Source organism: Ambystoma mexicanum, chromosome 9, assembly GCF_040938575.1.
Source record: "Ambystoma mexicanum isolate Mex_15411 chromosome 9, UKY_AmexF1_1, whole genome shotgun sequence".
Lineage (NCBI taxonomy): Eukaryota > Metazoa > Chordata > Amphibia > Caudata > Ambystomatidae > Ambystoma > Ambystoma mexicanum.
Window position 1 is genome coordinate 1,461,580,630 of NC_090931.1, and position 72,089 is coordinate 1,461,652,718.

At 48.6% G+C, this 72,089-nt stretch overlaps 1 protein-coding gene across 1 annotated transcript; it reads right to left on the reverse strand.

The window, feature by feature from the left end:
- Nucleotides 1-10,273: 10,273 nt before the first annotated feature.
- On the reverse strand, nucleotides 10,274-54,875 carry DES (desmin). Its single transcript, XM_069616883.1, has 9 exons — nucleotides 54,201-54,875; nucleotides 25,751-25,811; nucleotides 25,341-25,436; nucleotides 23,343-23,504; nucleotides 22,291-22,416; nucleotides 20,668-20,888; nucleotides 15,619-15,662; nucleotides 13,749-13,831; nucleotides 10,274-12,789 (listed from the first exon to the last, which is right to left on the reverse strand). The coding sequence occupies exons 1-9, from the start codon at nucleotides 54,740-54,742 to the stop codon at nucleotides 12,748-12,750; spliced, it is 1,377 nt and encodes a 458-aa protein (XP_069472984.1). The 5' UTR covers nucleotides 54,743-54,875; the 3' UTR covers nucleotides 10,274-12,747.
- Nucleotides 54,876-72,089: the final 17,214 nt, after the last annotated feature.

Genomic DNA, 72,089 nt, shown 5'->3' on the forward strand with positions numbered 1-72,089 from the left:
ATATCGTTCTGTACCCCTCTAACACCTCTCCTGTGGTTACAGTGATCTCTGAATGCTTTAGCGTGACCCTGTGTCTCCCTCTGTCTGCTCGCAGGTGATACCATGTCTACTTCTCACTGCTCTTCTCTTCCCTTCTCTTCTCTGGTCTCTCTCTATTTGTTATGGGTATGTGTCTCCTTGCCTCTGATCTCCCATGATTTAACATCTCTCTTACTGTTCTTCTATTGTTCTGTGTCTCCCTCTCACTGCTATCCTATAGTTCTGCGCCTTCTCACTGTACTACTACAATTCCGAGCTTCCCTCCACTGATCTCCTATAGTTCTGTGTCTCCATCTTACATTTCTCCTATAGTCCTGTGTCTTCCTCTCACTGTTCTAGTATAGTTCTGAGCTTTCCTCCACTGATCTCCTATAGTTTTGTGTCTCCCTCTCACTGGTCTCCTATAGTCCTGAGCTTCCCTCCACTGATCTCCTATAGTTCTGTGTCTCCCTCCCACTGTTCTACTATAGCTCTGTGCCTCCCTCTCACTGATGTCCTATAGTTATGTGCCTCCCTCTGTGAGAAACCTGAGGGCATTCTCCCAATACAACCTTGAGAATCCCTTATTCAGGTGGCCAGGACACGGCCATCGCTGTTGGATCCAGTTCCTAGGGGTGGACCAGTGGAGGAGGATCACCTGGACCCAGGTGAGATGCGGTATTGTGCCAGAGAACGAGAGAAGGGTTAGATATCTGAGACTTCCATGGGATATATTACATCTGCCTCCCTTCCTCCTGTTAGATTTCTCCGGCCCAGATCCAACAAACCCTCCGTACATAATCAATGGTCTAAAGTCCCAAAAAGTATAACTCCCAGAATCCTTCCTTCACTGGTCTCCATTGAAATACTCCCTATCCTTCTTCTTTCCGTTCCTCTGATTATCATTTTTTGCATTCTCAACCTGATCAGACAAAACACAGTCCCCTTTGTTCATGTCATGACCCCAGCTACTCCAGCGTACCCTGCAAACCCTACCAATCCCATCCACCTGATTTTCATTTCCCAAAATCCCAACCTACTATGACAGAACACTACTGTTCTCACCATCCCTATGTTCTGTTCTGCATCCCGGTCATTCTCGTCCCTTACACAAACCTTCCTTGTCCCGTTCTGTAGGATACTCTGATACTCCAACCCCATCCCCCCTTTTCGATACAAATATATTTTCATACCCAAGACAATGGCTGATGTAAACCCTGTTTATTGGACACATCCCAACCCGAGGGTCAGGCAAAGTCAGGCAATTAACTTGAACCACACATACCTGACAGCCCTTCCTTTTCTCCACAGGGATAAAAGTTGGAGCAAGAAAGCGCATTACGAGCAAGGCGAGTATAGCAGACAGCACAACAAGACGGCTACCACACAGCAGTTCAAAAGAAGGAGAAAGGTGGCACGAAGTGAGAGGGTGGAGAGGGGAGAAGTGACCTTGCCCTTTTCGTCCCAGGCCAGCGGAGCCTTTGTGGAAGAGAACCTAAGACTGCGAACAATAGCACAACTGTCCTGCAGCAGATGTAAACAGTACTCGGGGCAAACCTATGCCGATAAGCAGGAGCGAGGGAAGCTGCCACTCTTGTGGTACCAGCCTTGACTCCAGAAAGGCAACATCCAAGCAGTTCGACACAGCCAGTGAGTCGAGGCAAAAACCGATAAGAACCGGCCTGTGATGAGTGGGAATCACAAAGTGGAAAGCTGATGAACTTTGAATGAACTGTTAAAAGTGTGAAGGGGAGACCAGCTACAGAGGGAAAGTGGCACCAAGTGGATGCTAACTTGAGAGACTCTGGTCGAGCCCCATATGAGAGAAACTACAAGTACCAGAGGCTGTAGGGGGGCTGGCGAAATAGGTCAAAGCGGTCATGTAGATGGTCAAGCAAAATCCCTGTACAATCGAAAGACTTTGATCTACAAGCACCGATATGATATGATATGGCATTTCTAACGCGCCTATACACAAGTGTTTCAAGGCACGATGAGGCAGGGAGGGGGGACAAAGGGAAGACAGACAAAAATCTGACTAGGCCAGGGGTCATTCAGACCACGCAAGTAAAAGAAAGGGAAGAGAATCCCAACAAAATTGGACAAATGTGAATGTGAAGTAAAGAAGGGTCCTAGCACGACTGAGGGAGATCCAGGGGTGAAGACATCACCCAAGAAAAAGTCATTGAGAAATTGAGGGAGGAGAAATCCCACAAGAGGCAAGAGGGGTCCGAACGTGACCGAGGGAGATCCAGGGGTGAAACTATCACCAAAAGTTGTTTGATAAAAGAACTGTGGTATATTGTGAGAAACAATTGAGATGGGTTGGCGCCCAGAAGAGGGGGGATCCAGGGGTGAACCTATCACCCAGCGTACCTTGGAAAAGGACTTTCATCTGTTGAAGGGACTTTCGTTTTGTTGTTTGAACATGTCACGTCCTCGAAGGCAAGATACGTTCAAGTGAAACCAGGCTTGGCCATCAACGGCCCTGATAACTGAAAGCTCGAGGATTAAATTCTGAACTATCATCTTGTGCTAGAAAAGCCAGAGAGTTTGTTCTGAGAGCTGCCATTGGAACTGTCGTCTTGTGCTGGAGAAGCCTGAGACTGTACTGTGCTCCATGCTCCCATCTTAGTCTGTGTCCAAAATGTGGGGTAGGGAGACCCAGGCTACTGCATCTTGGCATATTATTTGAGAACACTTCTTTTGTTTCTTGAGAACTATGCCAAACCCCTTTTCTGTATTAGTTGTGAGGTTTGGCGATAGGTTTCTTAGTATAGGTCCTTTTTATTTTGACACAACACTAGTAGGGCTGCCTTATTTTCATTTGATGGTTGACGCTTGCTCCCATTTTAGATTAAGGTGTATATTAGGTGTTTTTCCAACCTGCATACATAATTTTATTGTTCAATAAACACCCTTGAACTGTGATCAGTTGTGGCTGTCATACTTGTCACCATGAGTTCCTGACACCTCTCACTGTTCTCCTACAGTTCTGTGCCTCCCTTTCACTGATCTTCTATAGGTCTGCGCCTCCCTCTCACTGATCTCCTATAGTTCTGTCCCTCCCTCTCACTGTTCACTAAAAGTTCTGTGCCTACCTCTCACTGATCTCCTATAGCTCTGTACCTCCCTCTCACTGTTCTCCTATGGCGCTATACCTCCCTCTCGCTATTCTAGTATAATTCTGTGCCTCCCTCTCACTGTTCTCCTATAGTTATATGCCTCCCTCTCACTCTTCTCCTACAATTATGTGCCTCCCTCTCACTGATCTTCTATAGTTCTGAGACTCCCTCTCACTAATCTCCTATAGTTCTGTCCCTCCCTCTCACAGATCTCATACAGTTCTGTGCCTCCCCCTCACTGTTCTCGTATAGTTCTGTCTACCTCTCAATGTTCTCCTACAGTTTTGTCTCCCTCTCACTGCTATCCTGTAGTTCTGTGCCTCCCTCTCACTGTTCTCCTATAGTGCTGTGCTTCCCTCTCACTGTTCTCCTATACCGCTGTGCCTCCGTGTCACTGTTCTCCTATAGTTCTGCCTCCCTCTCACTTCTCTCCTATAGTTTTGCATCTCCCTCTCGCTGTTCTCCTACAGTTCTGTGTCTCCCTCTGTGCAGTCATCATGACGCAAGACACAAACAACAGATTCACTTTCTTAACAAAGGACTTTTATTTAAAATGTCAGGGTGGATTAAGACCTAGCTTGCCCTACGCTAAGGTGGGATTTCCCTACCTAAAGAAACTAAGGATAGTCTGTGTCAGTGAATTCAACTTAAAAGTCTCTCTGTGTCCAAAACCTATACCAGCCCTCACAACTAAAGGTATTCAATGTGTAGGGATGGCAGCACCAAAATAAACAGTGTTCAAAATGATTGTTCTATGCTTCTTCTAGCTCAGGTTTGGTTCAGTTTTCCCTTTTCCAAGTTTTAATAGTTCCACAAAGAAAGAGTTGGGGTTCCCTGCCCCAAGATCAACACAGTTCCAGGATATCTCAGGGTTCCCTTCCCCAAAATCAACACAGTTCCAGGATATCTCAGGGTTCCCTTCCCCAAGATCAACACAGTTCCAGGATATCTCAGGGTTCCCTTCCCCAAGATCAACACAGTTCCAGGATATCTCAGGGTTCCCTTCCCCAAGATCAACACAGTTCCAGGATATCCCAGAGTTCCCTTCCCTAAGATCAACGCAGTTCCAGGATATCCCAGTGTTCCCCTCGCTAAGAATAATATATTTCCAGGATATCTCAGGGTTCCCTTCCCCAAAATGAACACAGTTCCAAATGGCTCAAGTCTCTTGAGATTCACCAGCATTGCACAATTCCCATGGTACTCATTTTAACTCATATCACAAATGCTCTTCTTCACTTCAGCACTTGGGCTCTTCTTGGCTCTTTCCCAGGTTGGGCTAATCGTCAAGGTGCATTGGTCGGACCACATGATCCACCTATTACATGTCACACAACCGATACCCCTTGACACTGTGCGATGCTCTTAATCATTCTTGAGTAGCACTGGATTTCCACCTAGCCCCAGTGTCAACGCTTGACATTTGCTGTGGTTCCTTTTAGATGACTGTGGAGCTTGATCATCACTTAAATGTTGACAGTCTTTTGGCTTTTCCCCAACTTGCATTCAACATGTCCCTCTGAGTTCAACAACCTATTTCTCATTACAATTGCTTTTCATTCAGTTCAAAAGAAATGTTCATATCAACGTTCACTTTGTTTCTTAATGCTTGCAACAATCTTCACTTCTTTCAACATAGCATGCTTTTCATTTTCCACTTGTGCTAAAAATGACACATGACTTCCACATCTTTTCTTTAGTTCGGTATTCCATATTGGCTGTTGTATTTTCCCCAATACGTGGCACCTATTTTATGATTTTCCAAGATTCCTTCAAAATCACTTGATCATTTATTCACGATTCCTTTGGCTTCATTCGGGTTCCAAGTCCTCTTGTTATGCACGTCTCGTTTATGCTTAAACATTGAATGCGTTATATCTGCCCCAGAGCACACCCTTACGAGTATTCTCTCTCTCGTTCTCACTGGAGCTGCTCTGCTTTGTTGAATTTCCTCGCGCTGGTCTTTGTTCCTGTCTCTCCCCCCGGATAGGCGTTGGGAGTCACAGCGAGCAGCACTCGCTTTCAGAGAACTTTCAGGCAGTGTTCCGCAGCAATCAAGAGTCCTCTGTGTTCCCCAGCTCCAACTGGGAACACGTAACACCGGCCAGTGTTGGGTCTTTGGTCCTCTCATGGCTCGCTCAGGTCGCAGCTCTTTCTTCCTCCCATGGGCACACACAGCATTCTCTCTGCGGTTGTGTTCCGGTCTGCTCCTCACCACACGCCGGCCACCTTCTCTTCAGGCAGGCTTCCCCTGTGTGGGCCTGACTTTAAGCACCTGTAGCCTCTCAATAGGCTGAAGGTGCAGGTAATTTGCCTGACCCTCATTGTAATGATTGGAAGGGAATGCCTGATCCATCATGGGCATCTTCCTCGTCTCAGTACTAAACTGGTTAAACTGATGAGAAGTGTGCATTGCTCCTAGTCGCCTCTTCCTCATCACAGTTTTAAAGGGGCCCATTTTAATATCCTAGTGTGTTTGTGGCAGAGGTATACTTTGATAAAATCTCATGAAGGAAGGGGGAGGAGAGGATTCATTCTCATAGGGGAAAGGGGGATACTATGTTTCACTTGAAGCCATCATCTCCCCACTCCCCAAGGTGCCTCCACCCAGGTGATCCTCCCTTGCATATCCACCCCCATGGTCAGGATCCAAAAGCGATTTCCATTCCCTGGCCACCTGAGAGGAAGATCCAAGGGGAGTAGATGGGAGGAGGCACTCAGTTTCCTCACACCTCTCACTGTTCACCTATAGTTCTGTGCCTTCCTCTCACTGATCTCTTACAGTTCTGAACCTCGCCTCCACTGATCTCCTATAATTCTCTGTCTCCCTCTCACTGTTCACCTACAGTTCTGGTCTCCTGCTAACTAATCTTTTAAGGTTCTGTGACTCCCTCTCTCTGTCCTCCTATAGTTCGGTGTCTCCCTCTCACTGATCTCATATAGTTATGTGCCTCCCTCTAAATATTCTCCTATAGTTCTGTGCCTCCCTCTCACTGATCTCCTATAGTGCTGTGCCTCCCTCTCACTGATCCTCTATAGGTCTGTCTTCCCCTCACTGTTCTCCTATGATATGATATATGTTATTTTTAACATGCTTAATACCCAGAAGTTTCTAAGTGTGGACCTGAGGATCGAACCTGTGTGTCGTCTTGATTCCAGTCAAGCATATTGCCCCTGAGCTATCCTATAGCGCTGTGGTTCCCTCTCACTGTTATAATGCTATAATGCAGTGCCTATCTCTCACTGTTCTCCTATAGATCTGTCTCCCTCTCACGGATATCCTACAGTTCTGTGTCTCCCTCTCATTGATCTCCTATAGTTATATCTCCCTCTCACTGTTCACCTATAGTTATGTGCCTCCCCTCACTGTTACCCTATAGTTCTGTCTTCATCTCACTGTTCTCCTACAATAGTGCTGTGCTTCCCCCTAACTGTTCTCCTATAGTTCAGTGTCTCCCCTCACTGTTACTGTATAGTTCTGTCTCCATCTCACTATTCTTCTATGATATGATATGATAGGTTATTTATAATGCACTTAATACCCAGAGGTTTCTAAGCGCAGACCTGGGGATCGAACCTGTGTTCCAAGGCGAGCATGTTGCTGCTGAGCTATCCTCCCGAGACACAGAGTGCTGTGCTTCCCTCTCCCTGGTCTCCTATAGTTCTGCCTCCCTCTCACTGTTCTTCTATAATACTGTGCCTCCCCTGCATTGTTCTCCTATAGTGCTGTGCTTCCCTCTCACTGTTCTCCTATAGTTCTGCCTCCCTCTCACTGTTCTTCTATAATTCTGTGCCTCCCCTGCATTGTTCTCCTATAGTGCTGTGCTTCCATCTCACTGTTCTCCTGTAGCACTGTGCCTCCATGTCACTGTTCTCCTATAATGCTGTGCCTCCCTCTCGCTGTTCTCTCCTCTAGATCTGTCTCCCTCTCACTGATCTCCTATAGTTCTGAGCCTTCTTCTCACTGATATCCTATAGTTCTGTGTCTCCCTCTCACTGTTCACCTATAGTTTTGTCTCCCTCTCACTATTCACCTATAATTCTGTGCCTCCCCCTTACAGTTCTATAGTTCTGCCTCCCTCTCACTGCTCTCCTATAGTTCTGGCTCCCTCTCACTGTTCACCTATAGTCCTGTGCCTCCCCCTCACGGTTACCCTATAGTTCTATCTCGATCTCACTGCTCGCCTATAGTGTTGTGCTTCCATCTCACTGTTCTGCTATAATGCTGTGCCTATCTCTCACTATTCTCCTACAGCTCTGTGCTGCCTTCTCATTATCCTCCTATAGCGCTGTGCCTCCCTCTCACTGATCTCCTATAGTGCTGTGCTTCCCTCTCACTGTACTTCTATAGGCCTCCCTCTCACTGTTCTCCTATAATTTTGTGTCTCCCTCTCACTGATCTCCTACAGGTCTGTGCCTCTCTCTCACTGTTCTCCTATAGTTCTGTGCCTCCCTCTCACTGTTCTCCTATAGTTCTAAGCCGTCACCTCACTGTTCTCCTATAGTTCTGTGCCTCCCTCTCACTGTTCTCCTATAGTTCGTTGCCTCCCTCTCACTGATCTCCTATAGGTCTGTCTTCCTCTCACTGTTCTCCTATGATATGACATGATATGATATGTTATTTTTAACGTGCTTAATACCCAGAGGTTTCTAAGCGCAGACCTGGGGGTCGAACCTGTGTGTCGTCTTGCTTCCCAGTCAAGTATGTTGCCCCTGAGCTATCCTATAGCGCTGTGCTTCCCTCTCACTGTTCTGCTATAATGCAGTGCCTATCTCTCACTGTTCTCCTATAGATCTGTCTCCATCTCACGGATATCCTACAGTTCTGTGACTCCCTCTCATTGATCTCCTACAGTTCTGTGCCTCCCTCTCACTGTTACCCTATAGTTCTGTCTCCCTCTCACTGATCTCCTATAGCTCTGAGCCTTCCTCTTACTGATCTCCTATAGTTCTGTGCCTCCCTCTCACTGTTCACCTATAGTTATGTGCCTCCCCCTCACTGTTACCCTATAGTTCTGTCTCAATCTCACTGTTCGCCTAAAGTGTTGTGTCACCCGCTCACTGTTCACCTATAGTTCTGTGCCTCCCCCTCACTGTTACCCTATAGTTCTGTCTCCATCTCACTGATCTCCTATAGGTCTGTGCCTCTCTCTCACTGATCTCTTATTGGCCCGTGCCTCCCTCTCACTCATCTCCTATAAGTCTGTGCCTCTCACTGATTTCCTAAAGTTCTGTGCCTCCCTCTCACTGATCTCCTATAGTTCTGTGCCTCCCTCTCACAGATCTCATATAGGTCTGTGCCTCCCTCTCACTGATCTCTTATTGGCCCGTGCCTCCCTCTCACTGATCTCCTATAAGTCTGTGCCTCTCACTGATCTCCTAAAGTTCTGTGCCTCCCTCTCACTGATCTCCTATAGGTCTGTGCCTCCCTCTCACTGATCTCCTATAGGTCTGTGCCTCTCACTGATCTCCTAAAGTTCTGTGCCTCCCTCTCACGATCTCCTATAGTTCCGTGCCTCCCTCTCACTGATCTCTTATTGGCCTGTGCCTCCCTCTCACTGATCTCCTGTAGTTCTGTGCCTCCCTCTCACTGATCACCTATAGTTCTATGCCTCCCTCTCACTGATCTCCTATAGTTCTGTGCCTCCTTCTCACTGATCTCCTTTAGTTCTGTGCCTTCCTCTCACTGATCTCCTATAGGTCTGTGCCTACCTCTCACTCCTCTCGTATAGGCCTGTGCCTCCCTCTCACTGGTCTCCTATAGTTCTGTGCCTCCCTCTCTCTGGTCTCCTATAGGTCTGTGCCTCACTCTCACTGCTCTCCTATAGGCTTGTGCCTCCCTCTCACCGGTCTCCTATAGTTCTGTGCCTCCCTCTCACTGATCTCCTATAGTTCTCTGCCTCCCTCTCACTGATCTCCTATAGTTCTGTGCCTCCCTCTCACTGATCTCCTTTAGTTCTGTGCCTCCCTCTCACTAATCTCCTGTAGGCCTGTGCCTCCCTCTCTCTGGTCTCCTATAGGCCTGTGCCCCCCCTCGCTGATCTCCTATAGGCTGTGCCTCCCAGCAGCATTAATGAACTAGTGGAGACTCGGCTGTTATTCGCCCCTCACTCCAGGCCGCCGTCGATGGAGTCTCTATAATTAGGACTCGTGTCTGAGGCCGCTAAGGCATGCGGTCACGGTCACTCACCAGCCCCCGCAGCAGCTGTCTCTGGGCACGAGGAGTCGACCTTCCCGGAAACATGTCTATCTTAAGGCTTGTCCCAGGCCCCCCTCCCACCACATTCTGTTAATTAAGGATGGGTGACAGAAACGTTGCTTCAGTTTCCAAGAGCTGTGGTCTCTGGCTCCCACCTTTCATGTGCCCCCCTCCCCGCATGGATCTGTGCTCCCCACCCCCCACCCCCAAACATTAGCTTAGCTGCGTGTGCTGAGAGTAGACTTTGGTGCTGCTTTGGCGTTCCTACTTCAAACCAATACCGCTTTCCATAACTGAAGGCTTTGGGGGGGGGGGGGGTCGGGGGAGGAGAGTAGTTCCTCTCCTCTGCTGCCTCATGGGACAGCGTGTGTCCTTGTGGTGGGAATGTCGCGATTCAACTACTGCAACAAAATCTACGTTGATCTGCTAGCCAACATGACCACAAATGACCACAAACACCTCCCGCCGCATTGCATAATGTGCTCTGTGCCATCTGCCCTGCCGTGGTGACCTTGTGCTGTCTCCATTCACGAGGCTCTATCCTATGGAAGCCTTCTTTGGTTCTATGCCCCAGGTTCTCATGGGAATCTTCTACCAGTGGACCAGACACCTAAGGTCAGCCATCTAGAACCTGCCGGCTGTCAGCCATCGAACGGACACTCGTGGCGGTGGGACTCTCCACTTTCAGACCTCTTCCGTCTTGAGTTCTTCAACTCTACTGTCCACACCTGCCTACGAAGTGACCATCGGGACGACTCCTGTTGGCTTACGCCCAGACGCTACCTCCCCAAGAGCTCGGAAGCAGCGTCCTGGGGAATAAGGACTCATCAAATAAACACAAATAAAATAATACAAACCCAAGAGGCAGTCAGTAAACAAGGACATGCTTTATCTGTCCAAAAAGCTCACAAAAAGATGACACAACTCTGTGTGATTTTGTGCTCCTCAATTTATTGTCAGGCCCCAACCCTGGGTAAGGACACACAATTTAGTCTGGTTCCATCACAGTGGGCACAGGATGTGTGCGGTATGAGACTACGACAGGACATTCTGTTCTCTGGCGGTGGGCGTGGGCCTAGGCTTGTGCATGGGGGGAGCGTGGCCGGACGGGTTACTCGCTGGTTACAATGGGTAGTAGGTACACGGCAGATGCTTCATGAGGGCAAACCAAACCCGATCTCTGGCCTCCGGGCCCGGGTCGTCAGAGTTGTGATTGTGGTGAGACTAGACCAGCACACACACCCATGTGTTTCCGGTTTTTATCACGCCCACCCTTTAGTGTTCCAGGCATATCAGGTATATAGCAGTTTTCTTTGCCTCTGGTAACACTGCAAGGAGAGTGAATTTTGGTTGCAACTGGTAAGATGAAAACCAGTAACCCTCCTCTGACCGCCTCCTTCAATCTTTTGTCCTCTGAATAAGCACCTACTGTATATATTTGTCCATAACTCACAATCCCCTTCCGAGCATCCCTGGAGCCCCTTTTCCTCTTATCCCTGGGGTACGCAGGCCTTTCACATGCCTAGCCTCTCACCAGAGCTCACTCCATAAAACCCAACACAGCTCCGGCCCAGCAGGACGGTCTCCGTCCGGCAGGTGAGGGTAGAGGCGCTAGGACCACACAGTGGACCCTAGATCCAATGCACAGTGGAAATGTATATCCATGCTACATGTCCACCCTCATGACATGACCACCTGGTGCAGAGTCCAATTACCGCTAAGGCCTTCTAAGAGTCCCACGCTTGGGTTACTACCTGTGGGAATTGATTTGCGCCCCGTCTTCGAGTCCCCGATCCTACACTGCCTTTGGTCTAGGGTGGGAAATCTGTCTGCTTGCCATAAGGGACCCATGAGAAGAGCAGCCCCAGGATGGGCAATACCATAGGAGGGGAGCTCTGGACGCTGCAGCCAATGGGGTTCCAGGGTTTCCTGCGAGATGCCTCATTATTCCTGCCCTTGAGACCTCATGGTTGGAAGTGTTGGCTTCTGACAACTGTGGGCCCTAAACCAAGGATGAGTATGTCCCTATGGTGCCCACTTCATTTAAAGAGACTGGCTTGTGGGGAATAAACTGCTGGTGCCACGTTTGCTACCAGGGATCTGAACAGCGGGTAATAACCAGTGGCGCCTCTTTTGTTACCGGGATATAAACACAGGGTAATAAACATCCCTGTTGTGCCCCTTTCAATAATGGCGACACACTTGGTGGTTGATGACCAAACAGTTCCTCCCTTGGGATAGTAGACTATCGCAGTAGGGCCCCTCTTGCCTCTGGCACTTGATATAACACATAAGTAGTCAACGGTTGCCCTGCTGTGGACACCGCGGTGAAACCACCCGCTGACGAAACATTCTCCCGTCTCCTCTCTCCTGCAAGTAAGTCATGCTGCCACGCACTGCCTCTGTAAACTCTGCCCTGCGGTGGACAGGACTGGATTGCATACACTCTGCAAGATGCATGCCGGTACCTCATTCACCTACCACTGCTTGCAACCAGCATAAGTAAATGGTTCTAGGTTTAGGTCATGCTCCTGACCAGGCTAGAGATGGAGCCCAAGCTCACTGGGAATGACCATGCTATGGTCACCACATACCCTATGGCACAGCCCGGCATTATCGTATAGCCGCCTCATCGCTAGAACGGGACTGTATTAGCTAATAAGGAACACCTGCTCTCCTCTGAGGTTACAGGAGAACCCGCAGGGGAAAGGAAGGTGAGGGCAGGGCGAGAGAGATAGCATGGATTTCATTTTCCATATAGTTAAAGCCGGCATTTAGCTATCCTCTTGGGCCTGCCCTATTCCTCCCTCCTGACTGAAACAGAAAGAAGACAAGGTCTGTTTCTGGTCAGTGTCCATACGCCTGAAGTGGCAGAATAGGAAGTCCTATTTTGCTAGCTATGATTTGTTGGGTGCGGCCATTTTAGGTCAAGACGACATTTGGAATCATTTCCTGGGTCTCGACAACATCTTAGTGTAATCAATGCCAAAAATGCTATGATGGGCAGTGGCGCAGAGGTGGAATCTTCTAGAGCAATGCTCAACCCAGCAAGGAGTTCCTAAACAGGGGCAGGGTGGTGACAGGCTGGGAGCAGAGCCTGTCCTGGACACACACACACACATAGAAAACACAGAAAACATAGTCCCTCACTGAGGTTTGGTGGAAAAAACATAGCAAGTATAAAACAGACAGTTGGACACTGGTGGAGGCTGGGACCTGTCCCAGAGTCTCTCGGACAATCTTTGGTGACTGGCTTGGTTTGGAGCTCCCAACGGGTGTAGAAATCTGGTGTCGTGAACTCTCGCAGGCGCTGGAAGCGCTTCCGGTCTGCATGCAAAGTTGGTGAAAGGTGTTGGAGGTGTGCGTGCATCTTGCTGCCGGTCGGTCGGTCTGCCAGCCGCGCCCTTAGAGCATCTCGTGGTGCTGCTGGGAGGCCTCGCTGACAACCTGTGCCGAGAAAGCCGAGAGAAAGATTGAAGACATTGGAAGATGGCATAGTACAGCTCTACAAACAGAGTGGTGTCAAGAAGGCGGACATCTCCAGTGATGGAAAAAGAAGATGGCTTCTGGGGCGAGGCCTTGGGATAGTGCCAGGCGTGGGCTATGGGGTGGCATGGCTCTCTGATGCTCTAATGGTGCTCTATAAGGGTATCAGGTAATAATATCCCCACACATAATGGGAAAAGCCATTGGTGGCATTATGCATGGGGATGGGTTGCGGGGATGTAGCCGGCTCCCCTTGTAAAAACAAAAAAAAACAATTCAGGGGCTGTGGGGTTGTCCCCCGCATGCTCAATGTTATAATGTTTCCGCAAAAAACGGCGACTTTTTTGTCAGGAGACATTTTTGCCGGCCATTATTACATGGCACCCTCCGTGAGAAGGGGAGAGCAGGAGGTCAGCCGGATGTCCGATGCCACCTCTATATCCAGAGAGGGCCCTGTGGGAGCCAAAGAGGACTCCCACTGCCTTGTTGTATTACAACTTGGGCACGTTTGATATGAGGAGCAGGAGCCAAGTGGGCTCAAAGAGGAGCAGGAAACCTCAGGCGCCATGGTTTGGTGAAGGTAATGCAGAAATCAGGATCCAGCATGACCACTAATGGGAGCCTTTAACCACAGTGGTCAACGGGGCACTGACACCGAGTCCAGCAGCCCCTGTTTCTATGCGCTGCGAATGTAGATCCTTTGTCCTGCCAATGATGGAAGCCGCCATTTTGCTGACAGTCAAAGAGTTTAGGAGTGAGCATTGATAGCAATGGGCGGTTACAGAGAACATGGGATGGTGTTAAGCTCAGTGGGCTTCCATAGTGGAAATGTCCCGTTCCTGTCTGAACCCGCTACGGGTGAGGCGTTTGCCCCATTCCACCCTACCGGCCGCCTCCGCTCCCAGTGGCAGAGCACCTACCTCCCCGTCACGAGTCTCGATGGTCTTGATCATCACGGTCTTCTTAGTGTGCACCTCAGCGGCTCGTTGGTCCGGGCTGGTTTCTGCAAAGTGAGAAGCAACATTAGTACTGGGATGGATAATGGTACGTACACCAGTCCCATGCTTCGATGGAGCCACATCCACAAATGGAGAAGACGGATACAATCACATGCATCAGAACACATAGAGATGGCCCTACACTGCCAGATAGAGGAGACTTACAATGGTATGTACATCAGGCTTACAGAGAGATTACCCACACACTTTCAGGTGGAGGAGGCTCGCAGTGGAATATGCAACTGGCCAGAGACTGATGGCCAAACACTAAGAGATGAAGGAGACTGACAATGCTGCTTACATCAGGCCCACAAAGAGAAGAGCTCACAACTCCAGATGGAGGACAATGGAAATGTTGCTTACATCGGGTCCACAAAGAGAAGAGCTCACAACTCCAGATGGAGGACAATGGAAATGTTGCTTACATCGGGTCCACAAAGAGAAGAGCTCACAACTCCAGATGGAGGACAATAGAAATGTTGCTTACATCGGGTCCACAAAGAGAAGAGCTCACAACTCCAGATGGAGGACAATGGAAATGTTGCTTACATCGGGTCCACAAAGAGAAGAGCTCACAACTCCAGATGGAGGACAATGGAAATGTTGCTTACATCGGGTCCAGAAAGAGAAGAGCTCACAACTCCAGATGGAGGACAATGGAAATGTTGCTTACATCGGGTCCACAAAGAGAAGAGCTCACAACTCCAGATGGAGGACAATGGAAATGTTGCTTACATCGGGTCCACAAAGAGAAGAGCTCACAACTCCAGATGGAGGAGACTGGCAATGGTATGTACATTAGGCGTACCGAGAGAACCCCCACACTCCCAGATGGAGAGGAGCCTGGTAATGGCCCACAACTCTGGTCTACATAGATTAAGGCATGCACCCCCCCACACCCCCAGGTGGAGGAGGCAGACAGTGGCAGATACAACCAGACAGAGATTGATGGCCAAACACTAAGAGATGGAGGAGACTGACAATGCTGCTTACATCAGGCCCACAAAGAGAAGAGCTCACAACCCCAGATGGAGGAGACTGGCAATGGTGAACACGTTAGGTGGCAGGAGAGATTGTCCCACAACCCCAAGCAGAGCACGCTGGAAAAGGCATTCACATAGGGCCATAGAGATGTAGTTCCACACCCTCAGATGGAACCATGAGAATGGCATCTCCATCCATCAAGCCCACGGAGAGATGGACCAACAACCGCAAATGGAAAAGACCAACGGAGAGGTGGTCCTACACTCCCAGATGGATTAGAGCAGCAATGGTGCGCGCATCGTGCCTAGGCAGGAATGATCCCACCCCTAGACAATGAGTAGGGCACGTAGATCGGACCACCAGGGATGAACCATCATTTCTAGAATGTGGGGATACCAACACGGCTTCATTCACCGTCTCTCAAGGAAACACTGCCACACTTCTTTGTACAGAAGGCTTCAGGACACCACACACTGTACAAGGGCCTCCCTGAACTCCAAGAAAAAAGTATCCGAAAAGGTCCATAAAGACCAAGTGACACCAACTATAAAGCACCCCCACCAGGTAGCACCTCCTAAGTCTTCTGTATACATTTACAACAGGCACCCCCAAGTTATGTCTGTAAGAAGATCAGGCCTACGATCTGCAAAGACTTTCCACAGGCACTGGTGTCCTGGGAGGCGGTACTCCAGAATGCCAGCCCCCTGCAGCCCCCGCCGCCGATAGCCAAGCCCATCTATGTTCTTCTAATCCCTAGGGCCCTCTGATTAGTGCCCCCCTTATCTCTCACCCACGGAGTAACACTTACCTCTGAAGTTGAGTGCTGAGAATGTCTGGATTGGCATGGTGACCCTACACAAAAAGAGGAGACAAAGCGTGAAATGTGACGTTCTAGCAGTGTGGGGGAGGTGAGAAACATCATGAAATGTGACATTGCAGCAGTGTGGGGGAGATGAGAAACATCATGAAATGTGACATTGCAGCAGTGTGGGGGAGATAAGAAACATCATGAAATGTGACGTTCTAGCAGTGTGGGGGAGATGAGAAACATCATGAAATGTGACATTGCAGCAGTGTGGGGGAGATGAGAAACATCATGAAATGTGGCATTGCAGCAGTGTGGGGGAGATGAGAAACATCATGAAATGTGACATTGCAGCAGTGTGGGGGAGATGAGAAACATCATGAAATGTGACCTTGCAGCAGTGTGGGGGAGGTGAGAAACATCATGAAATGTGACATTGCAGCAGTGTGGGGGAGATGAGAAACATCATGAAATGTGACATTGCAGCAGTGTGGGGGAGATGAGAAACATCATGAAATGTGACATTGCAGCAGTGTGGGGTAGGGGGTAAGATGATTAAAATCATGAAAGGTGACATTGCAGCAGTGTGGGGTAGGGGGTAAAATGATTAAAATCATGAAATGTGACATTGCAGCAGTGTGGGGGGATGAGAAAATTCATGAAATGTGACAATGCAGCAGTGTGGGGGGGAGATGAGAAATCATGAAATGTGTCATTGCAGCAGTGTGGGGGCGGGGATGTGAAAAGTCATGAAATGTGACCGTGCAGCAGTGTGTGGGGAAAGTTGAGAAAAATCAAGAAATGTGACGTTGCAGCAGTGTGGGGGAGATGAGAAAAATCATGAAATGTGACATTGTAGCAGTGTGAGGGGAAGATGAGAAAAATCATGAAATGTGAGATTGTAACAGTGTGAGGGGGAGATGTGAAAAATCATGAAATGTGACATTGCAGCAGTGTGGGGGCGGGGATGTGAAAAGTCATGAAATGTGACCGTGCAGCAGTGTGGGGGAGATGAGAAAAATCATGAAATGTGACATTGTAGCAGTGTGAGGGGAAGATGAGAAAAATCATGAAATGTGAGATTGTAACAGTGTGTGGGGAAAGTTGAGAAAAATCATGAAATGTGACGTTGCAGCAGTGTGGGGGAGATGAGAAAAATCATGAAATGTGACATTGTAGCAGTGTGGGGGAGATGAGAAAAATCATGAAATGTGACATTGTAGCAGTGTGAGGGGAAGATGAGAAAAATCATGAAATGTGAGATTGTAGCAGTGTGGGGAAAGTTGAGAAAAATCATGAAATGTGACGTTGCAGCAGTGTGGGGGAGATGAGAAAAATCATGAAATGTGACGTTGTAGCAGTGTGAGGGGGAGATGTGAAAAATCATGAAATGTGAGATTGTAACAGTGTGAGGGGGAGATGTGAAAAATCATGAAATGTGACATTGCAGCAGTGTGGGGGCGGGGATGTGAAAAGTCATGAAATGTGACCGTGCAGCAGTGTGGGGGAGATGAGAAAAATCATGAAATGTGACATTGTAGCAGTGTGAGGGGAAGATGAGAAAAATCATGAAATGTGAGATTGTAACAGTGTGTGGGGAAAGTTGAGAAAAATCATGAAATGTGACGTTGCAGCAGTGTGGGGGAGATGAGAAAAATCATGAAATGTGACATTGTAGCAGTGTGGGGGAGATGAGAAAAATCATGAAATGTGACATTGTAGCAGTGTGGGGGAGATGAGAAAAATCATGAAATGTGACATTGTAGCAGTGTGAGGGGAAGATGAGAAAAATCATGAAATGTGAGATTGTAACAGTGTGTGGGGAAAGTTGAGAAAAATCATGAAATGTGACGTTGCAGCAGTGTGAGGGGGAGATGTGAAAAATCATGAAATGTGACATTGCAACAGTGTGGGGTAAGGGGTAAGATGATTTAAATCATGAAATGTGACATTGCAGCAGTGTGGGGTCGGGGGTAAGATGTCCCGGGAGGATAGCTCAGCGGCAGCGTGCTCGACTTAGAAACAAGACGGCACAGAGCAACACAGGTTTGATCCCTGGGTCCGCGCTTCGAAACCTCTGGGTATTAAGCAAGTTATAAATAACCTATCATATCATACGATTAAAATCATGAAATGTGTCATTGCAGCAGTGTCGGGGAGATGTGAAAAATCATGAAATGCGAGATTGTAACAGTGTTGGGAGGAAGATGAGAAAAATCATGAAATGTGACCTTGCAGCAGTGTGGAGTAATTAGCGCACCCTTGTGGTTCACCAACTTTTGAGCTGTATTGCAGGTGAATGCACACGACGTGGACACTCTTCTTCATCACTAGAATGTAACGATATAAAGCTCCTGTAGGAAAAGATGATGTACTGCACCAGTACCCTGGAGTGTGCTGAAGAGAATGCCCTATTCTTGCCTCCTTTGAGGTAGCTTCATTACTCCCCTGGAGTACGCTAAAGGGAATGTCCTAATTTGGCTTCCTTAGAGGGAGCTTCATTACTCCCCTGGAGTACGCTCAAGGGAATGTCCTAATTTGGCTTCCTTAGAGGGAGCTTCATTACTCCCCTGGAGTACGCTAAAGGGAATGTCCTAATTTGGCTTCCTTAGAGGGAGCTTCATTAGTCCCCTGGAGTACGCTAAAGGGAATGTCCTAATTTGGCTTCCTTAGAGGGAGCTTCATTACTCACCTGGAGTACGCTAAAGGGAATGTCCTAATCTGGTAGCCTTAGAGGCAGTTCAATCACCCACCTTCAGTTTGCCCCAGGGAACGGCCTATTGTGGGCTGCCTAAGAGGGAGCTGTATCACTCACCCACAGTGCACCAAAGGCAATGTCCTATTCTAGCATACATAAGAGGGAGCACCATCATTAACCTGGTTTCAGAAAAGGGAATGTACTATTGCCAGCTACCTACGAGAAAGCTCTGTCACCAACCAAGATTGCACCAAAGGGAACATCCAAATCTAGGATGCCTTACAGGGAGCTCCATCCCTAGCCCGGAGTCCTATTCTAGGCTAACTTAGTGGGAGCGTATTACTAAGTTTAAGCATGTTGAAAGGAATGTTCTATTCTGTGCTTCTTTAGAGGGAGTTTCACCACGTTACTGGAGTGCACCAAAGGGAATGTCCTAATCTAGCCTTCCTTTGAGATACTTTTGTTGCTCACCTGGAGTACTCTAAAGGGAGTGTCTTATTCTGAACTGCCTTAGATGGAGGCATCACTCATCTAGAGTACTGCAGAGGGAATGTCCGATTGGTTTCTGCCTTAGAGGGAGGTGTATCACACAACTAGAGTGCACTAAAGGGAATGTTCTAATCTAGCCTACCAAATATGGAGCACTATCACAAAGCTGGAGGGCACAAAAGGGAATGCCCTGTTCTAAGCTATGAGTAAGCTCTATTACTTATCTGGAGTGCACCAAAGGGAATGTCCTTATCTAGACTGCCTTAGAGGTAGCCCAATCCATATCCTGCAATGCGCCGGAGGGAATGTACTATTCTGGGCTGCATTTGAGAGAGGTTGACCCCTGAATTGGAGGGCACCAAAAGAAATGTCCTAATGTTAGTTGCCTTACCGGGAGTTCCATCACTATCCTGGTCTGGACTCAAGGGAATGCCCTGTTCTGGGCTGCCTCAGATGGAGCTTCATTTTTTTTTTCCTGTAGTAAGAACACATCTCGCAAGCAAGGAAAGATGCTCACTGGCTACCGGTAAAGGAACGCATACTTTTTAAAGCCATGGCCATCACACATAGATGCCTCTCTCTGGATGCCCCATCCTATCTTGCAGAAAGAATCACACCTAAAGCCTCCTTCAGACCCACCAGAGCTCACCGCACCAACATGATCCATGTCCCCACGTTTCAAAGATCCAGGGCGGGAGGATCCAGCTTCCAACACCTCGCACCTAAAAACTGGAACTGCTTACCTACTTCACTAAGGAACGAAAAATCATACCACACCTTCCGTAAAAACCTCAAAACCCTCCTATTCCGATAAAGTCCTCCACATGCACAGTTATGCTTGCACTGTAACCACAGCATAGCATAACCTCTAAGTTCAATGTTTTAAGACCAATGTGAATGTTCCCAAGCACAGCTATGCCTGCACTGTAACCACAGCAATGCATAACCCTTTAACTTCAATGTCCCACTGCAAATATCTCTTGTACTCTGTTACTATATTCCTATGCTATGTTCAAGATGAAGTCTGCTGTAACAGCGCCACGATGCCCCAGGGCAGTTCTGTGCGCTTCATAAATGCAAATAAATAAATAAATAAAAATAAATAAGCTAAAGAGAATATCCTAGTCTGGGCTACTTTAGAGGGTCTTCATTGCTTATCTGGAGAGCGCTAAAGCGAATGTCCTATTCTGGGTTATATTAGAGGGAGATGTTTTGCCCACCTGGAGTATGCAAAAGGGAATGTCCGTCCTGTTCTGGATTGGCTTAGAGTTAAAACCATCACTAACGTGGAGTGCACTGATGGGAATGTCCTATTCTGGGCTGCCTTAGATGGAGCTTCACTACCAGCCGGGAGTATGCTCTAGAGAATGTCCTACACTCGGTTGCCTTAGCAGGATCTCCATCACTAACTTGCAGTGCGCTGAAGGGAATGTCCTATTCTGGTCTTCATAGGGGTTTCATCACTAACCTTGAGTGCGTTGTAGGAAATGTCCTATTCTGGGCTGTTCCAGAGGGGAGCTTCACGACTAACTTGGAATGCGTTAATTTGAGCAGCCTTAGGGAGAGCTCCATCACTAACCTGAAATGTACTGATGGAATAGCTTGACCTGGGCACCTCCATAGGGGACCCTGTAGCTAACCTGAGTGTACTTTCTGGAGACTCTTGTATGTATTGCTGGAAATGTCCTGACTTTAGATGACACATTAGCATGAACCTTTCCTTGGATGATTTAGAGAAGCCTTTACCCTTACCCCGACGTGAACTGTAGCGAATGTGCTTGTCTGGGACACTCCTCACCGGAAGGCCCTGTGGTAATAATGTGGTGTTGCCTGGTGAGAAGATTCTGGGTCTACGGTTCCCTTACCTGCTCTCCTCTCCCTCCAGGAGTTTGCGGTAGGTTGCGATCTCCACATCAAGAGCCATCTTGACGTTCAGAAGGTCCTGGTACTCCCGGAGGTGCCTTGCCATTTGCTCCTTCAAGTTGCGGATCTCGTCCTCAAGGCGTCCGATGGTGTCCTGGTAGCCATTGGCCTCTCCGGAGAAGCGCTCCTCCATCTCCCTCATCTGGCGCATCAGAGAGTCATTCTGGGTAGGAAGAGGAAACCAGATCAAAAAAGGGCAACACCACTATTCCCAATGTATTATGAGACACCAGCCACTTTGCAGTGGACATTCTGGGTTGTGGATTGTTTGATCTATCAAGTCAACCTCTTATTTATTTATTTATTTAATGCATTTATTTACATGGACCACCAGGTAGTGTTACTAGGTGTAGTTTCTACAATCCAGGTCCACAATATAGGGCACATGCCAACATAATGCAATTCTACACTTCACATCATGGAGGTCTGGATTAAAAAAAGGAGAGACAGTCTATGTCTACAGCCATCTCACTGTGAAGGAGAGGAAAGGGATTGTATATGCCAGACACTTCACACAGTACAAGGATCACCCTATACTGCTAACCATAGCCCTCATGCTGTAATAGAGGCACTGGTTATTGTTAACTGTGGACCTCATGGTTGATGAGAGTTACTCTGTATTGCTAACCATGGACCACATGGTGTGAAAGAGGTAATCTACAATGCTAACCATAGACCTCATTGTGTAGGGGAGGTACTATGCACTGTTAACCATGGACCTATTGGTATAGGCAAGGCACTCTATGTTTCTAGCCATGGACCTCAAGGTGCAGAAGAGGTACTCTATATTGCTAACCCTGGACCTTATAGTGTAGGGGGTGTACTCTGTACTGTTAACTTACTGTTAACCATGGCCATATTGGTACATGTGAGGCACTCTATATTTCTAACCATGGACACCATGGTGTAGGAGAGGAACTCAATGCTGCTAACCATTGTCCTCATGGTGTATGAGAGGCACTCTATGGCGCTAACCATGGACTGCTTGATGTAGGAGAGGAACTCTATGTCGCTAACCATGGACATCATGATGTAGGAGAGGAACTCTATGTTGCTAACCACACAACTCATGATGTAGGAGAGGAACTCGATGTTGCTAACATGGACCTCATGATGTAGGAGAGGCACTCTATGTTGCTAACCATGGACTGGTGTAGGAGAGGGGCTCTATGTTGCTATCCATGGACCTCATGATGTAGGAGAAGAACTCTATGTTGCTAACCGTGGACCTCATGATGTAGGAGAGGAACTCTAAGAGAGGAACTCTATGTTGCTAACATGGACCTCATGGTGTAGGAGAGGCACTCTATGTTGCTAACCATGGACTGCTTGATGTAGGAGAGGAACTCTATGTTGCTAACCGTGGACCTCATGGTGTAGGCAAGGCTCTTTGTTGCTAACCATGGACCTCATGGTGTAGGAGAGGTATTCTATGTTGCTAACCATGGACCTCATGGTGTAGGAGATTAACTCTATGTTGCTGACCATGGACCTCATGGTGCAGAATAGGCATTTCATGTTCCCATCATGGGAGGATCAATGCCTGGAACGGAGAGGGTACTCACGGTGCCCTTGAGTGCATCGATCTCGCAGGTGTAGGATTGGATCTGGTGTCTGTACTCCATCATCTCCTGCTTGGACTGGCGGAGGGCATCTGTGTTCTTGTTAGCTGCTTGAGTTAGGTCAGCCACCTGAGGAGAGAAAGGGTTAGTGGTGAGTGCCTGTTTGGCCCACGCCATGTTATCTGTATAATGGCTATGGGCATAGTTGTTGCAACTGAATAGAAAAACAACACTACAGGAACTGCAGCCACAGTGAGGCAGTGAGGTAACCATACCCAAGGCTGTACTGAGGAAATAACGAGCAGCTGTACAAAGGGGTGAATGTGCCAGGCTGTACTGGGTAATGTATCCCTTGGACCGGTCTGAGGAAATAATGCTCAGATCAGTACTGAACAAATATGGTCTCATACTGTCTCCGTTGTATGTGCTTGTAGGTGAGGTTGATCATAGGATGGGCCTGATTGCCCAGTATGGCAGGGGCATTGGCTTGATGAGAAGGGGACAACAATACTGTTCAGTTTATGAGGAGGGCGTAGGATGACGGAGGCCACAACATGAAATGAGGTGATAGGTTGAATGCAAGGGAGCCACTGGTGGCAATTGGGTGGCACATATTTGCAGTGGCACTGCTGGGGTGAGCACATGCTGGATTAGCAAAGTACACTAGGTCTTTACTTATGCTACCTCTGGAGTGGACATGCCAACCATCCACTGGGATGAGAAAGGCAGCAGGCATTGGGAAATCCATTCAGTTGGCAGGGAACTTGGGCGGGAGGTGACCCATTCTGTTGACGGGAAGTCATTTTAGATGCAACCTGCCTGGCCCCTCTCGAGCTCCTTGCGCAGCGATTGGCTATTTCAAATGGACAGACTCCCAGTATTTTCGCTGACTTCCAAATGTCTTGAATGCTATTTCTCTCTTTGCGTACACCAATTCTTGACTGACTCATTGTACGGTTCGTCCCCTACCCCTTCTTTCCTGCTTCCACCCACCTTCACCCTCCTTATATTTGCCTTCCCCTCTTCCACCTGGGGGGTTCGCCCCCACCTTTTACCTTAGATTTATACCACTCCTCAGCCTCGCTGACGTTCTTGGCCGCGATGTTCTCGTACTGGCTACGGATCTCGCGAAGGGCGGCTGTCAGATCGGGTCTGGACACATCCACCTCCACCTGCACCTGCTGTTCCTGGAGCTGAGCCTGAAGATCTCGGATTTCCTGAGGGGGGAAAAACATATTCATTGACATCTTGCCAACCAAGAGTTGCCTCCACCCGTCTTCATAGGAGGGGCCGAACAAAGCACTCCATTGGGATGCATGTGTCTTAGCCAGTAATCATGTACTAGAATCTCCATTGACCAAGACAAGCTGACATGGACCATTGCAGTTTCTATATACATTACCACTAGTAAAGCAGATGGGACCCTCAACACATGACTTGAGCATTGACTTGACAGGTGGAAGTATCAGGGACAGTGACCAGGAAGTGGGAAGAAGACAATAGGCTGGAGAGAAAGAGCCGTGGTGAAATCACCATCTTGTGCGGGGTTCTGACATCTGATTTAGCCTGTGGACTGGACCATATTGGAATAAAGACTCAAGCCACCACCAGAGGCGGACAGGAAATGTAGCCTTGGATCTATTTTCTGGTGCTACTTAGGAAAGTGATTCATGGATCAATGTTTAGCTCGTGATTTTCCTGAAAGAGAAACTGATGACCAGACATAAGGTGTTATCTAATAGTAACCTCGATATTGAGATCAGTATTGATCTGGTTGTTCTCCTGGACTTGTACACTCGTGTCTAGGATACCTTAACATGTGATTCTCATGGAACAATAATTGTAGACCTAGAAACCATGTGTGCTTCTTCCTGGAAGGTAACCTAGAACTTGTGATAACATTTCAGATGGCCTTTCTCCTGGAGGAGTTTCCTGGCCTCTCTGATACATTTTTAGCATGTCATTCTCCTTGAACAATATTTGGAGACCTAGAATCCTATCCATGTGTACTTCTTCCTGGAAGAGTAACCTAGATCCTGTAATAACATTTTGGATGGCCTTTCTCCTGGAGGAGTTTCCTAGCCTGTAGGATACATTTTTAGCGTGTGATTCTCCTGGAACAATATCTTGAGATCTGGGATCAATGTGTGCTATTTCCTGGAAGAGTAACCTATAACCTGTGATACAATTTTAGATGGCCTTTCTCCTGGAGGAGTTTCCCGGCCTCTAGGATACATTTTTAGCGTGTGATTCTTCTGGAAGGAGACCTGGGATGCATGTGTGCTTCTTCCTGGAGAGTAACCTAGATCCTGTGATAACATTTTGGATGGCCTTTCTCCTGGAGGAGTTTCCCGGCCTCTAGGATACATTTTTAGCGTGTGATTCTTCTGGAAGGAGACCTGGGATGCATGTGTGCTTCTTCCTGGAGAGTAACCTAGAACCTGTGATAACATTTTAGATGTCCTTTCTCCTGGAGTAGTGTCCCCGCCTCTCTGATACATTTTTAGCATGTGATTATCCTGGAACAATATTTGGAGACCTGGGATCCATGTTTACCTGGTGGTCCTCCTGGAAGTGTAACCAGGGTTTGGAATCTACGTTTAGCTGGCTCTTCTTTTGGGGGAGTACCTAGAAGCGTGGGGTCCATCTTTATGTAGGGGGTACCCCTCATTTCTAAGTTGAAGCTTCTGATCAGTTGTTGGCATGGCACAATCCTGGGAGCTTCCATCAATGTTTAGCCAGTGGATCTTTCAGAAGGGTAACAGGAGGCACTAGGTTGACTGGGACAATTTTGTAACCTGTGATTTCCCTAAGAGAGTATTGTGGGCCCCTGGGACTATTCTGCAATTGGAAGATATATCAGGACAATCTATTATGGGCCACAACCTGGAGGCTACTCCATCTGTAGGCTTGATAACAAATTCAAAGCTTATGGTCAGTCCCTTAAGACTTTACCTCTGGAAACTTTGATCAACTCACAATGCTAAAGTCCAGTGAAAATGTCACCAGCTGCTTCTGAATATTACAGGCTTTTGAGAACTTTGAAGGTATACCTCTTCGTGGATCCTCTTCAGGAAAGCAATCTCTTCTTGCAAAGATTCAATTCTCCTCTCCAGGTCAATGCGGGCAAGGGTAGCAGAATCCACATCCTGTGGGAGAAACCAATGAAAAAGAATTCAGCGTATCCATGGAAACGGGATCACAGACAGAAGCATCAACCAGATTGAGGCCTTGGTAATTGGAGGAAGGCATGACTGACAGAACCAACAGAGACATCTACAAGACAGACATATCAGTGAATGAAAAGGGCTGAAACATACAAACATCTGCGAGACAGACAATTCCCACGGCATGTTTTCTTATATGTGACATGGCCTCTTAAAGTCACCATCAATCTGGAGCAGGCTGATGGGACATGACTGCCCAGGACCAACGACCCACAAGTCAGGAAAGGAGTACCTACCCCTCTGAATGCAGCAAGGTTGTTCTCTGCATCTTCCTTCAACTGGATCTCCTCCTGCAACCTAGAGAGAAACACATGGTTACTAGCCAGCAGAGTGAGGAGAGTCAGACTAAGCGAGGAGAGAAACAGGGATGTGCAGAGAGATTCAGACTATGAACGAGAAGGAAGTCAGAATTAGAGTGAAGCAAGTTAGACACAGCAAGGAGGGAAACAGGGAAGTGAAGGGAGATTCAGGCTAAGAATGCAAAGGAAGTCAGACTTCGAGAAAAGAAAGTCAGACACAGTGATGAGAGAAACAGGCATGTGCAGAGAGATTCAGACTACGAACGAGAAGGAAGTCAGACTTCGAGTGAAGAGAGTCAGATATAGCAATGCAAGAAACAGGCAAGTGCAGGGAGACTCAGACTAACAAAGAGAAGGAAGTCAGATTTCGAGAGAAGAGAGCCAGACACAGTGAGGAGAGAAACAGGCAAGTGCAGGGAAACTCAGACTAAGAGTGAGAAGAACTCAGACTTAGAGTGAAGCGAGTCAGACACAGCAAAGAGGGAAACAGGGAAGTCAAGGGAGATTCAGACTAACAAAGAGAACGAAGTCAGACTTCGAGAGAAGAGAGTCAGACACAGCGACGCGAGAAACAGGCAAGTGCAAGGAGACTAAGACTAAGAGCGAGAAGGAAGTCAGACTTAGAGTGAAGCAAGTTAGACACAGCGAGGAGGGAAACAGGGAAGTGAAGGGAGATTCAGACTAAGAACGCGAAGGAAGTCAGACTTCAACAGAAGAGAGTCAGATAAAGCGAGGAGAGAAACAGGGAAGTGCAGGGAGATTCATAATAAGAACGAGAAGGAAGTCAGACTTAGAGTGAAGCAAGTTAGACACAGTGAGGAGAGAAACAGGGAAGTGCAGGGAGATTTAGACTAATAACGAGAAGGAAGTCAGACTTTGAGTGAAGAGAGTCATATATAGCAATGAGAGAAACAGGCAAGTACAGGGAGATTCAGACTAATAACGAGAAGGAAGTCAGACTTAGAGTGAAGCGAGTCAGATACACTGAGGAGAGAAACTGGAAAGTGCAGGCAGATTCAGATTAAGAACAAGAAGGAAGTCAGACTTTGAGAGAAGAGAGTCAGATACAGCGAGGAGAGAAACAGGGAAGTGAAGGCAGATTCAGACTAAGAACACGAAGGAAGTCAGACTTCAAGTTAGAGAGTCAGATATAGCAATGCAAGAAACAGGCAAGTGCAGGGAGACTCAGAATAACGAAGAGAAGGAAGTCAGACTTTGAGAGAATAAAGTCAGACACAGAAAAGAGCGAAACAGGCAAGTGCAAAGGGATTCAGACTAAGAACGAGAAGGAAGGCAGACTTGGAGTGAGGAGACACAGACACAGCCAGGAGAGAAACAGGGAAGTGCAGACCAAGAGCAAGAAGGAAGTCAGACTTAGAGTGAAGCGAGTCAGACACAGTGAAGAGAGAAACAGAGAAGTGTGGGGACATCTAGACTAAGAACGAGAAGGAACTCAGACTTAGAGTGAAGCAAGTTAGACACAGTGAGGAGGGAAACAGGGAGGTGAAGGCAGATTCAGACTAAGAACGAGAAGGAAGTCAGACTTTGAGAGAAGAGAGTCAGACACAGTGAAGACCGAAACAGGGAAGTGCAGAGGGATCCAGACTAAGAACGAGAGGGAAGGCTGACTTGGAGTGAGGAGACTCAGACACAGCCAGGCGAGAAACAGGGAAGTGCAGGAGATTCAGACTACGAACAAGAAGGAAGACAGACTCCAAGTGCAGTGAGTCTCACCTAGTACAGAGTAAATGAGGTCCAATTTAGAGCCGAGTGAGAGGTCTAAGCCTTAGAGTGATGGTAGTTAGACCTAGCACAGAGTAAAGAGAGTCAACCTCGAAGGAGAGTGAGTCTTAGAGTGTCAAACCTAGAGAAGCGTGAGGAGGATCGCAGATATGGCAGTGTGATCAGAGTCAAACTAAGAACACGGAAGAAGAGTCAGACTTCGAGTGAGGAGTTTCAAGCTTAAGACAAAGTGTGGCGAGTCAGACTTGGTGCGAACTTAACAGAGTCAGAGGTAGGATAGAACGACAAGAGCCAGCGGTGGGAGAGAGCAAGAGGAATGAGACTTGAGTGGTGGGTGAGTCTAAAAACAGAGCAGGCACAATTGGAGTAGAGCAGCCAAGTAGAGTCCCGGTTTGAGCAGAGCACGGAGGCTCAGATTTAGAGCAGCGCATAGAGGGTCAGATCGAAGGCAGAGAAAGAGGAGCGTGTGCCGTAGAGTAATGGTTTGATGTGATATTTCTGCAATTTGAAGGCAGAACACAAAAAAGACAGATCAGAGTTACTGAACCCGTCAAGGCTCACAAGCAGTGACAGGCCATGCACGCCGCCGTAAAGCCTGCTGCACTTTTAATGTGGATGTTTATAAACATAGGGTATATTTTTATTCAAAAGCTGCCCTCGTGAAACGCTATGAGTTAGCAATAACGAGGTAAGTTTAGTGCCACACAAACTCCTGAATAAATGTAATTGCCCTTTGCCAAATCGCATATTTGTGAAAGGAGGTTTCCCAAAGAATTCCAGGCCTCTAACCCCAGCGTGCATTGTTTGGAACCTGCGTAGGCATGCACCTACTTCAGTCAGCATGTGCGCACCTGTGCATGAAAAATAAAGTAGTGCACAGTGACATGCCCTCGGGATGGAATCCTGCGGATCTGAATTGCTGCCGTCATATGCAGGGTGTGTTTTGCCAATAATAACAAGCGGCTGGCTACTCGGTATGCCATGGTGCTGCTTAATATGCCATATGTGCTGCTCAATATGCCAGAGGTGCTGCTCAATATGTCATGGTTCTGCTCATTATGCCAGAGGTACTGTTCAATATGCTGTGGTGCTGCTCAATATGCCATGGTGCTGCTCAATATGCCATGGTGCTGCTCATTATGCCAGAGGTACTGTTCAATATGCTGTGGTGCTGCTCAATATGCCATGGTGCTGCTCATTATGCCAGAGGTACTGTTCAATATGCTGTGGTGCTGCTCAATATGCCATGGTGCTGCTCAATATGCCATGGTGCTGCTCAATATGCCAGAGGTGCTGCTCAATGGCAGATGCAGGGAGGAAAGCCCGCAGCTGAAGCACCCCTGCTAAATCTCTGAATCCCTGATCACATGTGCACGCTTTCCAGTATCTGGTATGTTTGCAATGTGGTGTATAGCCTCTTCTGGGCACAGGGACAGGAGATGAACATGTCTTTTAATGATCTCTGACAAGGTCCAACTTCCCAGACAGCTACGGTACCTTCTGACTAAAAGATTACACTGCCAATTATGAAAAGATCATGTGTAACCCAGCCCTTCTTTACACCTCCTTTATTTAAATGAAGGGGGTGATACAAAAAGAATGTGCACAGAGTAGGGGGAGGATGTATGAGGGTTAGGAGGCCTCGGAGAGGTCTTTCAGGGGTACAGGTGAAAGGAGCTTTGGGTGGCGTGCGGAGGATGGGGGCCCTCTGCATAGCTCAGCTCTGACCTCAACTGACCGCCTGCTTACCCACCCACATTAAGAGGGCAGTTCTGCTGAAACAGAAGGACTTTGACCCTCTGCCCAACTCCTTACCTACTTGGTAGAACCTCCAAGATTGAAGAACTGCCAAGCCTGAGCCGAAGGAGACGGCAAATGCCATACCATGCCGCCTGAGTCTACTGCAAGGTCTTCCTGGGGTAAGACTGCAAACCCTGGGCTGGGTAGAGTAGACCACAAGGTCTTCCTGGGGTAGAACTGCCAACCCTGGGCTGGGTAGAGTAGACCTGCAAGGTCTTCCTGGGGTACAACTGCCAACCCTGGGCTTTGTAGAGTAGACCTGCAAGGTCTTCCTGGGGTAGAACTGCCAACCCTGGGCTTTGTAGAGTAGACTTGCATGGTCTTCCTGAGGTACAACTGTCAACCCTGGGGCTGGGTAGTGTAGACCTGCAAGGTCTTCCTGGGGTAGAAATGCCAACCCTGGGGATGGGCAGAGTAGACCTGCAAGCTCTTCCTGGGGTAGAACTGCCAACCCCGGGATGGGTAGAGTAGACCTGCAAGGTCTTCCTGGGGTACAACTGCCAACCCTGGGGCTGGGTAGAGTAGACCTGCAAGGTCCTCCTGGGGAGAACTGCCAACCCTAGGGGCTGGGTAGAGTAAATCTGCAAGGTCTTCCTGGGGTAGAACTGCCAACCCTGGGGATGGGCAGAGTAGACCTGCAAGGTCTTCCAGGGGTAGAACTGCAAACCCTGGGCCTGGGTAGAGTTTGGGTAGAACTGCCCACCCTGGGCGTGGGTAGAGTAGACCTGCAAGGTGTTCCTGGGGTAGAACTGCCAACCCTGGGGCTGGGTAGAGTAGACCTGCCTGGTCTTCCTAGTGTAGAACTGTCAACTCTGCGGCTGGGCAGAGTAGACCTGCAAGGTCTTCCTGGGGTAGAACTGCCAACCCTGGGAATGGGCCGAGTAGACCTGCAAGGTCTTCCCGGGGTAGAACTGCAAACCCTGGGGCTGGGCAGAGTAGACCTGCAAGGTCTTCCTGGGGTAGAACTGCTCACCCTGGGCCTGGGTAGATTAGACCTGCAAGGTCTTCCTGGGGTAGAACTGCCAACCCTGGGGCTGGGTAGATGTCAGAAAACGGTCCCGGTTTCGCGGCACCCCTCCAGTTACCTTGTCCTCTCGTAGGCAGCAGCGGTTGTCGTTATCTGATGAAATACAGGGGGCGGCGTTGTCTTGTCCACGATCTGCCCGGTACAGACGCGTTCGTCGGAAACCGTGTTTCCGACGCTTTGTGTGGAAGTTACCATGGAGATTACGGCAGTGGGCGCGTCGTCTCCCACGTGATTCTTCACGCACTGGGTCACATGACTGTCTTATTGCCGGTAGTATGGTACTTAACTCTCCATCGTCCTCCAGTCGCTGCTTCTGATCGTATTTTGACAGCTGCATTCGTTCATGTTGGGATTTTTTGGTGTTTGACCTTGGATTACGTTTTTTGGATATTCTCTCGGATTGCCCCTTCATATTGTTCTTGGATATTGACCTAGGATCGTTCTTGGATATTCTTGCCCAGTGATTTTGTTTTTGGCCGCAGTTTGGACCTCGGAGTTTGGGAGACCTCATCCCTTTTGATATTTTCTTCTGGTTCTCCTTTTTCTGGGACTCGTACTTGCTTTCTCATTTCCCCCCTATCTCTCTTGTACCCCTGTCCACTTCACTCGGTGTTGTTCTTAGGCGTCCTCGTGCCGGCGGGCACAGGTTTGGGTGCAGGACTAGAGACTTCCTGAGCACTTTTAGGCGTCCTCGTGCCGGCGGGAATAGGCTGAGGTGCTGGACTAGAGACTGCCTTGGCACCATAGGCGTCCTCGTGCCGTCGGGACAGGTGATTTGCGACTTCACACTGATTGAACTGGAGTGGACTTCTCAGAGACGACAAGGACAACTACTCGCCTGAATCCTCCATGTCCAGAGAACCCTGGTAAGAAGACTTCCTTTCTCTGTATCTCTTGTTACCTTTTACTGATTACCTTTCTTTTCTGGTCTCCAGAACTCAACAGTCTTGAGGATTACCTTGTATGGAACATATCTGGTTAATGCCCGTTTCTCTGCAGGTTAGTCTTTTGAATATTGTAATCCTTTCATAGAGAGGTCATATTGGTTGGTAATCAGTCGTACTTTTCTGCAGTGGTTGAAAGTAACCTGGATGTCCTCATTCTCGGGAAGCAGTGGCGATTCCAACGACTCTACAATATCTTCCGATCAATTAGTTTCTCAGTCTGTCCTCTTGTACCCCTGAGAATCACATCGATAGGAAGAATTATTTACTTCACGACGTGTCAACAAGGAGTATTTGCCTAAGGAACTCTGACAGAATCAGAAGCCTTCCTTATGGATACTGCTAATGACCCGTTGGCCGTCTTAGTGCAATTGGTGGCCGACCTACGTGCTGATATGACGGCGGCCCATGCTGACACCCACCGACGCATTGATGAAATGCAGGCTGGGATCAGGGAAGTGGCTATAGGTTCACCGTCTTTGGCTTCCGCGAGTACTTCAGGTCAGGCAGGGTCTTCAGCTAGACCAGATTCTGCGCCTGTTTATATGGCCGCCCAGTTTCCGCTTGCTCCTCCCGAAAGATTTACCGGAGATCCTAAAACGTTTCGGACCTTCATTAACCAATGTAGGTTACATTTTTTGTGTCGGCCTACCTCGTTTCCCGATGCAACTACGAAAGCAGCCTTTGTGTTATCGAATCTTGGAGGCATGGCCGCAGTTTGGGCGAACCCTTTGTTGGAACAGGGCAGCCCGCTATTGTTCGACTGTGATGCATTGATGAATGCTATGACACGGGTATTTGATACTCGTTATAAGACTCAGGCCACTGATTTGGAGTTGCTAAATCTCCGCCAGGGAGATGCTCCTTTATTATCTTACTTGGCTAAATTTAATCAGTTGTCTGCTGAAACCGGGTGGCCAGAAGAAAAGAAGGCAGCCTTGTTCTATAAGGGGTTATCTGACTCGTTGAAGGATACTATAGCCACGGTTCCGGTGGTTCCTACATCTTTTCCTGACTTCTTAGATTTAGTACTCCAGATTGACGCCCGACGGGCAGAAAGAAAAGGGGAAAGGAGAGTAACCCCGGTTAACCCTGCTGGTTCCCCGGTTCCTGTTACTGGCGTTGATGAACCCATGCAAATTGGTGCAGTTAGGGGCCCGCTATCAACGGATGAAAGAGAAAATCGCAGACAAAATAATTTGTGCTTTTACTGTGGTTCTGCTAACCATTTACTTCGTGCTTGCCCTAAGAAACCCCACAAGTCGGGAAACGCCAAAGCCCGGCAGTAGAAGGAACCCCTACGCCGAGCTGTTCTATGCAGGGTTCCTGTTTATCTATGCCCTTTTATGTTGGCATTTCTCTGAGCTATAATCAGGCCGCACCATGGAGTTCTGAAGCGGTCTTAGACTCAGGGGCTACTGGAAATGATATTGATGTTCAATATGTTCGGACGTGGGGTATACCTCTTCTGCCAAAGAAAATTCCAGAGGTGGTGAATGCAGTCGATGGTTCTACTCTTCTATCGGGACTAGTTACTGAACATACCATACCTTTGCAGTTAACCATAGGTGTCGAGCATTCGGAAACTATCATGTTTGACGTCATTATGGCACCCCAATATAAACTGATTTTGGGTTTACCTTGGCTCAAGCTCCACAATCCAGTAATTAACTGGGAGACTGGGGCTATTGCCTTTAGCTCCTAGCAGTGTCTTCAGGTTTGTAACACGGCAGGGTCTATATTTGCAGCTCCTAGTCGGGCTTTATTGGATTCTGTAGTCACTATTGGAGCAGTTGTTAACACTGTCCTGCCTGTCGAATACACATTATACATGGATGTTTTCGATAAGGGTAAAGCTGAGATATTGCCACCTCATCGGCCATACGATTGTCCGATTGATCTCAAACCAGATGCTAAGGTACCATCGGGACGAATATATTCTCTTACCCAAAAGGAGGATGCCGTCCTCAAAGAGTATTTGGATAAGGCTCTTGAGTTAGGTTTTATACGACCTTCTCACTCTCCATTTGCTTCTCCGTTGTTCTTTGTGCCTAAGAAGGAGGGTGAATTAAGACCTTGTATAGATTACCGAGAGCTAAATGCAAGCACTATACGAAATCAGTACCCTATTCCCTTGATATCTGTCTTACTAGATCAGTTGGGGTCTTCAGAGTTCTTTACTAAATTAGACCTTAGGGGAGCTTACAACTTAGTGAGGATTCGTCGTGGTGATGAATGGAAAACAGCCTTCAAGACCAGATATGGCTTGTTTGAGTATCTGGTAATGCCATTCGGGCTTTGTAATGCCCCGGCCACTTTTCAGAATTTCATCAACGATGTTCTTCGGGACGTGATCGACAGGTTCGTTATCGTTTACCTTGATGACATACTCATTTACTCCCCATCCATGGAATTGCATGTGCAGCACGTTTCGGAAGTGTTACAACGCTTGCGTGATCATCATCTTTTTGTCAAATTAGAAAAGGGCGTTTTTCATGTGACTCATGTCGAGTTCCTTGGATATGACATCACCAATAAAGGAGTGCAGATGAGTAGAAGTAAGGTCAAAGCTGTTCTGGACTGGCCTACACCTTCTACCAGGAAGGAGTTACAGTCGTTTTTGGGCTTCTCTAACTTTTACCGGCGTTTCATCAGGCAGTTCTCTTCTATATCCGCACCTCTCACCGAACTGACTAGTAACAAGAAGCCTTATTTATGGAACGATAACGCTCAACGAGCATTTGAGTCTTTGAAAGCAGCTTTTACCTCTGCACCTGTTTTGTTGCATCCTAACGTCAAGCAACCTTTCTACGTCGAAGCAGATGCCTCTGATGTTGCTGTAGGAGCAGTTCTATCCCAGCCTTGCTCTGATACTGGCGATCTACATCCAGTCGCCTATCATTCACGAAAGTTAACACCTTATGAGCAAAACTATACCATCACCGAACGTGAATTATTGGCAATTAGAGACGCATTTATGGTCTGGCGACATCATCTTCTTGGTACTGAAATACCGTTTCAAGTATATACCGACCACAGAAACCTGTTGGCCTTGCAATCTCTAACTTGTACTACTGCCAGGCATGCCCGCTGGCATGAATTTTTTTCTATGTACAACTTTACCTTGACTTATCGTCCAGGGGTTCTACATTCCAAAGCCGACGCCCTATCCAGAAGTTTTGGGGGTTCTGTTTCACGTCTACAGGATGGGTCGTTGATGTTACCAACACAAGTGGTGTGTGGATGTGTGTTACAGCCCACTTTGAAGACGACGCTCCAAACCTGGGTTGATAAAGAACCAGCGGAATTGGCAGAATACAACATGGATGTTGTGCATGGTCTGCCTTATGTCCAGGGTCGCGTTTATATGCCTGATCATGACACTCGCTGTGCGGCTATTGCCTTGTGTCATGACGCTGCTATTGCAGCTCATCCCGGTTCACAGAAAACTCTTGAACTCCTCAAACGTTGGTGCTGGTGGCCTTCTATGCGGCGAGATGTCTCGCAATATGTATCAACCTGCGCTATTTGTGCCCAATGTAAATCCCATTCTGCGAAACCTATGGGGTTACTACAGCCATTGCCAGTACCGGTGAAACCATGGGCGATGATCACTATGGATTTTGTAGTAGAGTTACCTTTGATCGATGGCTATGATACCGTGTGGGTGGTTGTGGACAGTTTTTCAAAAATGTCCTTGTTTGTCCCTTGCCAAGGTCTGCCTTCCGCTTCTAAGCTTGCAGAGTTGTTTTTGCGACACGTTTTTCGATTTTTTGGGCTACCTGAGATCGTGGTTTCTGACAGGGGGTCCCAGTTTACGTCACGTTTTTGGAGGCATCTCATGTTCTCGTTGGGGGTGGATGATCGTTGTTCCACAGCCTTCCATCCGCAAACGGATGGTCAAACTGAGCGTGTTAACGCTACTATGGAACAGTACCTCAGGTGTCTCATCCTCCAACATCAAGAATCCTGGTTAACAGTTCTTCCCATGGCGGAATTCGCATATAACAATTCCAGCCATTCATCCACAGGAACGTCACCCTTTTTTGCCTTATATGGGCAGCATCCACGCACTCTACCTCTTGACTGGAAACTTCCTGCGGATTGCCCGGCTGTGCAATCTTGTATCAAGGATCTGTCTGTGGTCCATGCTAGTGTTTTGGAACACCTAGTACAAGCTCAGGAGCAGGCCAAAAAATATGCTGATCGTAACCGCCGACCTTCACCCGAGTACGTTTCTGGGTCGCGGTCTGGCTTTCCACGAAAAATCTACTTATTCCGGGGCGGCGGTGTCTACTACCACGTTTTGTCGGTCCCTATGTTATCAAGGATGTCTTGAGTCCGTTGGTTGTCAGATTGGACTTGCCGTGTTCCTGGAAGATACATCCAGTTTTTCATGTATCCATGATTAAACCTTGTGTCGACCATACGAGGGTAATTGCCCCACCGTCTCCGGTATTTGTTCAAGGTGTAGAGGAATATGAGGTTAACGCTATACTTGATTCTAAGGTTTCTCGTGGTACCAGATATTTTTTGGTGGATTGGAAGGGTTACGGTCCGGAAGAACGTACATGGGAACCAGAGAGTAATGTGCATGCCCCTTTGTTGGTTTCCCGGTTTTTGGCCTCTCGGGAGCATGGGGGTTCTTTGGGGGAGGATACTGTCAGAAAACGGTCCCGGTTTCGCGGCACCCCTCCAGTTACCTTGTCCTCTCGTAGGCAGCAGCGGTTGTCGTTATCTGATGAAAGACAGGGGGCGGCGTTGTCTTGTCCACGATCTGCCCGGTACAGACGCGTTCGTCGGAAACCGTGTTTCCGACGCTTTGTGTGGAAGTTACCATGGAGATTACGGCAGTGGGCGCGTCGTCTCCCACGTGATTCTTCACGCACTGGGTCACGTGACTGTCTTATTGCCGGTAGTATGGTACTTAACTCTCCATCGTCCTCCAGTCGCTGCTTCTGATCGTATTTTGACAGCTGCATTCGTTCATGTTGGGATTTTTTGGTGTTTGACCTTGGATTACGTTTTTTGGATATTCTCTCGGATTGCCCCTTCATATTGTTCTTGGATATTGACCTAGGATCGTTCTTGGATATTCTTGCCCAGTGATTTTGTTTTTGGCCGCAGTTTGGACCTCGGAGTTTGGGAGACCTCATCCCTTTTGATATTTTCTTCTGGTTCTCCTTTTTCTGGGACTCGTACTTGCTTTCTCATTTCCCCCCTATCTCTCTTGTACCCCTGTCCACTTCACTCGGTGTTGTTCTTAGGCATCCTCGTGCCGGCGGGCACAGGTTTGGGTGCAGGACTAGAGACTTCCTGAGCACTTTTAGGCGTCCTCGTGCCGGCGGGAATAGGCTGAGGTGCTGGACTAGAGACTGCCTTGGCACCATAGGCGTCCTCGTGCCGTCGGGACACGTGATTTGCGACTTCACACTGATTGAACTGGAGTGGACTTCTCAGAGACGACAAGGACAACTACTCGCCTGAAACCTCCATGTCCAGAGAACCCTGGTAAGAAGACTTCCTTTCTCTGTATCTCTTGTTACCTTTTACTGATTACCTTTCTTTTCTGGTCTCCAGAACTCAACAGTCTTGAGGATTACCTTGTATGGAACATATCTGGTTAATGCCCGTTTCTCTGCAGGTTAGTCTTTTGAATATTGTAATCCTTTCATAGAGAGGTCATATTGGTTGGTAATCAGTCGTACTTTTCTGCAGTGGTTGAAAGTAACCTGGATGTCCTCATTCTCGGGAAGCAGTGGCGATTCCAACGACTCTACAACATCTTCCGATCAATTAGTTTCTCAGTCTGTCCTCTTGTACCCCTGAGAATCTCATCGATAGGAAGAATTATTTACTTCACGATGTGTCAACAAGGAGTATTTGCCTAAGGAACTCTGACAGTAGAGTAGATCTGCATGGGCTTCCTGGTGTAGAACTGCCAACCCTGCGGCTGGGCAGAGTAGACCTGCAAGGTCTTCCTGGGATAGAACTGCCATTCCTTGGGCTGGGTAGAGTAGACCTGCAAGGTCTTCCTGGGGTAGAACTGCCAACCCTGCGGCTGGGCAGAGTAGACCTACAAGGTCTTCCTGGGGTAGAACTGCCAATCCTTGGGCTGGGTAGAGTAGACCTGCAAAGTTTTCCTGGGGTAGAACTGCCAAACCTGGGGCTGGGCCGAGTAGAACCACCGTCTCCTGTGGAGCCCAGCCATGTATAATCCCCAGCCAGAAAGTAAGCAGCGTGCTTGGGCCCTCTACTGTGACGTGCCATCACTCAGTGCGGCCACTATTAGGGGCAGTTGCCCGGAGACACGGTAGGCTTTGAAGTGCCTCACTGCCAGAATTGCACCAAACGTGCCCAAGCACCATACCCGAGAACTTGGATCCGTCTGCCACCCGTAGGTCCCACATATTGAAACCTCAGGGCGTACCATATCCGAACTGCTCAGCAAAGAAACACGTGTTTAACCCACCTTATCCACTGCTAACATGTGTTCGGGCCACAAGTGCCAAGGTTGCCCTCCGAGAACTCTGAGCTCCTGAAAGATTGGCAACTGGAGGGGAGACCTTAGAGCCTCGTTGGGGAGCCTTCATTTTAACTATTAGACATTTTTTTCCCATTCATATCATCGTGTGTCAACAAATTTAATCTGAGATTTAACTCGAGAATCAAGTTCTGCCCATTTGCTATTAAAATGATGGCCCATTTTATTTTAAATAGTTTTAGGCTGGACTTCCTTTCTGTGTTTGAAACTGCAGTACCCAAGTTCTATTGTATTGCACCAAGTCTCTTATAGGGGCTCAAACTAGTGCTGAAAACTGTTATTATAAGGTTGGCCAAGGAGCTTTGCAGAGCCTTGTTGGCTCCTGATCACAGGGCCCTCTGCTGTGCATCAACCTGGCCAACTCCTGACATGAAGGGTGCTGCTTAATATGGTAATGTGCTGCTCAGCATGCCTGGGGTGATGCTCATTATGCCGAGTTGCTGCTCAGTGTGCCACGAGCACCGCTTAACACATCTGGGCTGCTACTCAAAAATCCCTGGCGCTGCTCATTATGCCGAGTTGCTGCTCAGTGTGCCACGGGCACCGCTTAACACATCTGGGCTGCTACTCAAAAATCCCTGGCGCTGCTCATTATGCTAAGTTGCTGCTCAGTGTGCCACGAGCACCGCTTAACACGCCTGAGCTGCTACTCAATAATCCCTGGAGCTGCTCATTATGCCGAGTTGCTGCTCAGTGTGCCACGAGCACCGCTTAACACATCTTGGCTGCTACTCAAAAACCCCTGGCGCTGCTCATTATGCCAAGTTGCTGCTCAGTGTGCCACGAGCACCGCTTAACACGCCTGAGCTGCTACTCAATAATCCCTGGAGCTGCTCATTATGCCGAGTTGCTGCTCAGTGTGCCACGAGCACCGCTTAGCACATCTTGGCTGCTACTCAAAAATCCCTGGCGCTGCTCATTATGCCAAGTTGCTGCTCAGTGTGCCACAGGCACTGCTTACCACGTTTGAGCTGCTACTCAATAATCACTGGAGCTGCTCATTATGCCAAGTTGCTGCTCAGTGTGCCACGAACACTGCTTAACACATATGGGCTGCTACTCAATAATCCCTGGCGCTGCTCATTATGCCAAATTGCTGCTCAGTGTGCCACGAGCACCGCTTAACACATATGGGCTGCTACTCAATAATCCCTGGCGCTGCTCATTATGCCAAATCGCTGCTCAGTGTGCCAGCCACGAGCACCGCTTAACACGCCTGAGCTGCTACTCAATAATCCCTGGAGCTGCTCATTATGCCAAATTGCTGCTCAGTGTGCCACGAACACCGCTTAACACATATGGGCTGCTACTCAATAATCCCTGGCGCTGCTCATTATGCCAAATTGCTGCTCAGTGTGCCACGAGCACCGCTTAACACATATGGGCTGCTACTCAATAATCCCTGGCGCTGCTCATTATGCCAAATTGCTGCTCAGTGTGCCAGCCACGAGCACCGCTTAACACGCCTGAGCTGCTACTCAATAATCCCTGGAGCTGCTCATTATGCCAAATTGCTGCTCAGTGTGCCACGAGCACCGCTTAACACATATGGGCTGCTACTCAATAATCCCTGGAGCTGCTCATTATGCCAAGTTGCTGCTCAGTGTGCCACGAGCACCGCTTAACACATATGGGCTGCTACTCAATAATCCCTGGAGCTGCTCATTATGTCGAGTTGCTGCTCAGTGTGCCACGAGCACCGCTTAGCACATCTTGGCTGCTACTCAAAAATCCCTGGCGCTGCTCATTATGCCAAGTTGCTGCTCAGTGTGCCACAGGCACTGCTTACCACGTTTGAGCTGCTACTCAATAATCACTGGAGCTGCTCATTATGCCAAGTTGCTGCTCAGTGTGCCACGAACACTGCTTAACACATATGGGCTGCTACTCAATAATCCCTGGCGCTGCTCATTATGCCAAATTGCTACTCAGTGTGCCACGAGCACCGCTTAACACATATGGGCTGCTACTCAATAATGCCTGGCGCTGCTCATTATGCCAAATTGCTGCTCAGTGTGCCAGCCACGAGCACCGCTTAACACGCCTGAGCTGCTACTCAATAATCCCTGGAGCTGCTCATTATGCCAAATTGCTGCTCAGTGTGCCACGAACACCGCTTAACACATATGGGCTGCTACTCAATAATCCCTGGCGCTGCTCATTATGCCAAATTGCTGCTCAGTGTGCCACGAGCACCGCTTAACACATATGGGCTGCTACTCAATAATCCCTGGAGCTGCTCATTATGCCAAATTGCTGCTCAGTGTGCCACGAACACCGCTTAACACATATGGGCTGCTACTCAATAATCCCTGGCGCTGCTCATTATGCCAAATTGCTGCTCAGTGTGCCACGAGCACCGCTTAACACATATGGGCTGCTACTCAAAAATCCCTGGCGCTGCTCATGATGGCAGGAGTGCTCTTCAATACACAAAGCGGCTTCTCAAGATGGCAGGGGGCTGCCTAATGTGCTAGGCGCTGCTCAACGTGGCACACTGATATTCTGTATGCTGCGGTGCTGCTCCATAGATTGGCATGTTGCTCCATATGGCACGGGACTGCTCAATATGCCTTGGTGGCTGCTCGATTGCGCCAGTGGCTTTCAGTATATCAGAAGGGGGCTGCTCCATGCTTCATGGTGTTGCCTCATAGGAGACAGCGTCTGGGGGTGCAGGGGAAAATGGGAAACCCTGCTTGGACCAAAAGAGAGATAACCTCTCCCGTAATCTTCCAGCTGTGTTCCAGTTTAAATAGCCGACCCAATCCACTCAGTCTTTGTATTTTGGCAGTGGGAAGCCCCCAAGACACTGAGTATGTCAATGTTTGCCTCCTTTCAGTAAATGGAAACATAGTGTTGCCCCGAAGGCGACTTCTCCTCCGTAGAGCGGTTCGCGTGGTACTGAGCTCTCAGCCACAAGGGAGGGGGCTGGCAGGCCTGGGGGCGCCCTCTGGTTGTCAGGGTCCCCATGCTAATCTGTGTGCAGCTGATGGCTGTCCACTTGCCTTCTGATTGGTCATGACCTTGCGCTGCCTGCGCAACACCTAGGGCGCGCATGTGCTATGGAGCCGCAACGTGCATGCAAGGCGTAACCGCCCTAAGGCGTTCCCGCCTTGTCTTCACGCCACCACTGATTTTCAATCATTGGCAGGGAGGAGAGGAGGGGCGGAACGCAACTTACGCTTCTGCTGCCTCCCTTCCGCACCGCCATAGAAATGCTCCTCCATCTGTGTTCCGGCATGGATTGTTACGGCGTGCATCAAACAGATGGACTCATTAGGGATCTATTGTACATGCTTCCTGTCGCGGAGTACAATTGAAATGAAGCCCTCCCCACAGCATGGTAAGCAGTGCTCCCAACTGAAATCACAGTCCTCCACCCCCAATATAAATGAAACCCTCCCTACAGCATGGTAAGCAGTGCTCCCAACTGAAATCACAGTCCTCCACCCCCAATATAAATGAAACCCTCCCTACAGCATGGTAAGCAGTGCTCCCAACTGAAATCACAGTCCTCCACCCCCAATATAAATGAAACCCTCCCTACAGCATGGTAAGCAGTGCTCCCAATTGAAATAACATTCCCCACCCCCCAATTGAAATTAAACTGTCCCCACAGCATGGTAAGCAGTGCTCCCAATTGAAATAACAGTCCCCCACCCCCAATAGAAATGAAACCCTCCCCACAGCATGGTAAGCAGAGTTCCCAATTGAAATAACAGCCAACCCCCTCGCCCCCCATAAGTGTGTGAGCCCCACTTGCCAGGTAATGCTGCAGGGCCTTTGCACTGCGGTGTGCAAAAGTCAAGGGCAAGAGGCAGCCTCCTTTTGCCCTTTACATTTGCACCCCACAGTGCAAATGGCGTAAATGTGGTGGCGGGGACCCCCTTGTGTTGCAGTGTACACGCAGCGGCTCACACTAGGGCACATGAGGTGGTCACTGGCCCGCCGGAGGAATTCGCCTTCATGCGTTTGCCAGTGAATGGCGCGTCCTCAGCGGACAATGGAAGCCGCTTTCGTGCTTTAATAGTGCCTTAGGCTGTTGAGGCGCTATACACAGTTTATTATTACCCAATGCAGGAGCCATTCCACCCATTTTAGAAAGATGGAAGACCGTGGAATCCGAATCTGTGCGGCGCTAGTTCCTCGCCGCAGGGGCATTGAGCCACTGAGCTTTCTCGGCAGGCAGAGGGGGCTGGCAGGTCCTTCCCGTGCCATCCTTATCAGGTGAAGCCTGCGAGCTGGAGACCCGCCAGGACCCCATTGTGTGAGATGGGGAGGGTGCATGGGAGCGAGGGATGGAGGCCTTCCCTGCCCAGGCCTATTATAGTCACAGCACCCCCCCCCCCTCGCGCCCCTCAGAGGAACAATCCCAGCCCATGACGTCCGCGCCAGGCGATGCTGGGGACCGAGATCCGGGCCTTGTAGGGAGGTGCCTGGACCAGACCCATCCAGGGCGCAGGGGGGTGCGCTGCTGGGGGCACTCGGGCAGAATACCTCAGGAGTTATTTATACGAAACACAATCGAGCCCATGGGCATGTTATCAATACTCACTCCCGCCCTAAAGGAGGAGAGCCTGTCACCTCCAGGACTAGAAGGGGCAGAAGGGGTCAGGAAACAGGCGACGGGACAAGGAGCCTTCAGGGCTGCGTGGGCGACATTAAAATGCCTGTCACTCACCTACAGGATATGATGTAGTAAGGGGACTAGTACAGGGTCAAGAACCTGTCACCCCAAGGCTGCGCGGGCCTCGGGGTGAAACACTTGTGTGTAGGCGCCTTATAAATGCCATATCATATCATCATATCACAGGCGCAATGACCCTGGCACATTTAGTAATGGGTTAAGTCCGGGATATGCACGGGCATTCACAGCCTGTCACTGCGAGGGCTGGTTATAGCCATGGTATAGGTATCGGAGATGACAGGGAAACAGCCTGTCACCTCTAGGCACGCGGAGCGCCTGGGGATAGGCGTGGGGATACAGAGCCTGCCACCTCTAGGGCTGGAGTCCGCTTACAGACGCTGGGTTTCTGTTATAACCCATAGGGCTGGGTACGGAGCAGGTCACCCCTACGTAATAGCACGTGGTTATGTAGCCCGTTAACCTCTAGGAATGGGTATAGCGAGGAGATAGGTACAGGGATAGAAGCCATGTCACCTCTATGGATGGTGATAGTCAGGGGATAGAAAGCTAGTCACCCCCAGGGCTGGATGGTGTCAGAGGATTGGAACAGGGGTACAGAGTCTGTCACCCCTAGGGATGGGTAGAGTCAGGGGACACGTGCGGGGATACGGAGCCTGTCACCCCTAGAGATGGATCGGGCCAGGGAACAAGTGCAAGGATACAAAGCCTATCACCTATAGGGCTGCATGGAGTCATGTCCACAGAACCTTTCACCTCTAAGGATGGATCGAGTCAGGGGACAACTGCGGGGATACAGAGCCTGTCACCTCTAGGGCTGCATGGAGTCAGGTCCACAGAGCCTGTCATTTCTAGGGTTGGATCGAGTCAGGGCATAGGTACAGGGCTTCAGAGCTTGTCACCTCTAGGGCTGCATGGAGTCAGGTCCACATAGCCTTTCACCTCTAGGGATGGACTGAGTCAGAGCATAGGTACAGGGCTTCAGAGCCTGTCTCCTCTAGGGATGGACCGAGTCAGGGCATAGGTACAGGGCTTCAGAGCCTGTCACTCTAGGGATGGACCGAGTCAGGGCATAGGTACAGGGCTTCAGAGCCTGTCACTCTAGGGATGGACCGAGTCAGGGCATAGGTACAGGGCTTCAGAGCCTGTCACCTATATGGATGGACCGAGTCAGGGCATAGGTACAGTGCTTCAGAGCCTGTCACCTCTAGGGATGGACCGAGTCAGGGCATAGGTACAGGGCTTTAGAGCCTGTCACCTCTAGAGTGTATTAAAAAAATGCAGTGGAGCCATGCTCATGCCCGTCCTGAGGAAGGCCCAGGTTCAAATCCCCAGTAAGGGGCCAGCAAAAAACGTGCCCTTCACCTGCCATCCAGGAACTGTTCTCAGGCGCAAAAAGTAAGGGAATGATGGCTGACTTTAACGAAAAGTAAGGGAACGTTGTACCCTTTGGTTCCCGGCCACTTCGACCGCTGTTGAATGTTCTGAGTCCATAGATGTGACAGAAGCAGCTGAGGAATGCGGCACCTGCCATGTGCCAGGCCGGCTCCATTCCCGTTTATTAAGTGACCTTCATCCAGAAACAGCCGGTGCCCGGGCCAGAGACAGAGGCCTGCGAGGAATGCTGCAGTGGGCAGCCCCCCTCCTCCCGGACAGAGACCCTCGGCGTCACGCCTGTGGCACTTGCCCACAAAGCCTCCGGCGGCTGCTGGGGGAGAGATTGGCCAGCTGCCGCCCACTGCTGGGAATAGACAGCGGGGCGGTCCCTTCTAAGCCATCAAGTCTCTCTATCCAGACCCAGGGGGCACATACTGCCTTGTGCCAATTCTGTTATAGGGCCGTAGACTCTTCACTCCTGTGCCAATTACCTGACTTCATTCCGCCATGGGTGTGACAAGCTCTGTACTCCTGCGCCAAACCCTCTGACGCCATCCAGCCCTAGTAGTGACATGTTCCACTCGGACCGCGAAGTGACAGGCTCTGCACCCCTTTGCCAACCCCGTGAACCCTAGCAGTGACATGCTCCACTCGGCCAGTCCACTGGCTTCAATCAGGCCGGGGAGTGACAGGCCCTGTGCCCTTGAGCCAGCTCCCTGAGCCCTCATTGCCCTAAAGTGGCATGAGCCACTGAGCCAGTCCACTGTCACCAACGAGACCAGCGGGCCAGCTTCCTGAGAATCCATTGCGGGGGGAGGGGGGGGCTCTGTACACCTTTCCTAACCTCCTGAACCCTAGCAGCGACATGCTCCACTCGGGCTTCAATCATGCCAGGGGTGGCAGGCTCTGTAGCTCTGTAGCCCAGTGCCAACCATTGCTTCTTTGCTGAGGTGACAGGCTTTGTACCGCTGGGCCACGCCGAGAGGCAACAGGCTCTGTACCCCCCATGCCAATCATTGCCTCCGTGCTTACAGGTGACAGGCTCTGTATCCCTGTGCCATGCTGAGAGGTGACAGGCGCTGTACCCCTCTGACTCGCTGAGCGGTTGCTTGTGTTTCCCTGCAGAGAGCTGGCTTAGCAGTTCGGGCTGGGCTGCTACCATTGTACCTGTACCATTGTACCTGACTGATTTGCATATGACTGGACCCATTTGCAATGGCGCAGGCGGGCTAATAAACAGTGGTGTGGGAGGTTGCCCAGAGCAATGCCAGTGGTTCAGATTCATTCAAAACCTTCCACCCATCACTTTTGTGGCTATACCACGTAGACTGCAAGACCGCGGCTCTGTGCACAGGTGTCACAGATGCAATCCTTTGATCTTTTTGCACAGCAGTGCATACCCATGATTAGACAATCGATTAACTCTGAATGAGTATTCACACTGATTGTTTAATCAGAAAACAAAATACATGTAAGCAACTCCGTCATGTTTATAACAACTGGAACAATACTTATAATGACTGTATTTTGATGTATCTTAATTTTTGTTGACGCTGTGAATGGTTTTATTAATGAGACTAATTAAATTGGATTTTAGAGCATGGCCATGATGACGAGGAACATACTTGGTAATGCACTTTTTGAAATAAGAAAAAGATAAATTCATTAATTAAATCATGGAAGGTGTTGTAACTGGTATTTTTTAAAAAAAAATTCTGAAAGACCTTGTCCATGTCTTAATCCCATGGCCCAGTCCCTATGTATGGAGGACAGGGTCTGTACCCCTGTGCCAGCCCTTTCTCACAGCCTCTGCGCAGTGGATCTAGGAGTAAGGGCATTTTGGGCAGTAAGGACATGTTGGCCTGTTCGGAGGTCACAGGGGTCTGCAACCTTTGGCTCTAGTCTCCAGATGTTTTGGACTACAACTCCCATTAGCACTCATCAGTGTAGCTAAGGATGATGGAGCATGGGAAGCCTAGTCCCCAAAAATCTGGCGAGCCGAAGGTTGCAGACTCCTGGTAGGGCAAATACGAAAGGACAGGCAAGGCCTGTCCTGGGTATGGGGGGCGCAGTCAAGGGTCATCTGGTGTTTCTGTGGAATTCAACTAGTGCTCAATTGATGGCAGAGCGACTTTAAGGCACGTGTCGGTCTCCTTAAAGCAATGCAATCAAAGGTCACCTTGTACCACACACACCAGGGGTGTTGCTAGGTCTGGAAAAGATCTGGGCCTACGCTGATGCCGGGACTGTCGGACTTGGGGCTAGCTAGCCTTGTGGTTGTAAACCCTGAGCTTCTATACGTGGCTACAACCAAAAGATCCGGGGTTATAGCCTTCCCTGAACCCCCCTCCCCCCCAGCAACGCCTCTGGCCACTCACTGAGTTTGTGGATGAAGACTGTGCCCACTTGCTGAAGTTTCACATACGACCTGGCAAGGACATTCTGTGCCGCCCCACAGAATGTATTCTTGGCTCAGGAAAGTCCTCCTTCAAAGGCCATCTCTGAGTACTCAGGACTTGAATACTTAAAAGGAGCTGAGGGTGACTTGGCTAAGGCAGTTTGACCTCATCAGGAGCCGCTGCGGTCACCGGTTTAAACCAGCCATTACCTCTCAGCGCAGTGCTCAGGAAGCACACAGCTAGATTCAAAAGGGGAGGTGTTTTGGGTGGGCAGGGGCAGGTAGGAGGTTGGAATGGCCCTAGGGATTAGCATGGCCAGTCAAGGGTGGGTACACACATCTATTTGATGTATTTATTTAATTTAAATTTGGGGGGTTTCCCTCAATCCTCCCTTTCCAGTTGTTTAACTACCTGTTCCCCACACCCCTACCCCTTCTACCCCTTTACCCCTCTCCCCATCCCTATCTTTTAGTTTGTTTTTTCGGCTGAAAACCGTGGCGATGAATGAACATTGCACCGAAGAAAGGATTTAGGGAGATATTGGCTATCGAATATAGTATACAATATCATCTGGGTACTTCCTGCTTTTTTGATCACGTGGCCTGTATCGACCGGGAAGGAAGCAACTAAGAACCACAAAACAAAGGGCAGCTCGTTTCCCTCGTATTGAACATAACATATGCGCAGAGGAGTTCCCTTATTCTCCTGTCTTTCTCTTTTTTCCTTTTAAGGAGGGCAGACGAAATGATTCTGCTGTGCTCATGCGGTGTGAATAATGTGATCGTTTTATGCATATTTTACTGTCTTGGATTTCGTGCAAGATTGTACATTTGTAAACTTTAAGCACAATCAACAATAGAATACATTTTTTAGGGGGGATATCCAGGTAGGCCAGACCGCTTATGACTGCATATGAGGGTCCTTGAGGGGGGGGCTAATTTCTGTCCATTCTATATGGCCTGGTAGCTTTGAGAATGAATGACCTTCACTAGTTAAACATTAGAGGGGAACCTGCCGGCAAATCTTAAACTTGCCCCTACTGTACCAATGGAGTACCTCCCATTGGAATTAGGTTCGATTGGTATCTCACGGGAAAGGCGTGGGGCCCAGTATATTAAGGCTATTTGCTCTCCAAAATTGCCCCCTGCTGTCTGAGATCGGCGACCACCTTAACGTTGAGGTTCTGACAAACCACACTCATTTGAGAACTTAAATAAAGCTTTTTTTGAACAGGTGGGGTCGGCCCCACCAGACGATTCTGGGGATTCTTAATGCCTACTTAAGAAATCCTTTGGGGAATAAGGCCGATTTATGGGACTCGATTTGCGACTATGGCTGTTATGTTCCTGCCCCGCGCTGAGGCATAGCGTGGTAGGCCGCAGCAGTAGGCCTCAATGACGCAGCTCCAGCCAGAGCGAGAAAGAAAGACACGACACACACTGCTAGGGTCTGTGCCTGGAACTGCCTCCCTCGCGCGGGGCTTTTATTCAGACGCCCTACATCACCGCGTAGTGGGGTAAAGGGCGGATATAACATTCCTCCTTTATTATAAACAAAACACGACAGTAAAACACACCAACAAAAACGTTACTGCTACTACTCATAACGGAACTGCAGTTGTACACTCCCCATTTCCAAACGTCCAGAGTCCCACCTACCACACATAGTCCTTGAGCCGAGGTGGCAGCTGGGTGGCAGCCCTCAGGCCATACCGTCCACCCAGTGGGGCGGCTCTCACCTTCCACCTCCGGCTCACCCAGGTCCGGTTAGCTTCCCTGCTCCCACGTTCTGTCATCCGCGTGTCCTTCGCCTTGGAAATCTTCGGGTCCGTCCTCAACCCTCGGAGACTCCTCATCTTCTTGGGGACACTCCCCATCCGTCCACAGGTTGCGCGGCACCGCCTTAAACCAGGAGGCGTTGTGCGTCACCTGGCGATGTCCCCTTTGTGCAGTTATCATGGTCCCTCGTGTCTCACGGACAGTCCATGGGAGAGTCTCGTAACGGGAGTCCATTTTGGACTTCGACGGGTCCCGTAACATGACCACCTGATCGCCCACTTGGTGGTCGGATGGTCGCGACCTCCTCTTGGTGCTCATGTTTGCGTTGGCGTCCCTGCGTCGTCGGTCAATGCGCACCTCGTCTAGCTCGTCCGGTCCCCTGCTGGGGTGGTGTGGGATGGACGACCTGATGACGGTGCCGAACATGAGATCCGCTGGGGGGACGCCTGTTGTGCAGTGCGGGGTGACCCGGTAGTTCCTCAGGAATCGATAGAGGTTAACCTTCCACGGGCTGGCATTTGCTTTGGACAGCCTCAGCACTTTATTGAGTGTTCTCATGAAGCGTTCTACGTCGCCGTTGGCTTGTGGCCATCTGGGCATGATGTGGTGGTACCGGATGTTTAGATCATGCAGGTACTGTTTGAACTCCACCCCTTGGAAGGGGGCTCCATTATCACTTTTGATCGTGGTTGGTAGTTCATGTGTCGCAAACATCTTCTCAATGGCTGGGATGACTACGTCCGCTGCTGTGGACTCGACCACCTCAACCTCGGGGTATCGAGAGTGGTCATCGATTGCCACCAGGAGGTACAGGCCCTCCCGTAGTTTGCAAAAGTCAATGCTTATTGCATCCCACCTTCGTCGCCAGTGTTATGTTCCTGCCCCGCGCGGAGGCATAGCGTGGTAGGCCGCAGCAGTCGGCCTCAATGACGCAGCTGCAGCCAGAGCGAGAAAGAAAGACACGACACATGCTGCTAGGGTCTGTGGCCGGAACTGCCTTCCTCGCGCGGGGGCGGGGCTTTTAATCAGACGCCCTACGTCACCGCCTAGCGGGGTGAAGGGCGGGTATAACAATGGCCACTTAAGGAAGTTGAAGTCATATATAGTTGTCATTCATTTCTTACAACATGCATATATGCCCGCGCAGCCATATCTGCTACGGCGCCCTAATCCTGGTGTCTGGAAATGAAGAGGAGTGCTTCTACAAATCAACTTCCGGTTCTGGCTGCGACAGGTCCGAGCTGTTGCACTTGCTGGCTGCAACATGCAGCCGAAACAGCAAGGTTCCCGGGAAGGGAAGTGTCTACATGTGCAATGTAGGAACATTTGTGAAGAGACTACGAGGCAATTACATGTGTGCACTTTTGGAACTTGTGTCTCAATTCTGGTTGCTCTTCTTTGCACTTTACCGAATCTGGTTGCACGTTTTAAATCTATTGAACATCTGATGCGATTCTTTGACAATTTTGTGAAAATCTCGAGATTTTTGGAATCGTTTTGATTTATTACAGTTTAGCCTGTTGTATTTTTATTTAATGATATATCATTTGTTATGTAATTTAGACGTGCATTTGAGCCTGAGTTGTACGTGTTCTGACTGCCTGTGCATGTGGTGGATCATTTACTTTTGAAAACGTCTTTAAACTAGACACAATAAATATAAAATAAAAATTAATTTTAAAGCTCCACTGCAATCGATGGAACTGTTTTGACTTCCTGTGTTCTAATTTTGTACGTTTTTGGTGTGCGCTTTTTCTGGCTTAGACCGCATCCAAAAAGATATTCGTTCACTAAGGTAGTTGTGTCTTTTTTGTTTCATAGTCAAAAAGCTAGCAGGCTGAATTGGTCAATAAGAAATGCAAATCAAAGATCAGCAGCACACCCTTGAGATGTCAATATGAATGTTCAGAGAGAGCTCTCATTGGATAACGGGCTGGCTCTACAGGCACAGAGCCGCCTGTAGATTGGTCCATAAACCCTGCCCATTGCTCAGGACGCTGCATTTCCAGGTCACTGGAAGCACGGAACATACCTGCCGCCACTTTTCTGCGATGACCAAAGTGGATGTATGTATTGCCAACTTCTGTATACTTGCATTTACGCACCACATATGAGCAGCGAGGGCTATAATAGCTTTATAGATGCCATTCTTGGGCTGTACCAAACGTTCTGGGCCTGCACCCTCACTACGCTGAAGTGAAGCCATCAAATCTGTCTTCAGGGCCCGTAACAGCTAGTGCGGCCCTAGGGCAGGGCCTATACGCTTAATTATGTGACATGTCTTACACTGACAATCCTGTATTGAATCTGTACCGACACATCTATTCCCATCCTCCTGAGGACCCATGAAGGTGATGCATAACAACGATGAGATGCAATCCCCTGCATAGATGCGCCCCCTGCTCCTCCTGGCTGCCACCAGGTGACATACACATTCCAGCTCTCCAAATTGCTGCAAGAACGCGTAAGGGCATTTAACGAGGGCCTCAGGACGTTAACCACGCGTTCCAGGCGCTTAACGCTATTAGCACTCGTCCCATGCGCTGGGGTGGGTCTAATGTAACGTATTCCCTTCTGCGAATGGCGGACCGTCCTGTTCACAGACCGAAAAGACTGTGCTAAAATAGCCACCATGGAATGGGAAAGCGGGACTCCATACAGAGCCCCTTTTCCATTTCCATGGCGGCCAAACCGAAGCAGAGCAGACGTGACCGTCGTCCATTCACAGGTATGGTTGGCATGTGATATATCGACCTTTCAGAGCTGTGTCTGGCACGTGGCTCTCTTGACCTTACCCCGTGCTCTTCAGGAAGCTTGTTTTGCCTTAATCCAGGGATCTACAACCTTTGGCTCTCCAGCTGTTCTGGACTACAACTCGGATCAGCCCTCACCAGCATAGCAAATGGTGAGGGATCATGGGAGTCGTAGTCCAAAACATCTTAAGATACTCGAGCTGCAGACTGCTGCTACTTCAGATGCCTGAGACAAGGTCGCCCCACAGAATTTGCAACAGTAAAATTATCATCTGGACATCTAATGAGCTCCACTTTTAAGCAAGCTCTTCCAGCTCACCAGAAGACGAGGCTTGTGTTGAGGCCTTGCACAGGGGACCCCACCAGCAACTCAGGGTGCAGGCAAAAGAGTATGAACGCGGATGTGCAAGGTGGGGAACGGCAATGGCTGAGGTCATCCGTGATGGCAATTCCATAACTCCATAGCGGGTGCCTGCGGTAGACTCTCTGCATGCTCAGAAATGTAGCTAACGTAACAGCCCAACATACATGGTCCTCCTTTCTATCATCCGCCAAATGATGAAAGGCTGAGCCAGCCCTGCCCAAGTAATGTAACTCTCTCTAATATCATGCATCATCTGGTATAGAAATTGCCATCAGAGTAAACCTTTCTTCTAAATGGGGTTTCACTACGGTGGTGATGGGTGCAGTAGACATCCTTAATACCATCACATGTGACAGGTGGGCTACACAGCAGGCACAGCAACACATGTGGCTGGCTATACCCAACAAGGGGAGAACCCTCAAAAAAGAAAAAGATGAACAGAAGGGTGAAAGAGGAAAAGAGACCCCCTGAGAGACAGAAGGGAAGGACCTCACCTGAGCTTCAGTGAGAGGGGGCAGTCATGGACTTTCTGTGTGCCTGGTGATGTATGCCCTGTTCTGCCTGTTCCAGATATTGAATCTGAGAGACAAGGCTCCAGGACAACAAGACATGGCCAAGCTATTTATAGAACTTTACCTCTAGACCACGTGGCTTCCAATGTAAAACCTAGCTAAGCTCCCCAGTAGATCCCTTTTCCTCTAGCACATCACACCTCCACTAGCACATCACACCTCCTCTAGTACATCACACCTCTTCCAGTAGATCTCTTCTCCTCTAGTACATCACACCTCCTCCAGTAGATACCTTCTCCTCTAGTACATCACACCTCCTCCAGTAGATCCCTTCTCCTCTAGTACATCACACCTCCTCCAGTTGACCCATCACCTCCAGTACATCACACCTCTAGGGTCTTGACCCATCACCTCTAGTACATCATGCCTCAGGCAGAAGATCCCATCTCCTCAAGTACATCACACCTCCTCCAGTAGACCCCATCTCCTCTAGTACATCACACCTCCTCCAGAAGATCCCTTCTCCTCTAGTACATCACACCGTCTCCAGTAGACCCCATCTACTCTAGTACATCACACCTCCTCCAGAAGATCCCTTTTCCTCTAGTACATCACACCTCCAGTTGACCCCATCTCCTCTAGTACATCACACCTCCTACAGTAGGCCCCATCTCCTCTAGTACATCACACCTCCTACAGTAGGCCCCATCTCCTCAAGTACATCACACCTCCTACAGTAGGCCCCATCTCCTCTAGTACATCACACCTCCTCCAGAAGATTCCTTTTCCTCTAGTACATCACACCTCCAGTTGACCCCTTCTCCTCTAGTACATCCCACCTCCTCCAGAAGATCCCCTCTCCTCTAGTACATCACACTGTCTCCAGTAGACCCCATCTACTCTAGTACATCACACCACCTCTAGAATATCCCTTCTCCTCTTACATCACACCTCCAGCTGACCCCATCTCCTCTAGTACATCGCACCTCATCCAGTAGATCCATTCTCCTCTAATACATCACACCTCATCCAGTGGACCCTCTCTCCTCTAGTACTTCACACCTCCTCCAGTAGACCTCTTCTCCTCTAGTGCATCACACCTCCTCCAGTAGACCCCTTCTCCTCTAGTACATCACACCGTCTCCAGTAGACCCCATCTATCTAGTACATCACACCTCCTACAGTAGGTCCCATCTCCTCTAGTACATCACACCTCCTCCAGAAGATCCCTTCTCCTCTAGTACATTACACCGTCTTCAGTAGACTCCATCTATCTAGTATATCACACCTCCTACAGTAGGTCCCATCTCGTCTAGTACATCCCACCTCCTCCAGAAGATCCCTTCTCCACTAGTATCTCACACCCCCAGTTGGCCCCATCTCCTCTAGTACATCACACCTCATCCAGTAGATCCCTTCTCCTCTAATACATAACACCTCATCCAGTGGACCCTCTCTCCTCTAGTACTTCACACCTCCTCCAGTAAACCCCTTCTCCTCTAGTGCATCACACCCCCAGTTGGCCCCATCTCCTCTAGTACATCACACCTCATCCAGTAGATCCCTTCTCCTCTAATACATCACACCTCATCCAGTGGACCCTCTCTCTTCTAGTACTTCACACCTCCTCCAGTAGACCCCTTCTCCTCTAGTGCATCACACGTCCTCCAGTAGACCCCTTCTCCTGTAGTACATCACACCTCCTCCAGAAGATCCCTTCTCCTCTAGTACATCACACCGTCTCCAGTAGACCCCATCTATCTAGTACATCACACCTCCTCCAGAAGATCCCTTCTCCTCTAGTACATCACACCTCCAGTTGGCCACATCTCCTCTAGTACATCACACCTCATCCAGTAGATCCCTTCTCCTCTAATACATCACACCTCATCCAGTGGACCGTCTCTCCTCTAGTACTTCACACCTCCTCCCGTAGACCCCATCTCTAGCACATTCTCACTCCTTTAGTACAGTACATCTCCCCCAATAGATCATCCACTAGTACATCACGCCTGATCTATTTGATCCACTCTTCTCTAGCACATCACACCTCCTGCAGCAGACCCCATATCTTCTAGCACATCACACCTCCTCCAGCATACCCCATCTCCTCTAGTACATCACACCTCCTGCAGAAGATACCATCTCTAGCACATCCTCACTCTAGTACAGCACACCTCCTCCATTAGATCACCCTCTAGTACATCACGCCTCCTCCAGTTGTTCCACTCTCCTCTTGTACATCACACCTTATCCAGTGGACCCTCTTTGTCCTGTAGCACACCACCCCGCCTGCAGTGGTCCCCATCTATTTTAGAGTAGCATGCGTCTCATCCAGTCAACCCCACCTCCTCTAGCACATCACACCTTATACAGTAGGCCCACCACTCTGCTAGTCCATCACACAGCCTCTTCTAGTATAGCACATCCCCTGTAGTACATCCCACCTCCTCTTACAGACCACATCTTCTCCACCAAGCCCCCCTCTCTGGTCCACTCACCTCTGCTTGAGCTTCTGCAGGTCGTCCTGGAGGTTGTCCCGCTCGACCTCCACGCGGGAACGCTGGCTGGTGACGATGTCCACCTGCCGCCGCAGCTCCCGCATCTCCTCCTCGTAGAGGTCGCTGATGCGGGTGGGCTCCTTGCCCTTGAGGCGGTTGACTTCGTTCACCAGGACCTGGTTCTGCTGCTCCAGGAAGCGCACCTTCTCGATGTAGCTGGCGAAGCGGTCATTCAGGTCCTGCAGCTCCACCTTCTCGTTGGTCCTGGTCTGCAGGAACTCCTGGTTCATGGCATCGGCCAGGTTGAAGTCGAGCACATCAGCGCCTGCGTAGGCCCGAACTGGTGTGGCCCGGCTGGCCCGGAAGCTGGAGTATGAGGGGGCGGCGCTGGTCCTGGACACCTGGTAGACCCTGGAGGACAGGCTGCTGGCCGCCGCGCCACCCTTGGTGCCAAAGGAGGCCCGGGCCAGTGAGGGCGAGGCCCCTCCAAAGGTGCGACGGTACGAGGACACCCTCTGGCTGGAGGAGAAGGACTGACTCATGGTGGCGGCTTCTGATCGTTTCCTGGGGCTGCTGGAAGAAGCTCCTTGGGGTGGCTGGTGGTTCCTTGGAGCTGTTGGTGGCTCCTTGTGGGTGGCCGGGGCTTGATGAGATAGAGTGAGAAGGAGCTGGCTGTCCCACTGGCTATTTGTACTGCTGCTGACATCAGAAGCGACCACCCCACCGTCCTGCATCGTCCCCCCCACCCACCCCCAGCGCCAGCATTCCTCTTCGCTCATTCCGATCCCTTGAGTTTCCAGTAACCTCAACAACAGCTGTCAGGCTTTTTTGGGAGGCAGAGAAGGGAAGAGTCACATAGAAAGCATGGGAGGAGGGATAGGGGGAGGGTGGTGTACAAGAGTTAGCCAGCGAAAGCCAGGGCCAGTCTCTGCTCAGCAACCTGGGCGTTGAAGTACATTATATGCCAAGTGGTCTGTATGAAAATAGGGTACGGCGAGGAAAATGGCTCTGAAAAGGTGACAGGGCAGGGGTAGAGTCAGTCTTTTCCCAAACTATGCAACTGACGCTTCCTGAACCTTTCCGCCCATTGGGCAGCATCAATCACCCTGTGCCGGAAACGCGACTGACTCTGCCCCCAACCTTCCACCAATTTCAGAAGCACTGGCCAGACTTGCAATTGAATTTGCTTCAACGTTTTCAGAAGCTCTGGTTTTACACGTGGCTGAGGCCGTCCCACCCATGCCGGCCCTTTAGAGACATCACCCTGTGCGTGAAAAAGTATTGACTCCGGCCCAGCCCTACCATCATCTCAGTCGCACCAGCCTGCTTCCTAACACGTGCCTACTTTACACAATTCCAGGGGGCTTTCGTTAACCAGCACACAGGAGCTATTTCACACATAAATTACACTGCCTTGCCCATGGCTTACCCCTGGAGAGGGCAATACTATCACACATGTAACACTAAGTAACTCTAATTTACCCCTGGAGAAGGCAATGTTGTTCATACATAAAGTTACACTGGGTAGCTCTGACTTACCCCTGGAGAAGGCAATACTATCACACATGTTACACTAAGTAAGTAACTCTAATTTACCCCTGGAGAAGGCAATGCTATTCATAGAACACGTTACACTGGGTAACACTGACTTACCCCTGGAGACGGCAATGCTATTCATACAGAAAGTTACACTGGGTAATGCTGACTTACCCCTGGAGAGGGCAATGCTATTCATAGAAGAAGTTACACGGAGTAACTCGGATTTAACCCTGGAGAGGCAATGCTATTCATACATACAGTTACACTGGGCAACGCTGACTTACCCCTGGAGAGGGCAATGCTAGTCATAGAAGAAGTTACAAGAAGTAACACCAAGTAACTCTGATTTACCCCCGGAGAAGGCAATGTTATTCACAGAAAAGTACACTGGGTAACACTGATTTACCCCTGGAGAGGGCAATGCTATTCATACATACAGTTACACTGGGTAACGCTGACTTACCCCTGGAGAGGGCAATGCTATTCATAGAAGAAGTTACACAGAGTAACTCGGATTTAACCCTGGAGAGGCAATGCTATTCATACATACAGTTACACTGGGCAACGCTGACTTACCCCTGGACAGGGCAATGCTATTCATAGAATAAGTTACATTAAGTAACTCTGATTTACCCCTGGAGAGGGCAATGTTATTCACAGAAAAGTACACTGGGTAACACTGATTTACCCCTGGAGAGGGCAATGCTATTCATACATACAGTTACAATGGGTAACGCTGATTTACCCCTGGACAGGGCAATGCTATTCATAGAATAAGTTACATTAAGTAACTCTGATTTACCCCTGGAGAGGGCAATGCTTTTCATAGAAGTAGTTACACTAAGTAACTCTGATTTACCCCTGGAAATTACAATGATATTCACAGAAGAAACAGCAATGGGTAACACTGACTTACCTGTGAATTACCCCTGGAAAGGGCATGCTATTCATATATGAAGTTACACTGGGTAACGCTGACTTACCCTTGGACAGGGCAATTCTATTCATAGAAGAAGTTACACTAAGTAACTCTAATTTACCCCTGGAGAGGACAATGCTATTCATACATAAAGTTACATTGGGTAACGCTGACCTACCCCTGGAGAGGGCTATGTTATTCATAGAAGAAGATACACTAAGTAACTCTGATTTACCCCTCGAGAGGGCAATGCTATTCATACATAAAGTTTACACTGGGTAATGCTGACTTACCTCTGGAGAGGGCAATGCTATCCATAGAAGAAGTCACACTAACTATCTCTGATTTCCCCCTTGAGAGGGCAAAGCTATCCAAACATAAAGTTACTCTGGGTAACGCTGACTTACCTCTGGAGAGGGCAATGCTATCCATAGAAGAAGTCACACTAACTATCTCTGATTTCCCCCTTGAGAGGGCAAAGCTATCCAAACATAAAGTTACTCTGGGTAATGATGACTTACTCCTGGAGAGGGCAATGCTATTCATAGAAGAAGTTACACTAAGTAACTCTGATTTACCCTTGGAGAAGACAATGTTATTCATCGAATAAGCTACACTACGTAACTCTGATTTACACCTGGAGAGGGCAATGCTATTCATAAAAGTAGTTACACTAAGTAACTCTGATTTACCCTTGGATAAGACAATGTAACTCTGACTTCCCTCAAACTTACCCCCCGTAGAGGTCAATGCTATTTTCAAAAGAAGTTACATTGAGTAACTCTGACTTACCCCTGGGGAGGGCATCTCTATTCTCAAAAGAAGTAACACTGAGTAACTTTGAAACACCACTGGATAGGGAAATGCTAGTCACAGAAGAAGTTACACTGGGTGACTTTGACTTACCCAGGAACGGCCCCTAGAGAATGCAATGCTATTCTGAAAAGATGTAACACTAACTATGATGAACCTTTGAAAGGGGGCAATACTATTCACAAATTAAGTTATGAATTACACCTGGGGAGGTAATTGCTATTGACAAAATAAATTACACTGAGTAACTCTACTTACCCCTGGAAATGGCAATGCTATTAACACAAGAAGTTACACCAAGTAGCTCTGAATTACCCCTGGAGAGGTAATTGCTTTTGACAAAAAAGTTACACGAGTAACTCTGATTTACCCCTGGAGAGGGCAATGCTATTCACAGAAGACATTACACTGGTTAACACTGACTTACCCATTACTTGTAGAGGGAAATGCTATTCATAGAAGTTACACTGAGTACCTCTGACATACCCCTAGAGGAGGAAATGATATTCACGGAAGAGGTACTACTGTGTAACCCTGAATTTCTGCTGGAGAGGGCAATGCTATTCTCAAAACAAGTTACACTGGGTTACACTGACTTACCAAATACTTACCTCTGGAAAGGGCAATGCTATTCACAAAAGAAGTTACACTGAGCAACTCTGACTTAGCAAATACTAAATTCTGGAAAGGGCAATGCTATTCACAAAAGAAGTTACACTGAGTACCTTTGAACTTACCCATGACTTACTCTCGAGAGGGCAATTTATTCACAGAAGAAGTTACACTGGGCAACTCTCATTTACCATGAAGAGGGCAATGATATTCACAGAAGACATAGCAATGAGTAACACTGACTTACCTGTGACTTACCCCTGTAGAGGGAAAAGCTATTCACAGAAAAAAACTACACTGGGTAACACTGGCGTACACATGACTTACCCCTGGAGAGGGCATTGCTATTGTCAGCAGAAGTTACACTGACTAACTCTGACTTAAGCCTTGAGAGGACAATGCTATTCACAGAAGAGGTTATACTGACTAACTCTGACCTACCCCTCGAGAGGGCAATACTATTCACAGAGTAACATTGACATACCCAGGACTTACCCCTGGAGAGGGCAATGCTATTCATAAAATTAGTTACACTAAGTAACTCTGATTAACCCCTGGAGAGGACAATGTTGCTGATCGAAGAAGTTACACTAAGTAACTCAATCCACCCCTAGAGGGGCAATGCTATTCATGGAAGTAGTTACACAGAGTAACTGACTTACCCTTAGTGAGGGCAATATTAGTCATAGAAGAACTCACGCCAGGGATCTCTCACTTATCCAGGATTTACCGCTGGAGGGGGCGATTCTATTCTCAAAAAAAGATACATTGAGTAACTCTGATGTACCCCTGGATGGGACAATGCTATTCACAGAAGGGGTTCCACTGTGTAACCCTGACTTACCCCTGGAGAGGGCAATGCTTTTCACAGAACCAGTTACACTGGGTAACACTGACGTACCCAGGATTTACCCCCGGAGAGGGCAATGTTATTCATAAAAGTAGTTACACTAAATAACTCTGAGTTACCCCTGGAGAGGGCAATGTTATTCATAGAAAATGTTACAGTGGGTAACACTGACTTACCCCCGGAGAGGGAATTGCTATTCATCGAAGAAGTTACACTGACTAACTCTGACTTACCCCTGGAGAGGGCAATGCTACTCAGAGAAAAAATTACACTGGGTAACACTGGCATACCCAGCCCTTACCCCTGGAGAGGGCATTGCTATTGTCAAATGAAGTTACATTGACTAACTCTGATGTACCCCTGGAGAGGGAAAAAGCTACACAGAGTAACTGAGTTACGTCTGGTGTGGGTAATTCTACCACAAAAGAAGTTACACTTAGTACCTCTGACTTAGCTATGACTTAACCCTGGAGAGGGCAATGTTGTTCACAGAAGAAGTTAAACTGAGTAACCGAGTTACCGCCTGAGAGGGTAATTTTACCACAATGCTATTTTCAAAAGAAGTTACATTAAGTAACTCTGGCTTACCCCTGGGGAGGGCACCTCCATTCTCAAAAGACGTAACACTGAGTAACTCTGAAGTACCCCTGGACAGGGCAATGCTATTCGCAGAAGCGGTTCCACTGTTCAACCCTGACTTACCCCTGGAGAGGGAAATGCTAGTCACAGAAGAAGTTACACTGGGTAACTCTAACTTATGTGAAAACAAGGAAATAATATGAGGCAGGGTAACCAAAAAGGAAACACACCAAACACAGGTTACAAAGGAACATACAAAGTACTTTATTTTATACTGAATCCAGTTACAAAAGAACAGAACAAAATTCAGATAGCTATCGACCCTCAGTACAACACAGCGAACTCCGGCGTGGTTCGGTGTGCTCAGTGAGTGCAAATATTCATTGAAACAGTCAGGTTTTTATACATTTCAAGCCTGCTGTTCAGCCCTCCTTTGGGTTAACCATTCCATAAATAAGTTACTGCTCTAGGGTCCCTTGCCAGGTCAAATCTAGTTCATCTGCTCATCTATATGTATATTAGAGTATGATCTAGGCCTAACATTACAATGCGGGACTTAATTTATACAATATAGTTAAGCAGGTGTTCTCATTCAATTATAGATCAGTTTCGGTGATTCAGGTAATCCATTGCACACAGGTCAGCAGAAGGACAAGGTCTCAGCTCATGACCCTAACAAGTGGCCTGCAGGCAAGTTATACATTAGCTGTACAGAGGTCATGACAATCGAGTTCTGTTCTGAATAACATAGGCTACCATTTTAGCTCACATGGTGACTTTATAGAGCAAGAAAACCTAAAATGGCGGCTTGACCTAAAATGACAGTTTACATGGTTTCTAAGGTCAGGACCTTGCAATGCGAGTTTATTCACATGTAGTTTATAAGCAGCTTATTAGCAGCTTGGCGTAGGCCAATATACATATATTCATAGCAATAGGAGGCACGATATAATTTCTAGTTTGACAAACCCTCCTTTTGGCCTATGCCAAGTGCTAAACTACTTCTGATCTCCCTGCAAATAACTCCATGTGTCATCGTCCATACACCCTGAATAGCTGTCAGAAATATCTATCGCCATTAGATCTTTTACTAAGATCTCTTTCAGTACATACTCCTTAGAGGTTTTATCCGGGGCATACACTTTATGTCCTATTGTACCTATTGCCTGAGCGCAACATCCCCCTAGCATTGAACATATACTTGGTAGACATTGGATGCAACAACAAAGAAATAGCAGAATTTCCAAAATAATCAGCAAGACTGAAAGCACTTTCCAACCCCAAGACCGCAAGAAGTCCCAGAACCAAGCGCTAAGATCCCAATTTCCCTCGGGAACATGCACTTCTGAACTAAGAATGTGCAGATTCTGTATTGCCTTAAAAATAGTTGGGGAGCAATCCGGTACAAAAACACAGCAAGCGGACCCCACTAGTTTACATACTCCACCACGTGCAGCCAGAATGACATCTAATGCCATCCGGTTCTGATGCGCTACCAATGTGATCGCTTTCTGCTCTAAAGTCATATTATAGAGTATATCTGTGGTCCGGTTGATGGTTCTCTCCAGTACTCTCGCTAGTTTCCTGATATCCTCGGAATTCGCTATCTGCCCAAAGAATGGAAGGAATGATTTCGCTACATCTCCTAAAACCTGTGCTGGAGTGTCGCCATTCTCGTCCCGCTGTGGACGAGCCTTCGAAACCTCTACAGTACTTGCTATAAACACCCCAGGTAACAGGATTCCTAGATAACAAGTTCCCTGCCAATTCCTGGGCAACCATAGAAATGCTACATTACCGCAAACAAAATAGATAGGTTCGCCTACATACAAAGGTCTGTCTTTCCCAGTCAAATTTGCAATGTTGGCACAACCTTTAAAATCTCCCATTGACCGGGTGCCATTCCTCTGGATGCAGAAAGAAACTGAATCGGGGCTATGGTTAACAGTATAAGAAGGAGGCACGGCATCCTTATTGCCTATCGGAGCCATTTTAAAGGAAATCAAAGATTGGAAAGGACGAGACAGTCTATCAGAAGGCCTAATAGAAGCAATATTGAGCTTACTCCTATTTGCGAAAAGCGAGCATCCCAGGGGAGTCAGAACACGTTTCTCAAAACTATTCAAATTAGTGCCATCAAAGTTCCCCGAGATGCTATTGTTCCATCGGCCAAAGAACAGTGCTCTAAGTGAAGCATAACAAGCAGTTGTCAAAGGTAAAGGGTGAATATACCAACCTAGCCCCCTATCCCCATGTTGCGGTAAATGTGAGCAGACCCAACAATAAGTCTTATAAAAAATGGCATGTGTTGCATTCATTATAAGCAACAAGGTATTATTGTGATACTTCTGTATATGCTGTGAGTCCCTAGGTGACAGAGTATGCAAATGTACAAAAGCTGTAGGAACAGTGGGTACAATTTCAGTCAGCAGCAAAGACTCTAAAGGATGAGTTTCTTCGAAATACCAAAGGCCTAAGACAGTGACTATTATAAAACCAAATATTATCATAAAAACACAGCAATACGTTTTCGGGGGCCCAGGCACATTGTTCATTGTCCGAGTTGGTCACCCCCTTATTTATAAGTCCAATACGAGCAGCAGCGGTGGCAGTAGCAGGCATTTTAGATTTTCAATTGACGACCCCAATGTTCGTTGCTGGCGACACTACGGTCGCGCGGCTTCTTAGTCCTTCCACAACCCCTAGCCAACAGAATCCCCTTCCTCAACTTTTTGGGCAAAAGCAAGCCCTTGATGATCCTTTCCTTCCTTGAATGCACAGCCGAACCGTGCCGTATGTCTATCAGATGCACAGCAAAACCGTGCCGTATGTCTATCTTCGTGGCCGGAAGTTGTATCTTGTTGTGCCTGGTATTGTTTGATCTGAGAACAAGATGTCGTCACTTCCCGTTGGAAGCAACGTATCAGAGGCAAGTGAAGTTGGAACAGCAATTTCCGGGAGCAAAATTTTCGGAGAGTGCAGAGACAAAATGGCAGCTTCCCCAAGCCTCACGGGCTCAGAAAGATTCTCCGACGCACTCTCAGTGCTACTCACTGCTTTGGGATCATTGGTTGCAGCGTTAGCGAGGGGTTCTGTTTCTTCTGTAACGTGTGGCACTGGGTGAGGAAGTTTCTTGACATGCGTCGCGTGGATCCAATGCTTCCGGCCTGCGACACGCACCCCTGTTTGGGTGACCAGCAGGACCTGGAACGGGCTCGCCACCGAGGTGCAAGGCAGGAAGATCGGTCAAAGGATTTGACCAAAACCCAACTTCCAGGTTGTATACTGTGGCCTGGGCCCTCATATCGCACGGGTAAAGCGTCTCGTACCTGGTGATAAATGAAATACAGGTCTTTAGTCAACTGGCTACAATAGTCTGAAAGCAATACATTTTCTACATTCCTCAATGCCCTAGGCTTCGGAAGACGCCAGATATTGGCAGGTCTCCCCATTACCACCTCAAATGGAGAGAGCCCAGTCTTAGTTTGAGGGGTTGTACGCATGGCTAGTAACACGATCGGTAAGGCGTCCGGCCATTTTAGTTTGGTGCCGGCACACGTCTTAGCGAGCTTGTTTTTTATGATACCATTGTGTCTTTCCACTAATCCGTCGCTCTGAGCATGTCTGGCCGAATGGAATCGTTTGTCAATTTACAATGCCATACATATCTGTAGAATTACAGCAGCGATAAAATGCGGACCATTATCCGACCAGATAACTCTCGGCAAACCGAACCGTGGGAAGAATTCCTTTAACATGGTCTTTGCAGTGGTCATGGCTGTAGCGTCTTTAACAGGGAAAGCCTCGACCCACTTACTAAAGGCGCAAATGACCACAAGTACATAATTAAGATTGTTACATCGCTCCATTTCAATAAAGTCAAAGTGAATCACTTCAAACGGGACAGAAGGAGGCCCAAAGCTACCTCTTGGAGTTGCTGTCCCCTTTCCCACATTGTGTTGTAGGCAAATCATGCAATTTTGGACATAATGCTGGGCAATTTTTGAAATCTTATCATTTACCCAGACTTTCTCTAACATTCTCGTGATCTGTTGAGCGCACACATGTGTGGGACTGTGTGCCATGGTAACCATCATTACTATATAGGCATTAGGAAGCAACCATTTCCCTTCAACCATGTCCACCCAACACCCATCATCATCGAGTTTCCCCAAGCCCTCAGCCCACCTCTTGGATTCTTCTAATGTGGCATCGGCTTGGATATCCCGTACAGCCCCAACACCCTCATCCATTGCATAGGCATCTACAGTCTCCCTTGAAACATACATCTCCGTGAAGAGATCAGAGGCAGTTTGTCTAGCTATTTGATCAGCGAAAGCATTCCCTTTCCCTAAATCATCTATAATCTTGTGATGTGCTGCTCACTTAATGATTGCTAACTGACTAGGGAGCGCAAGCGCTGAAAGCAATTGTACTATCAGGGAGCCATGTTGGATCTTGGTGCCATGCAAAGTTAAAAACCCTCTCTCTGACCAAAGTCTCCCAAAGTTGTGAGCCACCCCAAAGGCATACTGGCTATCAGTATATATGTTTACTGTTAGCCCTTCGGAAAGCTCACAAGCTCGAGTCAATGCTATAATCTCTGCGGCCTGCGCATAGTTATGCGTAATTCTCTTGGTCTCCACAACCGTACTCAATGTAGTGACTGCATAAGCAGCTGTGGATGTACCATCCAGTAGTTTGAAGCAGGAGCCATCACAAAACAGCTCCCCTTGTGGGTTATCCAAAGGAATGTCCCTCAAATCAACTCTGCCTTTTGTATCTTGTTCAGTAGTATACAGGCAGTCATGTGACTCTTCGTCACCGCAAACAGTATTTTGCGGGAAAGGTAGGAGTTCAGCCGGATTAAGAACGCAGCACCTCCTAATTTGAATGTGGGGAGCAAACAATATTAATTCATATCTTGTCAGTCATGCAGAAGTGAGGTGTTGCGTTTGGGTCTTGTTCAATAGAATATCTACAGAGTGAGGCACCATCAGGGTTAAATCATGGCCTAGGACCATTCCCTCACTCTGTTTTACAGACGCAGCAGCAGCAGCGACAGCGCGCAAACATCTTGGCAAAGCGCATGCAACAGGATGTCATGATCTCTGCTTCCAAAAGATCAGGACTTGCCCGACTCCCTTGGAAGCAGACCCATAACCCCGGTTCCGAGTGCCAGCCAGTCCCAATTGGGACCTTTTGGACCCTGTCCTGGCGCCAGTGGCACCAGGCTCATAAAGATGCCCAGTCCCAGCGCTGGAAGCGCCGGGCTCATAATGCTTGGGTGGACTTACCTGCAGCAGACCATGCTGCTTACTTACCTGCCAGTTGAACCCCTGATCCTCTTCTGTTTGGGACTACTTTTCCTGTTGGGTGGGGCAGGAGCAACTCCCTAGGTTCAGAACACTGGAACTCTTCTGGAAAGCAGGAACTCTTTTCTTACCCAGGCGTGGCTGTGGAAGGAGACACCTAAGCACTACAGGAGGGTATTTAAACCACACCCGATGGATGAATCTTGCTTTGTGTTATTCTGCATTCTCTGCAGCAGAACGCTCATCGTGTCTTCTGCTTCTGATCCTGGGCCTAAGGGAACAAAGGCTTACCATCCTGGAATCCAGTCTTCAGCAGCACCTGTAAAGACAAAGAAAGAACAGGTTAGCACTACGGTCTTCAGTGGCAGCGCATCTCTTACCTGGTCCATCGGCTGTCACCAACGCCTCGCGCTGCATTCTGGCATCTGAAAGACAAAGGCTTACCTACTCTTCACATGCTCCGGAGGTCTTCGCACTGCATTCCGGCATCTGAAAGATAAAAGCTTACCAGCTCTTCGCACGCTCCGGAGGCCTTCGGCGCTGCATCCCGCATCTGAAAGACAAAAGAAGGTGCGTTTAAAGACATTGGGCAACTTTATTACTCACGTGCCATTACTCCTTCCCACGCCGAATCTAGTGGGTATTCCAGCACCCTTCAGCTTCTCTAAAGCTCCGAACTTGTACCTGCAAGATAAAAGGGACAGTTAGTGCGCATCGTGAAGCAGGCTACAAGCGCTTACTTACGTGCTTCCAGGCGCTTCTATTCCTCACGCGGGTTCGATCCTCAACTCTCATCAGCTCGCCATCCGCCATCGCCGGAACCCTGCAAAACAAGAGATATCATTAAAAAAGACTTTTAAGACATTTGAAGTGCCCAGAACTTACCGTTCGTGCAGTTAACGACAGACAGCAGTCCTCTGAGGTCAAGAGGCCTGCACCCTTATCCAGTGAAGAAACTGGTTACGGCACCCTGCCCCGAGGCAGATGGAGAGCTCGGCGTTCACTTACCTAAGGTGAGGGCGTTAACCTTTGGGGTTCTACAGGAGAAGAGAAAGGGAAGAGGAGAGAGGCACCCAATAACCCCAGTTCATTAATCCCATATTTTCTATCTGCAGACATCTTACCCTTCGAGTCAGACATACAGTGCACAGAGGTCCAGCCCAAAGAGCCAACCGTGTGTTACACATCACCTTTGAAGATACGGCATTCACCCAGTCAAGACCGGCGCCTCTGCGGGAATCAGGTGAGCGTTACAGAACACAAAGCCTACCGCAAAACTCCCACCCAGGCGCTATGGAAACCTCGGATACCGACCAGCTAGCCCAGTTACTTGGGGAACTAAGAGCAGAAGTGCATGCAGCCCGTCAGGAAACGAATGCTCTAAGAAGGGAACTGATTATTTCCAAGGAGCGAACAGACGATCTCGCTAGACAATTACTACAGTCACAAGCCGGACAAACTCCGTTATCCGCATCAGGGGCAAATCTTCCTTCAACATCCTCTACGAACCCAGTGCAGATCAACCTACCTGGGAATGTACCTCTGGCTCCGCCCGAACGATTTTCTGGTGACCCAAAGAGGTTTGCAGTATTTATTAATCAGTGCCGGTTGCACTTCTTATGCCGGCCAGCAGCCTTTCCAACTGATCAAGCTAAGGTAGCTTTCGTGCTTTCGTACCTTAGAGGCAATGCGGCAGACTGGTCGATCCCTCTAGTTAATGAAGATGATCCGGTTCTCCATGATTTTCAAGCTTTTCAGCTCAGTATGGAAAAACTGTTCGCAAGACATTCACAGGGGCAGGCCTTGGACAATGAGCTCCTTTCATTGCGACAAGGTAATCGAGACCTTTTGGCTTATATTGCGTCTTTCAACAGACTGATAGTGGAAACTCGATGGCCTGAGAACAAAAGGATTACGCTGTTTTATAGAGGTCTACGTGGAGAGCTCAAAGATGTGTTAGCCCAAGTAGTGAATCCCCCGCAAGACTGTTCGGACTATATTGACTTAGTCGTTCAAATTGACCACAGACTGCAGAACAGGAAGGCCGATCGTTCCAAGTTTGATGCTCGAGTATTTTCCAAACCACCAACTCCTACCAAAGGAGTAGACTCCGGGGAACCCATGCAAATAGGGGGCCTGAAAGGACCACTAACACAAAAGGAGCGGGAAAGGAGAAAACAGCTGCAATTATGCCTCTATTGCGGAAACTCGGGGCACTTTCTTCGAGACTGTCCGGTGAAACCAGCCAAGAAGGCAGTAGGAGCTGCAGTTACCAGGGTCACAAACTCTGAGCAGGGAAACGACCTCGCCCGACAAGAATAGAGGTCCTCTTGCCGAGCGTTAAAACCAGTTCCGTGACCTCGCATTTCGTGATACCTATGGTCCTCATTAGCCCTGAACATCCGGATCGATTACATGCGATTGAAGCTTACGTCGACAGCGGTGCCATCGGCAATTATGTGGATCATGAAATGGTTTTGAGGATGAATCTGACTCTTTGTCCAAAGGCTGTAAAGGACGTCATTACTACGGTGGATGGTACGGAGATAGCCTCCAGACCAGTAACGCATACCACCCAAGAAGTGACGCTAGTAAGTCAAGATGGACACCATGAGAAGATCGTGTTCGATGTGATCAAGGCCCCTCAGTTCCAGATTATTCTAGGAATTCCTTGGTTAGAGAAGCACAATCCTCAGATCGATTGGCGAGCAAGAACGGTTCAGTTTCCAGAATGTGTCTCTACTTGTCACCCTCGACCTGGTGTTGCACTGGCAGCAATTTCCTCGGAGGCTCCCCAGTTACCTCCTGAATACCTAGAATTCCAAGATGTTTTCCGGAAGGATCAGGCTAACTCTCTACCTCCTCATAGGTCTTATGACTGCCAGATAGACCTGATACCTGGATCTACTCCTCCTTGTAGTAGAATTTATGCCCTCACCGAGCCTGAGAATCTTCACCTCCGACAATACCTGGATCAATACCTAGCGAATGGGTTTATTCGTCCTTCCAAGTCCCCTGCTTCCTCAGCTTTGTTCTTCGTTCCAAAAAAAGAAGGGGACCTTAGAACTTGTATAGATTATCGCGCCCTGAACCAGATTACCGTTAAGAATAGATATCCGTTACCTTTGATCCCTGAACTCCTGGACCAAGTCAGAAAAGCATGCATATATATATAAAGCTGGATCTTAGAGGAGCCTACCACTTGGTACGAGTAAAAGAGGGCGATGAATGGAAGACGGCCTTCCGCACCAAGTATGGGCTATTTGAATATCAGGTCATGCCCTTCGGACTTTGCAATGCCCCGGCCGCCTTTCAATATTTTATGAACGATGTCCTCAGAGAGCTCATAGATGTGTGTGTTGTTGTTTACATTGACGACATCCTCGTTTATTCTTCATCGGAAACTGAACATCGGAAACACGTGAAAATGGTCCTCGAGAGATTGCGTCAACACAAACTTTTCGCTAAGTTGGAAAAATGTGTTTTCAACGTGACTGAAGTTGAATTCTTGGGATTCATATTATCACCTAGCGGAGTGCGTATGGATTCAAAGAAGGTCGATGCAATTCTCAAATGGCCATCGCCATCCTCCGTAAAAGGTGTTCAAAGCATGTTAGGCTTCGCTAACTTTTACCGCAGGTTTATCCCCGAATTCTCTCGAATAGTCCAGCCCATCACCGCCTTGTTAAAGAAAAACAAACGTTTTGAATGGTCTACCGAGGCGGAACAAGCTTTCCAGAATTTGAAGACTAGATTTATCTCTGCACCGATCTTAAAACATCCTCGCCCAGAACTCCCCTACATCGTTGAAACTGATGCTTCGAGCCTTGCCATGGGGGCAGTTCTATCACAAAAGGACCCAGTAACCAATCAGTTGCATCCCGTGGCATTTTGGTCCCGCAAATTCTCGCTTCCTGAAATCAATTACACTATTACTGATAAGGAACTTCTAGCTATCAAGTCCGCCTTTAAGGCTTGGCGGCATTATCTTCTGGGGCCCGACACACCGTTACTGTGATTACAGATCACCGAAACCTGCAATATTTGAAAACCGCAAAAGCTCAATCCTCTAGGCAACTCCGTTGGGCACTATTCTTTGCCGAGTTTGACTTCATAATTACCTATCGACCTGGTACAAAAAACGGTAAAGCTGATGCCCTTTCTCGGATGGGAGTGGAAGAACATTTGATCAATCCTAAACCTGTACCTATCATTCCCGAACAAACAATTCTAGGTGTAATCGCCACACAATCCATAGAGGAAGTTAAGGATAAAGCCATGCTATTGGTAACTCCAGCAGACATACAGAATTGGCATCTGCAGGGAAAGGACTTTACGGTGAAGGACAACCTATTATATTTCCAAGAGCGGTTATACCTGCCCAGCACAGATTTACAGAAAAAGGTAATCTCTTGTTATCACGATTCTTTAATGGAAGGACATCCCGGTATGACCAAGACCTCGGAAAAGATCAAGCGCTACTTCTGGTGGCCGTCTTGGAAAAAAGATATCAGAGACTTTATAATGTCCTGTGGAGTATGTGCCCAAAACAAGAGTCAAAAGGAAAAACCAGCCGGCCTCTTACGCCCTATTGACATCCCGCCTCGCCCTTGGCATACGCTTTCTATGGACTTCATCACCAATCTACCTCCATGCTCCGGATACAATACGATCCTAGTAATCGTGGACCTATTCTCCAAGATGGCGCATTTCATTCCACTCAAAGGCTTACCAACAGCAGCAACTCTGGCCCGAGAATTTCTCGAAAACATCGTCCGACTGCACGGTTTTCCTTCAGTTCTAATTTCAGATCGAGGTAGTCAATTTATTTCTCATTTTTGGCGAAGTTGCTGTCGGTCGGCTCAAATTGATGTGAGACTTTCGACCAGCCACCACCCTCAAACCGACGGACAAACCGAGAGGACCAATCAAACTCTGGAACAGTATTTGCGCTGCATGCTACAACAAACTGAAAAAACTTGGAAAGATATCCTTTGGATAGCCGAATATGCCTACAATAACTCTGTCCACTCGGGAACTGGGAAAACCCCGTTTTTTCTTTTATACGGTAGCCACCCTCGAACCTCGGAGTTGGTTCCACTCCAAGATCTTGGAACACCAGCAGTAGACCACCTGCATTCTACAATCACCCAAGCCTTTAAGGAAGCCGTTTCTCACCTTCAAAGGGCTAAAGAACAATACAAGAAAGGAGCAGACCAACATCGGAAGGAAGCCCCCCAATATCAAGTAGGAGATCAAGTCTGGTTATCCACCAAATATCTACCTCTAAAAGGACCACGCACATTCAACCCAAGATACCTTGGTCCCTATTCCATCACTACCATAGTAAATCCAGTAGCGGTCAAGTTGGACTTGCCCCCTCACATGAAGATACATCCGGTCTTCCACGTCTCTCTATTAAAACCCGTGCAACCTCAAACCCGACTAACTACATCTCCAAAACCTATTCTAGTTGATGGAGAACTCGAGTTTGAAGTCAAAAGCATCCTGGATTCCAAGATCTCCAAATCTAAACTATTTTACCTGATTGACTGGAAAGGCTACGGTCCCCAAGAAAGATCCTGGGAACCTGCAGAATATGTCCACGCGCCTCGTCTAATCAAAAGATTTCATCGAACATTTCCTAACAAGCCCAAACCCCCGGAGAAGCCCAGTTTGGGAGGGGCCTTGAGGGGGGGTGCTGTCATGATCTCTGCTTCCAAAAGATCAGGACTTGCCCGACTCCCTTGGAAGCAGACCCATAACCCCGGTTCCGAGTGCCAGCCAGTCCCAATTGGGACCTTTTGGACACTGTCCTGGCACCAGTGGCACCAGGCTCATAAAGATGCCCAGTCCCAGCGCTGGAAGCGCCGGGCTCATAATGCTTGGGTGGACTTACCTGCAGCAGACCATGCTGCTTACTTACCTGCCAGTTGAACCCCTGATCCTCTTCTGTTTGGGACTACTTTTCCTGTTGGGTGGGGCAGGAGCCACTCCCTAGGTTCAGAACACTGGAACTCTTCTGGAAAGCAGGAACTCTTTTCTTACCTAGGCGTGGCTGTGGAAGGAGACACCTAAGCACTACAGGAGGCTATTTAAACCACACCCGATGGATGAATCTTGCTTTGTGTTATTCTGCATTCTCTGCAGCAGAACGCTCATCGTGTCTTCTGCTTCTGATCCTGGGCCTAAGGGAACAAAGGCTTACCATCCTGGAATCCAGTCTTCAGCAGCACCTGTAAAGACAAAGAAAGAACAGGTTAGCACTACGGTCTTCAGTGGCAGCGCATCTCTTACCTGGTCCATCGGCTGTCACCAACGCCTCGCGCTGCATTCTGGCATCTGAAAGACAAAGGCTTACCTACTCTTCGCATGCTCCGGAGGTCTTCGCACTGCATTCCGGCATCTGAAAGACAAAAGCTTACCAGCTCTTCGCACGCTCCGGAGGCCTTCGGCGCTGCATCCCGCATCTGAAAGACAAAAGAAGGTGCGTTTAAAGACATTGGGCAACTTTATTACTCACGTGCCATTACTCCTTCCCACGCCGAATCCAGTGGGTATTCCAGCACCCTTCAGCTTCTCTAAAGCTCCGAACTTGTACCTGCAAGATAAAAGGGACAGTTAGTGCGCATCGTGAAGCAGACTACAAGCGCTTATTTACGTGCTTCCAGGCGCTTCTATTCCTCACGCGGGTTCGATCCTCAACTCTCATCAGCTCGCCATCCGCCATCGCCGGAACCCTGCAAAACAAAGATATCATTACAAAAGACTTTTAAGACATTTGAAGTGCCCAGAACTTACCGTTCGTGCAGTTAACGACAGACAGCAGTCCTCTGAGGTCAAGAGGCCTGCACCCTTATCCAGTGAAGAAACTGGTTATGGCACCCTGCCCCGAGGCAGATGGAGAGCTCGGCGTTCACTTACCTGAGGTGAGGGCGTTAACCTTTGGGGTTCTACAGGAGAAGAGAAAGGGAAGAGGAGAGAGGCACCCAATAACCCCAGTTCATTAATCCCATATTTTCTATCTGCAGACATCTTACTCTTCGAGTCAGACATACAGTGCACAGAGGTCCAGCCCAAAGAGCCAACCGTGTGTTACACATCACCTTTGAAGATACGGCATTCACCCAGTCAAGACCGGCGCCTCTGCGGGAATCAGGTGAGCATTACACAGGATCAAGGGCGGAAGAGTAGTAACCGCATGGCCTATTCTTCCCTCCATGTTCCTGCGTTAATACAGCCAAAGCACATCCATCACATTC

Coding starts and splice junctions, on each gene's coding strand:
- DES (XM_069616883.1), bottom strand. CDS start 54,742: ATGAGTCAGTCCTTCTCCTCCAGCCAGAGGGTGTCCTCGTACCGTCGC. Junction 23,505..25,340: donor TGAAGAGGATCCACGAAGAG/GTATACCTTCAA, acceptor TTCCCCCCTCAG/GAAATCCGAGATCTTCAGGC. Junction 15,663..20,667: donor CTGGAGGGAGAGGAGAGCAG/GTAAGGGAACCG, acceptor CTTTTTGTGTAG/GGTCACCATGCCAATCCAGA.